Raw genomic sequence first — 72,089 nt, 5'->3', positions numbered from 1 at the left:
CAGACTAATGTAATTCCATTTACATCCCTGTAATGTTTGAGAAGTTTAAGAATCTCTTCCCCTGAATGTTAGAGAGCAACTCATTATCATCATCAGTAATAGCTGATGGGCTGAGAGCTACTTTAGCTACTGAGGAGCAGAGAGCTACTGTAATGTCCTCTCACTCCATGTTGGCTATGACATAGCTCTACTGTAATGTCCTCTCACTCCATGTTGGCTATGATATAGCTCTACTGTAATGTCCTCTCACGCCATGGGGTGTAAAAAATACCCAGAAATTATAAAGTATGGGTACCGTTTCAAAATCGTACTCAAGTAAAAGTCAAGAGTATCTGGCTAAAAACACACTTGAGTAAAAGTAAAAAAACTTTTAAAAGTACTAAAAAGTCAAAGTAATTTTTTTTTATTTATTCCGGGGCAATGAAATGTTCAGTTTCGTCCTCTTCATCACTCGTACTATCATTTGTGACCATCTTCTGTAGCTTGTCACTCTGACTGTCTATTCTTCTGATAGCAGGTGTTTAATCAAAGATCCCCGCGTTCTAGTCTTGCACAAGGACCAATCAGCATGGGTATGGGCCGGTACATTTTTTCCATTGATGGGGATTTGATTGGCTGTTTTTAAATAAAGTGCAGCCGTAGGATTAATAACGTTAATGTTAGTTCGGCCAGAGAAACAAATATACTAATTAAAATGGTTGGACCTGCAATATTTGTACTTTGTACTTTGTAGGTCTGCATTTTAAATGTAAGGAGTAAAAAGTACGTTTTTTTTCTCTGAAATGTAATTGAGTAAAAGTATACAAACCTAATAATACTAGAGTAAAGTACAAATCCCCAAAAACAGTACTTAAGTATTGTAACGAAGTACAATTACTCAAGTACTTTACACCCCTGGCTATGACATAGCTCCATTGTAATGTCCTCTCACTCCATGTTGGCTATGACATACTTCAAATAGATCCGAACGGAATATGACTGATATTTTGAGCTCCAAGCCTTGACATTTAGCCTTTATCCTATTTTCACACTAGCGCTCATCTCCTTATGCTTTCTCTTTAGTTCTTATTGTTCTTAGCTCTATTCTATTTAAATCTTTCTAAAAAAATTCTTATGTACCCCAGTTGCTATTGCATGTACATGTTTGTGTTTTATTACACGTGACGTATATATATGTTCATACATACCAACTATTTCGCCTGTTTTATTCTCCACCTTATTATGATCATCCATAGCAACACTACTAACACCGACATCCAAGAAGGGGGATCCCCCCTTGAACGCGTAATTATTTTCCGTAGCCGCATTTTGCGGAGACGCTCTCTGATTGCCACTGACTGACGCTCTCTGATTGGCCACTGACATGTGCGCCCAATCGCGTGACGAGCTGTGTCTTTGCCCATTTCCGCGTCGAACAGCAGCAAACTACCTAGCGCCTAGTTTATCACTGGTTAAGCTTAGGCGACTCTTTCGAAGTTGGTTAAGGTTAGCGTTTGGAATCAGGGCTGGTGTTCTATCGCCCTGCTCTAAGACAAACTCTAACCTTAACCAACTTCGAAAGAGTGGCTAAGCTTAACCGGTGTAGAAACAGGCGTCACACGATTGGGCGCACCAGAAACGTCAGTGGCCAATCAGAGAGCGTCTCCGCAAAATGCGGCTACGGAAAAAAAGAACACGCCCTTGAACGGCCCTTCTAAGGTTTCTCTCCTCCATATTGCCTGTGGTGATTTTTTCCTATTCCTAGGTTTTTAGTGAGCTTTCCCTTACCTTCGCTGGGGTATGTCTGGAAGTGTTGCATTTATTTATTTTGGATTTCATGGTGTGTTTTTTAGTTTTGTTTGTTCTTGATTTATTGTGATGTTTCTTCTTGACTTTTAAAGAAGACATGTCCGGTCCATGGGGACATTAACGTGTGTTGTCGGGCCTTACAAATACATTTGATTTGATTTGATTTGTAATGTCATCTCACTCCGTGTTGGCTATGACATAGCTCTATTGTAATGTCACCTCACTTGTGTTGGCTAAGACAGCCCTACTGATACATGGAGTAAGACATGTAAGACATGACTTACTGGGCCTGGTTTGCCAGTTCGAGGTCCTTGATCTTCTCAGCCAGGTCAGTGGTGGCCAACACGATCTTGCCTCTGATCGCATCCACCTGCTCCCTCAGCTGCTCAATATTAATCTCTGCTGATAGGCTTCCTGTGGAGAGACAAACATGTGATGTGACAAAATTCCAAAAGTCCTTTTCCACTACAAATGGGGGGTAGTAGGACAAACATTTACAAAAGGTTACACAACATTTGAAGTTAAAGGAACATGACAACATTTTGGGAAATTAGCTTACCGTCTTCTCCAGAGAGAGACAAAAAGATAGATACTAGTTTCCTCTCTGTGCGTTCAGTAGAAAGCTATCTGGCTGCATGTTAGTGGACATGGCCGGTTAGCCTTCTGGAGAGGTGTTAGTTGGACAATGCCTGCTAAGCTAGGCTAACGTGCAGGCAGATAGCTTTCTACTGAACGCACAGAGAGGAAACTGGTATCTATCTTACTGTCTCTCTCTCTGGAGAAGACGATAAGCTAATTTCCCAAAGTGTTGGCGTGTTCTTTTGATTGTGAGTGAGGACAAGAGAGTAAACTGATTGTACCATGTGCCAAAGCAAGGACAACGACGAGGACTGCGACGATGGAGAACTTCATGGCTGCTAGTTGATGAGACACCTAAGGAGACAATTATTCGGTTGTTTCATTATGATCTGAGGACCCAGGTAAAAAACTATGCTTTAATATACTTAATGTATCAATATGTGCATTGTAAGTACATTAGTACTTTTTGTACAAAATGTTAGTACAAAAAAAGTTTATTAAATTTGTGTTTCAATTTTTATTGTACTCTAACCAAAGAAAGGACACTAAGCCGGCGATCATATCACTTGACGCTGAAAAGGCATTCGACCAGATCGAATGGAAATATATGTTCAGTGTCCTCCAGCGCTTTGGTTTCGGTGACAGGTTTCGTTCTCTTATTGGAATGTTGTATGCTCATCCCAGAGCTTCCATTCTTACCAATTCTGATAGATCTGACTCCTTCCCACTCCATTGCGGCACCCGACAAGGATGTTGTATTAGTCCCTTACTGTTCAATTTAGCCCTCGAACCCCTGGCTATCAGTATCAGGAGTCATCCCAACATTACAGGAATAAAGTTGGGAAAGTATGAGAGCCGTATTTCGCTATATGCGGATGATGTGGTCCTGTATCTTGCTGATCCTGCCTCCTCCGTCCCATGCCTCCTAGATTTAATCAGGCAGTTTGGTACTTTCTCTGGTTACTCCATTAACTGGGAGAAAAGTGTGTTCATGCCCATCTCAGGGAGCCTAGACTCTTCCTTTACTGACAGCTTACCCTTTAAAATAGAATATGACCACTTCACCTATCTGGGAGTAGTTATACCAAAGGATCCCAAACTCCTATTTAAACTGAACTTTGGTGAAATGGTCTCAAAATTGAAGAAAAATATGGAGAGGTGGAGAATTTTGCCAGTGTCTTTGGTGGGGCGTGTGAATGTCATAAAAATGGTGGTTCTCCCCAGGTTGCTTTACCTTTTTCAGAGCGTGCCTATTTTTTTGACTGCCTCTTTCTTTAAACAGATAGACACTATACTTCTGCCATTTGTCTGGGGCTATAACGCACATCGTATTTCAAAAGCACACTTGCAGAAGCCAAAGCATATGGGGGGGCTGGCCCTGCCGGTATTCCAGCACTACTACTGGGCTGCTAATGCAAGGGCCATGACCTTCTGGCAAGATTACTTCATAGGTGATGCTACAGTAGCCATGGACGCCCCAAGGTGGCTAGACATGGAGGCGCATGTGAACCTAAAAAGCTCTCTTCCTGCAATGTTATTTTCTAAGTGTGATACGATTAATAAGATGGCTCTCAACAATTTTATCCTTCGGAACTCACTGAGAATATTGAGTCAAATCAAAAAGGTTTTCAAAGTACCTTCAACCTCGGCATATGCTCCAATATGTGATAACCATAATTTTCCCCCTGGTCAATCTGATATTGTTTTTTCATTATGGAAGGGAAAGGGACTGGCCACTATTAAAGATCTATATGTTGATCGTCACTTTGCCTCATTTAACGAACTTAAGTCTAAGTTTAATCTTACAAGCTCACACTTCTTTCGTTACCTGCAGGTTAGAAAGTATGTCCGCAGTAATATCCCAGACTTTGAGACATGTCCTGCTGATTACCAGTTTTATAATCTCATGAGCCGATCACCAGTTTCAAAACACCTGATCTCTGATTTTGTTTCATATTTATCTGTCCAATCTATGGCTTCCTCCAACCACATTAAAGATGCATGGTCCACAGAGCTTAGTATGGAAATCTCTGATGAGATGTGGGAGGAGGGACTTAGCAGGATACATAAATGTTCTATTAATGCCAGAGTCCAACTTATACAGTTTAAGGTCATTCACAGACTACATTACTCTAAAACCAAACTGCATAGAATCTATCCCTCTGTATCGCCTATCTGTGATCGTTGCATGTCCGCAGAGGGTAATCTTTCACATATGTTTTGGTTTTGTCCCAAGCTATTTAAGTACTGGGTAGACATTTTTGACTGGTATACCAAGGCGTACAAAAGAGAGATTGCCCCAGACTGCCTTCTAGCTTTACTCGGCTGTTCAGCTAACACTGCAGAATTACCTTACAATGAGCAGGAGGCCCTGATGTTTGGTATGGCTGTGGCCAAAAGAATTATCCTGAAGGAATGGAAAGACACGTCGTCTCCAAATTTTAAAAGATGGCTCACTGAGATGGTCTCCTCTCTGCAGCTGGAAAGCATTCGTCACAGTAGGTCTGAGACCTTGAACAAATTTGAAATGATATGGGGTCCCTTTTTGGAATGCTTAGCTAGAACATAAGTGCTTCTCAATGTCCTCCTGTGTATTTTCTGTACTATGTATTGGTGTTGTCAGGATAGTGGAATTTCGATCTTCGATGCGATACCTTTTTCGATACCACCGGGAAAAAGGTTCAATCTTAAATTATAATTTTTTTTGATAGGTTTTGCTTCTGTTGCTGGTTGGTTCTCCTCAGCTTCTCTCTGGTACTGTAGGAGAGGATAGATATGGCACTTTTGAAACCCTTTGTTTATCTTTAGATCATACATTTGGAAATAACTGTTCATCTCACTTCAGATTTGTTGCAGAGCATGGTGTTTTCTCAGGCAGACAGATGTAAACACTGGTCTGTGTTGCATGTGCCTGACGGGCTGAACTGTTTGTATTGCAGTCATGTTCCGACTTAACTGAATGCACATGTGTGTGTGTGGACTGCTGTACTATTGCGGGTATTGAAGTGAACAATGCAACTTCCTTTTTTTTATTTTATCTTTTTTTATAAATGATTAGGTGTCGATATTTCGGGAAATGAGTATTGAAACAGTTTTGGGTATTCAGAATCGATATGTGTCGATTTTTCGATATTTTCGACAACACTACTATGTATGTGTGTATATATATATGTATATATATATGTATTTGTATATATGTCAGAGAATCAGCCCCTTGTGTCCTTAGTGTATAGCATATGACATGGTGTATGTTTGTTCATTGATGTGACAGTGTCTGGCAACATACTGTTTGTGTTCTTTTTATTTATTTTTTATTTTCTTTGTGTTTGTGATTTGTCTTGATGTGTGTTTGTGAAACTATAAAAGCTGAAAATAAAATATTATAAATTTGTGTTTCAATGTACTATTACAACGTGCATTACATTTACATTTACATTAGTCATTTAGCTGACGCTTTTATCCAAAGCGATTTACAAGTTCTGTGAGTCAAGTAGTGTTAGTCAGTGTTTAAGTGCACTTGAAAGTATATTAATATGCAATACAACTTAAGTTAATACATTGTATTCATTCTAAGTATATTTTTTCCTCATTTCTATATTCAGATCTAATTTTGTTTGCCTATATTTATGTATTTCTACTATTACCCTGCTCATAACTGTACCTCTCCTCACCCCTCCCCCATGCCGCTATGATGCCCGGAATTCCCCAAGGGGATCAATAAAGGAATATCTTATCGTATCTTATCTTATATTAAACATTAACACCAGAGAGTGTACTACAAGTAGTAGTTTCTTAGTCATTTTTTAAAGTATGCTTCAATACATTTTGTATACCAATGTATACATCAAATAATTACACAAAAAAGCTGTTGCTGTTGCTGTTAATATACTTAAAATAGTATATACTTAAAAGTGCATTTTACTACTAGCCTAACAGAAAGGTATAATAAGATATATTACAAATAAGTATACTAATATCCATTACAACTTAAATTGTATTTTAATGTATTTATTTTAAGTGTATTAAATGTTGATATCAGAGAGTGTACTACAAGTAGACTGTTCAAAAGAATGCTTTAATACATTTAAATATAAGTACTACAAGTGTATTGGAATATATTGTTAATAAGTAGAATTTATGGATTACCTTATACGTTTGTTTTTAGTATACTTTAAAAAAAAATGTATTTTAACTAGTCTAACAGAAAAGTACAATACAATGTGGTAGAAATATGCATAATTAACACTATTATTAATATTAATTTATTGTAATACCATATCCCTCCACTAGGACATTAACAGGTCATATTGAAGGTCACTTGAGGCCATGCCTGTCAATAACAAGTGTCAATAACAAAGTATCATGTAATTTGTGAATAATGTGTCATCATGTGTTGACATGATGACTGAATTCTGTGTTTTTGGGATAAGGGGAAGAGCATCCAAGCTGATTGGATTAAGGGTAATTTACATCATGAATTAGATGTCCAATAACCCACAGGAGAAATTACACAAGGGTCATTGATTTGTATGATGAGAATAACCCTCCTCTTTTATTTATTATAAAAGCTGATGTTACCGTGTGCTTTTCAGTCTCTCCTCCAGAAGTTGATGGAACGCTGGGGGTAGTAAGCTAGTAACAGATAAACTCAGCTTAGAGCTGAGTTATCTCTGATGATGGACGTAGCTGCATTGGGCAGAGGTAATGATGCAATATCTCTGATTAGCAGAGACCCAGAGACTCAGTTACTGTAAGAATTGTCGGTATCTTTAATACAACTTTCTTCAAATACACCTTAAGGTAAGACTCTGTTTTTATATTATTGCTGTGACTCGTAATTATTCTCACCGTATGGGCTAAACTGTGAATTACATAATTGTGTAAAGTGAATTTGCATAATTGTCACAACAATTTTGGCACCCCAGATGGGACCCTAAACTTGACTTTTCCTAAGCCAGGGGCTGGACTTGTCAATACAGGGTCAAAAAGATAAAACGAACCAAGCCCATATTTAATGGTGAGAATTCTCAGAGATGATTTGAAATATTTTCTGTATAGAACCACATCTGAGACTGAGCTCCAGTGGCTGAGAGATGCATCTGGCTGGAGTTTATGGTCTCTAAGATCGGTATCAAAGAGTTTAGGCCGGAACACTTGGATTTTGATACAGGTGGGGATAGACTACAAAACTTAAGAGGTCTGACATGACTTGGAAGAACGCCAGTTTTTCGTGTGGCTGCGGTCTGTGGCTGAGATAAGAGCTGACTCACAGGGCCAGGGGCAGAGGATTCTTTCTGAGTAAAGCACGCAATGAGAGCAGAACAAATTACAGAAATATATTATAATGGAATAAGCTAGCATTTAAAATAGTGTAGAATCAGAAGATTATTGGTTGTGTAAGGGGTTTGAGGCCCTCTGCAGAAAATTATTGCAGGAAGGAAAGGTTGAATAGAATAAAACCATTGTAGCTTACCCACTTACCAAGATCGTATGAGTAAACAGTGGGGTTATCTTGATGAAAGACAGGAGAAGATGCGTAAAAAGACTGGCGCCGAGATTCATTATGTTGGATAATTGAGATTAGGGAAGCTGGCTATAGCACATAGGTATTAAGTCCTGTGATCTCTGAGATTTGTTATCAGTCCTGAGGAGGCTGGATAAAAGGAACCGTAAATTGCATGCATAGAAATAATAATAATAATTATAAACAAATATGTTTAAACCAGGTCCCAGTATATATGCTGGCCGAAAAAGATTGTATCTATAAATATTCAGGTCCCAGAATAATGCTGGCCAAAAAAGATTGTATCTATAAATCATGGTCCCAGAAAATATGCTGGCCGGAAAAGATTATGATCTATAAACCAGGTCCGGACGTCAAAACGTTAAAACAAATTCTTAAAAAAAGAAGTTATAATTATTTCAGAAAGAAAAAAGAATAATACAAATTCCAAAAGAAACGGAAATTAAACAAACTAGATATTAATTATAAGTAGTTACGTTTTAAACATGCAACATAAGTGTAACAGTGGGTAGACACTGACAGTTCAAGCCACTGCAAGGTGGTCCGAGCTGATAAGCACACAGACACACAGACACAGGGCCCGTGTCATATATACTGAGATACATGGGGGTATATGTTTTAATGGCCAGTATTGTTGTGTGTCAATGTTTTGTCACAGTTTTTGTCAATGTTACTACTAACCACCAGTGTTAGATACAAGGAAAATAATACGTATATGAGAGAACAGAACCCAAATTCTGGAGGATGACAAGATCGCCTTGATCACACAATCTCTTCATCAAATCTGTTAAAAGATCGGCACAACACTGCTGATAGTACTCTCAATGGTATTTATTTTGGTGGATAAAGACTGTACAGTTACCCATCAATTGAATGCCCTAACCCGAGCCCCGAAGAAGAAAGAGCTACTATGCTCGTATATAGACCATTCCTGATGAGGAAGCTGAGGAAGCTAGTAACGTGCACTGGCCTCCCCGACCCAAGTGTTAAGGGAGGACTCGTTTTTACAACGGATCTACACATTTTAATTCAAGTGCACAAACCAAATTATGCAGAAATAAGTTCTATCCTAGGAGTGTTAAAGCTGAAATGGCGAATGGTGCGAGGGGATTTCCCTGCACAAAGACATTGGGCAGATAACAATGAGTACCGGGCCCAGATAGAAGCTTTGAAAATACGAATCAATCAGGCATTTCCCCTCCGTTCAAACTGGAGAAGGATAAAAGCTTGTAAACAACTAGAAAATGAGTTTTTGGATAGACTATGTGCAGTTTTTCCGATCACAGCGGCAGAGCTATGCCTCCAGCTGACATTCGGGGGAACACAGAACAGCAAATGGGAAACTGAGAACAAAGTACAGTAGTGCAGCTCAGACGTCTTGCATAGGGTGTGAGACAACAAGATTAAATGAAGTATTAAGATATGCAAGTCATGCAGAACAAGACCTGAGAAACGAAGGGTGACAGTGAAGTGACAGTGAGAAATCGATTACAGTTGTCCCCACGAAAGGCATTTGAGCGTCCAAATGTCCAACCTTTTGGTCTAAACGGACCAGACCACACCAAAAACAGATACCATAAGACTCACCCTAATAAGGCAGGAGGGGAGAGTAGTCGCCTGGGAAGCAGGAATGCATGTTATAAATATGGTAGAGAGAATGCCCTAAGACCAGAAGACTAGACGACAAAAGGGGGGCCGGTGACAGTGATAGTGAGGGTGACAGAACCCGACAGGAGGGGGGGGGGGGGGGGGGGGGCAGAACTCTTACGGACAGAGTGAGGGAACAGACAGCACCTCAAAACTTTGTAGAATTAGCCGAAACAATTAAATACATCAAATGTAATTTACATGATAAAAGGGAAAATACAGAGATATTAAAACAAATTCTGTGAGTTATCTGTACAACTGCCTGAAATGAAATATAAATGTTTCTCTATTTCAGACAGCACAACTCACGGCTCAGTCTAAAGTAGAAAGAACAGACAGACAGCTGGGCAAGGCAGGCTGGTGGTGTTGTGTGAGCAGGCTGGTGGGCTCTGACAAGAGGTTATCAAGATCAAAGTGGGCAAATAATTTCAGGCCTGCGGCTTTCACTGAGGCAGACTTGTAGTGCCGTGGACAGACAGAGGCACAGACTATAAAGGGCTGTTTCCCTATTATAACTATATTGAGCTATGGTTAAAACCATTGTTCAAAAGGGGGGAGGATAGAGAAAATAGCCATTTGCCATTTATTGGGATACAACTAAATAAAATAATTTAAAGATTTCTCACAAAAAAAACGTGTGAGAAATGCCTTACTTATAGGAAGTGAGAAATACTTTTATTATCCCGAGGGAAATTTTACACTGCAAATTGCTCAACATCAAAGTGATCAACTTGCCTAAAATAAGAATAGAATAAAATAGAATAAAAATGGAATAAAATAATATAGTAACAAAATACTGAAGTCTACAGTAGGTGTAATATTGCACATTGCTGTTTCAAAACTAAGAGTCCAGGAAGATGGCAACCATTGATTGTTTTACTGTTGTCTGTTCTCAAATTACAATTGTGTAAAACTGAAATACACAACAACAACAAAAAAGAATAATCACACAATTGTTGTCAATGACATTGCATTACAGTATACAATACAAATACATTGTATGTGTAAAATGACTTCAACTAAATGTAAGATGACTAAATGAGCTAAAGCCAAATGTCACTTAAATACTGATATGAATGTGCCTTTTAAATAAAGTACAATATGTACAAAGTTCACTCAACTAAAATATGAAACAGAAAGTCCTTTAAGTTGACTGAGAATTAGCATAACATTAGCAATACAGGTAGGATAACCAGAAGCTAACACGAATGTATCCAAACTAAGCAAACATGTTAACTGAGAATTCACAGACTCACACAGGTGAAATAAATTGCAAAATGATGTTTGCACAATACAAAAACTTACAAGCAATAATTTCCAAGGCTGGAAGAATAGGAACTGCATGCTGAGAGCAGACCTCATATCAAAATACCTTCTGGGGTAATGAAATAGCTGACCTGGCAGTGTCACGTGACTGAATCAGCCAACAGCATCAAAGCAGGAATAATGCTAAAGAAAATTAGTGCAGTACTCAAAATGTCCACAAGAGAAAAAAAAAGAAAAACACAATGAGCAAAACAAGTTTGAATAGAACATGACACTGTCGCTCTGTGCTCAGTGAGGCAGTGAGGCACAGTGATGTATTGTATAGTCTGATGGCTGTACATGTACATATATGTGTTACAAGAAGCAAGGAATCATTCTTTCCATCCAAGTTATAAATAGCCTAGAAGGGATAGAAGAAAGAAAGCAGGAATAATGCACCAATCTAACAAAGGTTCTAGTTTTTCTATCCGCTCTCAGGTGAAATAAGCCCTACCGAAACCACGGGAGGGCCCACTTCATAGCCTGCAACCAGGAGATTGGGTGGTGGTCAAAGATGGACCATACCAGGTCCTGCTCATCACCACGTCTGCATTCAAGGTTGCAGAACAACCAAACTTGGATCCATGCGAGCCACTGCAGGAAATGTTCGAGCCACAATATTTCCCTTCTTAAAAGTATCCTTGAAAAAGACGATCAAAGATTTCTATGATAAAACCAAACAAAAGTATTCGTGAGAAGCCCTGGTTAGTTAGGCGCAGAGTGGGCCAGTTATATTGAATAATCAATATTTCCAACGGTCCACTATCTTATTATTTTTCCTTTTTTGTTTTGAGGTAATCCTGGGTGGAGACTTTAGCTCTGTAGAGGGTACGCTTCCAGACTTTAGGGTTGTAGAGTTCAGCGTTTAAAGTAGCCTTGAGCCCGGCACGCATCAAAGAAGACGGTTAGGTTTAAGGTAGTTATATGAGTGGTAGGGAACCAGGGTTGCTCAAATACAAATATCATTGTATATGTTTAGGGTTTGACACCAAGGAAGTTTTTGCTCACCATGTTTTCTGTTTGTATTCTGTGTAATAGTATGCTACTTGTTTGATAGTAGTGTCTATTGCTAATATTTGTTCCTCTTGAGTGTAAATTGTCTTGGTGCTATACAGTAGTTTGTTAACTGTGCACTATAGACCAGTTTGCCAGTAGCAGTGTTTCAGCTGTGCACCAGTGAGTCTTTGTGGTTCTAAGTAGTGATTAGTGTTTTAAATATGGCTTCCATTGTGAAAGACTTTATACACACTCCTTCAATGGAGTTATTGACTCAGTGTACAAAGGAACACCTGCAAAAGATTTTTGAGAACTGTGAGATTGGGGTGACTGATAAACATGAAGGAAGATGTGAGAGTATTGTTGAGAGACACATTGGTGGAAAGGGGGATTTTGTCTGATATAGATGAACCTGTCATTTCACCTACAGTGACCCCTGTAGCTTTGACCTTAAAGGAGTTGTTAACTCTTAGTATGGAACATGACAAATTTAAAGTGGAAGTGAGGAAATAATGAGGTGCAAGGCTTTGTAATTTAGTATATCCTTACATTATACAATATTGCTACTGACTTAAATATTTCCCCTTGAATATAGTTAACATGTTGTTTCCATGTTAAAATGTATGATAATCATGCATAAAAGTTATAACCACCACCGGCAAAATCCATACTGGGTTCAGTCCTGGATATATTATGGGCCACAGCAATTATCTGCAGTAGCCAGCGGATTTAACAAAGAATAGGAGAGGGAATATTATTTCCCCCGAGCAGGTATACCTGGTCTGCAACACTAAAACCTATAGTTGTATACCTAGAGAAAATGTCAAAGGGTACCTGTTATTTAGCTTATCTGACACCATTAATCAGAAAAGCCAGTATGACCCGAGTCAGTCGCAGTGGGTTTTGCTCAGCAACGAATGTGCAATTTCTTTGTTATTATGTTTGTTTTTACTACCTTTTTTATCGAAACATCACTGTCACTTATTGACCTAAACTCCGGACTCAAAGAGGAGTTTAGAGACACTTTATCATGCCAAGACTGGCCAACGGAGATCAGACGGGACAAAGACAACGCGGGAGACAAAGACGGCAGGACAAAGAAGAAACACAGAGGGAAGAGGAGTGGGATCAGATTAAGACTAAGAAGATCTGCTTACCGTCCGGCTATTCCATCTATCTTCCTGGCGAATGCACGTTCGCTAGAGAGTAAGATGGATGATTTACGAGCACAGGTCCGATTCCAGTGAGAGATGAAGGACTGCAATATCCTGTGTTTCACGGAGACCTGGTTGAAACCAGTGACTCCGGATCACAGCATCTCTCCCTCCGACTCCTTCACCATCTTCAGAGCGGACCGTACAGAGGCCTCCGGGAAGAGCATCGGTGGGGGTGTCTGTCTTATGACCAACAACGGCTGGACTAGCCCTAAGGAGGTACAGATACTCTCCCGATCATGCTCCGCCGACATGGAACACCTCTTGATCCAATGTCGCCCCTTCCATCTTCCACGCGAGTTTACTGCAGTAATCATGACATCCTCCCCAAGCGAACGTCGGCAGGGCGCTAGCGGAGCTACACGACCATCTAAACACACATCAGATCAAGCATCCAGACGCGGCCATGATTGTAGCCAGGGATTTCAATCAGGCAAATTTGAAAAAAGTCATGCCGTCTTTCTTTCAACACATCGTCTGCTCCAAAAGGGGAGGAAATACACTCGATCACTGCTACACCCCGTTCAGAGCCAGATACAAGGCTGTACCGGCTCCACCACTAGCGGGAGCGACGAACACGTCGGATCATGCCGCCATCTTGTTGGTCCCTGCTTACAAACAAAGATCACGTGACACGACGGCGTGAAAAGATGGACGACCAATCAGAAGCCACGCTTCAGGACGCACTCGATGACGTCGACTGGGGAATGTTCGAGGGAAGCACCAGTGACGTCAGCAAGTTCACAGACACCGTTGTGAGCTTCATAACAACACTCGCTGACAGTATTATCCCCACAAAGAAGGCGAGGGTGTTCCCGAACCAGAAACCATGGGTGGACAGTACTATCAGAGCAGCTCTGAACTCTCGCACCACTGCTTATAACCTTGGCAGAGAGTCAGGAAACATGGAAGAGTACAAGACAACAGTCTACACTCTGCGCAAGGCTGTTAAACTTGCTAAGAGGACGTATGCTGACAAGATGGAGGCACAAATGGCACAGAATGACACAAGAGGCTTATGGCAGGGACTGAGGACGATAACTGACTACAAAGTCAGCGCCCCCTCAATGGGGAGCGACGACGCCTCCCTCGCGGACCAGCTCAACACCTTCTACGTGCGGTTTGGTGCAAACAAAAAAACAACGCTGCTACCTCAATGGCTAGTGACGTCACTGGCGCACCGGCTGTTGTGGAGGGGGGGGGGGGCATCCGCGGGGGGGCGGGGACGCTCTCTCATTGATGGTACACAGTGTGAGAAGAACATTTATGCAGGTGAACACCAGAAAGGTGGCTGGCCCAGATGGAATAACAGGACGCATACTTAAGTCCTGTGCTAACCAGCTAGCCCCTGTGTTCACCACCATATTTAATCGATCCCTGAAGGAGTCAGTGGTCCCTGCCTGCTTCAAGATGTCTACCATTATCCTGGTACCAAAGAAACCCTCCCCAGCAGGTCTCAATGACTACAGACCGGTGGCACTCACCTCTGTGGCCATGAAATGTTTCGAGAGGCTGGTCAAGGATCACATTTGTGCCTCCCTCCCCAGTGATATGGACCCTATGCAATTTGCATACAGGCCAAACAGGTCCACTGACGATGCGGTCTCCCAAGTACTGCACAGCACCCTCTCTCACCTGGACCGTCAGAAGGGGGGCTATGTGAGACTGTTGTTCATTGACTACAGCTCAGCGTTCAACACCATAGTCCCCACCAGACTTGTGGACAAGCTGATCGAGCTAGGTCTGAGCTCCGCTCTGAGCGCCTGGATACTGGACTTTCTGAGTGAAAGGCCCCAGGCGGTCAGGGTGGGGGGTCAGACCTCCAACACCATCACCCTGAGCATCGGGTCCCCCCAGGGCTGTGTTCTGAGCCCCCTGCTGTACTCACTATGCACACATGACTGTGTGGCCAAGTTCAGCTCCAACTCCATAGTGAAGTTTGCGGACGACACAGTGGTGGTGGGGCTGATCTCGGACAACGACGAGAAGGCCTACCGGGAGGAGGTTGAGGTGACAGGAAACATGTGGGTTGCTGGTAAGCACAATGTCCATTTATGAAAAGAAAAAAACTGTGAAGCGGTGAATGTTTTAAAATGAATGAGGCATAAATTATATGCCAAGGTTGAGAAATTATAAATGTACCACCGATTATATAACATGAAGTGTTGAGATTCATATGCGTCCAGGAATTTGCCGGAAACTCCGGGAATGGAAAGACAGAGTCAAGCATCGGCTTGCAGTTGTGCATCATGGGACTTGTGACAAGAGGGGCCTGAGCAACCCAAATGAGCTCCAGGCTGCCATCAACAGCAACAGGAGGGAGGGCCTGCGACAGAACTTTGGCAGCTCCCTGTTCACCTACTGGGCCAACAGGACCCCACCAGGCTGTCATCCCCAAGCTCCCCATGGCCTCCATGGGCATGTCTGTGGGAATCAACAGGGCCTCGATGACCTCCAACCATGATGATCAAGAAAGTACAGAAGCTGAGCGCTGCTCTAAGTGAGCAGGTTGATGAAAGAAAGGAACAGGTGGACTAACTATTGGGATAACTTCCCAATTAGAAGATACACAAGATATGGAAGTGTGCCAGGTCATGGGTGTAAACTGGACTTGATGAAATGCAGAGGAAATGATTGTGCTTATAGGTAAATGTTAACATGTTCACAATATATTGCTAGAAAGGAAGAATAGATATGACAAGAAAGGTAAACAAACAAATGCCCCAGATGAGAGTGTGATAACAAAATTGGGTCTATGGCTCTGTTATGTCTTCACACTAGAACTGGAGGAAAGGCCATGTCATATTCCTTCAACCTTGGCTGTGTTTAATTAAGAGACAGACGCCTATAGTGTTTGGGCTGTATACTAGTCAGACTAGTAAAATTTTGTACAGAGAAATATGTATTTAACACAAAGTGGATAATATTTCCCTCACAAAAAGCGTACAGGAAAATAAGATACCCATGCACGAGCAAGGGTCTAGGCATGGTGTAGTGGCTATATTAATATAAGTGTTTAAGGGGGGAATTGTGGTAGAAATATGCATAATTAACACTATTATTAATATTAATTGATTCTAATACCATATCCCTCCACTAGGACACGATCAGGTCATATTGAAGGTCACTTGAGGCCATGCCTGTCAATAACAAGTGTCAATAACAAAGTATCATGTAATTTGTGAATAATGTGTCATCATGTGTTGACATGATGACTGAATTCTGTGTCAAACTGATACGAGATTGCTTTTGGGATAAGGGGAAGAGCATCCAAGCTGATTGGATTAAGGGTCATTTACATCATGAATTAGATGTCCAATAACCCACAGGAGAAATTACACAAGGGTCATTGATTGGTTAAGATCAGATTTGTATGATGAGAATAACCCTCCTCTTTTATTTATTATATAAGCTGATGTTACTGTGTGCTTTTTAGTCTCTCCTCCAGAAGTTGATGGAACGCTGGGGGTAGTAAGCTAGTAACATATAAACTCAATTTAGAGCTGAGTTATCTCTGATGATGGACGTAGCTGCATTTGGGCAGAGGTAATGATGCGATATCTCTGATTAGCAGAGACCCAGAGACTCAGTTACCGTAATAATTGTCGGTATCTTTAATAAAACTTTCTTCAATTACACCTTAAGGTAAGACTCTGTTTTTATATTATTGCTGTGACTCGTAATTATTCTCACCGTATGGGCTAAACTGTGATTTACATAATTGTGTAAAGTGAATTTGCATAATTGTCACGACAACAATATACTACAAAGTATACTAATATCCATTACAGACTTCCGGTTCCAGTTCGAGTATGGAGTAGTCATTGTGTGTAACAGCTCCGCTCCTGTTATTTATATTTTGCCTTTAAAAGCCTCTTTTTATACCCCCAATTCGTTTAAACCTGTACGTATATATCACCTGAGGTTTCCAACTAACTATATTGACTGAAAGAACCACAATGTCACAGAAGAAAAGAGAAAACGATCCAAAAAGAGATGACGGTTCAACCGACACGGACTACCTTGCTAAGTTAATAGAAGGGTCCCAGCTCAAGTTCGAAGGCACCATGAAGATAATGGAGAAGACCTTAACAGAAGGTTTATGCTCCCTAACCGACAAGGTTGACGATATCAAAAAATCTATCAAATCCAAAGTCGGGAAGCTATGGGAAGCGGTTGGTGAACAGACCGATCGTATAGAAGAAGTGGAAACCGGCTTGGATAATTGCACTGATAGATTCACGGAGATAGAAGGAACCAACGAGAAGCTAAAATCTAAGATACTCGACCTTGAATACCGATCCCGCAGACCTAATATTCGCATAGTAGGTCTAGATGAATCAGTGAGCTGCGAACAACCCAATGTTACGTTTGCAGGAGTGTTAGTTGAAATTCTGGGATTGGAGACCCTCTCTACAACACCTGAATTGGATCAATGTTACAGAATTGGTGCCCGAAACAACAACAAACCTAGAGTAGTTATTGCTAGCCTACGTCAAATTGGAATAAAAGAAAATTATTCGAGAGGCACGGAAGAAGAATGGTAATCTGAAATACAAAGGGCAACCAGTCTATTTCATTGAAGATTACTGCCCCGAAGTTGTGGTACAACGGTCCCGTTACAAGACCGTGATGTCCCTACTCTACGGCCAAGGTCTCAGACCTACACTATGGTATCCTGCGAAGCTGTCCATCATCAACAAAGACGGTGTGAGGATTTCTTTCTCCTCGCCTGATGAAGCTGAAACCTTCCTGAAGAACCAGAAGGACACCTCATCTAAGCGGGGAGGATAGGCTATAGTATACTGTTTTTTTCTGAACACTTCGTTATGGCTTAAACACCAAACAACGTCATATACATTTTGATAATCTTGATTCATAAATAGGTTTACTATGTGATGCTGGATATCATCTAAATACTTTATTTTAATGGTTCGCTACATCTAGGTTGGGTAGATTAAAGTTAGCTCGTTTTAATGATCTATGATTTTTATGCAAGTCATTGTGTTGGGCCATGACGGGGACCTCTGGAGATTATTTTTTTTATTATTATTTTGATGTTTTCCCTGTGTGTGTGCATTTGGAACATTGCAGAAGATACTAGAATATCAGACGAGCTGCTGCACAGCGCCCTCTCCTGATACGATGGACTAATGGCACTTTTATTAAAATGAAATAGAATATTCTAGAACTTTAACATGCGTTCTGTGAATACACACACAGCTTAGGTCACCTCCGGAGGAAACAACAGTCTTCACAGCGGAACATCGCCCACCTCTGGCCTGGTGGACGTACTGCATATACGTATTTAAACCTCCTTCTTTACTTTTGCAATAGTTCCATTGCCTTTCCTTTCTATTTCTTCTAGGTGTTTAAACTTAGCCAAGTTCTTTTAAGGTTTAAGTAAATGTACTCTACTCTTTGAGGCTTCTTTTATTTAGTTCCAATGCCTTTCCTTTCTATTTCTACGATGTGTTTAAACTTAGTCAAGTTCGTATAAGGTTTAAGTGAATGTACTCTAATCTTTGAGGCATATTTTATTTTTATATCTCCTTTTTATTTAACGGGAGAGTGGCCAAGCCACTGATGATAATCTACTAATGGTAGAATTGATAGTTTTAGACCCTATGGCAATTTGCATAGGGGAGTTAAGGTTGAATTGCTCGATATGGGTATACTGGTTGTGTACTTTAACACTTTCAGTGCCGGCCGTGTTTTCCTTTTTACCCTGTTGAATGCCACCATCCACAGCCAATGTTAACGTTAATATCGCCTAATCTATGTTTTAAATTATGGCTATGTGTCTAATCTGCCCGTCGCTTATCAAAGACTCATTTTCCAGTCAACATTGGCAAGGCAGATTGTATTTGTATCGCTTCATTTCCGTTTGATAGCATTTAGAAAATCACCCGTTTTCCGGGGAAAAACAACCCATGCATATGATAATTGCCTTTTACTGGAATATTCCAGAACGTTGTCATTTGTCGGCCTATTTATGAATCGTTTTTAAATAAACGCTAGATGATCGATAGTATATGTGTGCGCACGCACGCTCGTGCCGTGCGCTGATAATCGCTGCTGTTATTTCCTCATGGCTTTTACAGTCAAAACAGCCATATCACATATCACATAAACGCTTATATAGCCGTGAAAACGAGTCTGATTATCCTAACACTGATAACATAGATTAATTACCTGAGGTCAGATGGTATCCAAATGGTTTATTTCAATTTCCGATCGCCATTCGAAAAAATCGATAATTGTATTGTTCAACGGTGTATACAGTACACGATCCGCGCGGCTCAGAGGCTCCAGAATGAACTCTGGTAGACCCCGGCTGCATCAGTGAGAAGTAAAATGTGGAGTCAGAAATCCGTTCTCCCATTCACTTTCATTGAGTCCATTCCAAAAGGGTAATTTACCATCTGGGAGACGATAGGGGGGCGCTTTTTTCACATCTGAGCGCCGGCGGTCCCTGGATCTCCAATGGTAGGCTCGCATGATGCAATATGATTTCAGATCACTAAAAAAATAAATAAAAAAAAATACCCGAGAATACTTGTGACGTGGCATTCAACGGGCGGGTCGTAAACCCGAGAAAAGCCGTGAGTGGCGCTCAAAGTGTTAAAGGGGGGAGGGAAGTGGGAATAGGGGATTATATGTATGTGTATTTTATATGTTTGTTACCATGCTCAAGCTCGGCTCTCAACAGGACCTTAACAGTTGGATATATATCTATTATGAATTGCTACTCCAGACGAATTACACACAGGAATACTGCAACCTGTCTAGACTATGGCTAATTTAAATATCTTGATTTGGAATACAGGGGGTCTCAATATACAACATAAACGCAAAAACGTGCTTACATGGATGAAAAGACAACAGGTTGATGTGGCTCTTTTAAGTGAAACGCACCTTTTATTGGCTGACAATGTAAAGCTGGCGGATAAAATATATCAAAACATAAGGTACTCATATTTTGGCACTAAATCCCGTGGTGTAGCTATAGTAGTGAAACGGAAGTTGAATATTAAATTGTTGGACGTATGGTCTGATGCAAATGGCCGAGTAACTATTGCTAAAATAGATTACTGTAACAGGAAAATCGCTTTGGTAGCGGCTTACGCCCCTAATCTTTACGACGCTGGATACGTTTCTAGATCAAATTAACTTACCTAAACTTTCAAAGGAAGACGCTAAACGGTTAGATGCACCTATTACACTAGAGGAACTTAGGGAGGCTATATCTGAATTGCAAAAGGGTAAAGCCCCTGGCTGGGATGGCATTCCACCCGGAACTGTACCTCTCATGTTGGGATGTAATTGGACCACTATTGCTGGATATGATTTTATACTCAATCAAACAGGGGAACTTCTCCAGGGATGTCAATATGGCACTCATATCTATCCTACTTAAAAAAGATAAAGACCCTACCGAATGCGGTAGTTATAGACCCTTAAGCCTCCTCGGAACCAATCTCAAGCTGTACGCTAAGGTACTAGCCATCCGACTTCAAAAACATATGACATATTTAGTTCATTCACCCTGATCAGACAGGCTTCATAATAATATTAGACGGTTACTGCATGTGATAGACTCCAGCAAGGATGCCGCGCCTCCTATAGCTATATTATCCTTGGATGCGATGAAGGCCTTTGACAGGTTGGAATGGTCTTATTTATGGGCAGTACTTGGAAGGATGGGGTTAGGAAAGGGGTTCATTAATATGATCAAAGTACTATATACAGATCCATCTGCCATGATTTTAACAGGTAAATTCTGTTTCCCACACTTTCCTGTGTCGCGCTCGTCTAGACAGGGTTGTCCTCTTAGTCCCGGACTATTTGCCCTATCCCTAGAGCCTTTGGCACAGTACATAAGACAATCCCAGTCCATAGCGCCGATCTCAATTAAGGGAACACAGCATCACATTAGCTTAGGACGATGAATTATTGTTCATGCAAAACCCTACCACCTCCCTACCTCATCTTCTCAAAGTAATAGATGATTTTGGCAATCTATCGGGATTCAAGATAAACTGTCCAAAATCGGCCTTCCTTCCACTCAATGTGACTGCGAAGGCTACCGCCCTCCCAGCAAATATACCCATAATAGAACACTTTAGATGTCTTGGAGTTGAAATATTCCCCACTATATGCCAAACGGTGATGTATAATTATTCCGGATTCTTAGATAGGATCACAAATTACTTCGGCAGATGGTCAAAATAAAAAAACTCATTACAGGCCCGAGCATCAATAGTTAAGATGGATGTTTTACCCAGAATTAACTTGTTCAGCTCGGTGTTGCCGTTACCCCCCCCCCCCCCCCTGTTGGTTACTGGAAGAAATTTCACTCCGCTGCATATAAATTCATTTGGAACAACAAACCTCCATGAATAAAAAGATCCACTGCACAGAGAAATAAAGCCGACAGGGGTTTAGCATTTCCAGACTTCAACTATTATTTTAAAGCGTTCTCTTTAAGACCACTGATCACCTGGTTTGATTCTCAAGCATCTGTATCCTGGAGACCATTAGAGGAGAACATAGTGGCACCACATAGACTGCAGAATATAGTGTACACCAACTTATCAATTAAGCAATGCAACTCGAGATTTGGCCCTCTTATTACACATGTGATCCGGATATGGCGTGACACACAGAAAAAGTGTACAAACCGCCATAAATGGCACAGTCATTCTCCCCTATTTAATAACAATTTACTCCTTATTGCACAACAACCTATCAGATTTCCTAAATGGGAAAAGAAAGGCATACATACATTGGGGGATATCTTCGATGACCATGGTTTCTGCAGTTATCAAGATATATTTAACAGATTGCCAGCGCTATTTGTCTATGGAGAAAGTCCCCTTCTTTGCAGGGCTATAACTTTTTAAATTCTATTGCTACATTGCCATTATTAGGGCCCATTCAAAGTCCTATATGTATTGTTCATTGTGTAGCAACGTTAAACTTTTTCATTCACATATTCATAGTAAAGTATGGTCTAATGTATAAGTATGTTTTCATCTCTTTCTGCAGCTTTCTCCAGAACGTGATATATAGCCCCAAATGCATTATATTGATGATGAAATACAGTTTGATGGCAATCAGCGCGATATAAAAAATTCCAACTAGACGTACTTCTAGAAGTTACTACACGTCATCTGATGTTGACCGGATGGGCGAGGGGGCGTTTATAATTCCGTGGGCAGCGTTATACCAATCATCTAATGTGGGTCAAATGTTGATAATAGCAGTTAGTATCGAAGACGGTAACGTTACATGCTGAAACTCACCCCAGTCTCCGCGCGCCGTTGGGCGATCATCGTCGAGTAGAAATCTTATCATTATGGGATATATTTTTACCCGGTCCATCTCCAGCTTGTATAATGGTATATACGTCCAAATCATGTTGTTTATCGAGTTATTGCCAATCGATCACCGTGTAGCGTGACGAGCCAGAGTCCCATGACCCATAGCGAGCGCCCGGAAGTACTACGGTCGTCATGACAACCTCTATTCAACATCCTGTTTGGCGATTGCGCCGATCGGCCACCAGATGGCGCTCCTGAACCGCCAGAGAGCTCAGTGGGTCCTGCTGGTGGATCTCAGGCCAGCGGAGGGGACATATGAATCCGATCGCAGATTTTTGAAATATTGATATAAGGACGACGTAACGCGTCCTCCGGCACCTTTAGCATGGCCAGCAAAGACGTCTAAAGACGGGTCCCGGCACTCAAAGTGTTAAGAGCAGCTTTAAAGGCTCACGGAGTCCCATTAAAGATTCCACTTGAATATATTGAAATTCTTTTATTGGGATAACCACATTGAGATACAATATCTCGTTTTCGAGAGGGTCCCACATTTTGTGCAATGTAATTCAGAATCAGAACAACATCACAACATCACAACAACAACAAAAAATAAAATAAATAAAGGACACATACAAAAACACAACAGAACAAGTACACATTGTAAGAGGATATGTCTCATTATAAGAAGATAAAAGGATATGTCTCAATCTTCATCATAATAGGCCCACTCCACGGCAGTCACATGACGGTGCCACCGCAGGGCAAACAAATATGCTTACCCTGCGATGACACCGCTAGGCAGCCGCCGCGAGAAAGGCCCAACAAAACATTCAAAGGGTGAGTAGAATACAGGATGTAATAGATATTGAGCTCCAGGACTGGCAGGAGAAGAGGAGCAATCAACCAGCCCAACAAGCACCCCAAATCAACCAATCGCCCCCCCCTGCCTAAAAATAGGAGTAGAGCCAACTAGCTAACCTGTAACACCCGCGTAAAGGACGGCTGTGCCCCACGTCCCCTCACCAGCGCAGGAGCCCCACCACGGAAGCATATACACTTGACCATAAAATTAGAACAAAGAGCATTTTTAAAGAGATAAAATGAAGATATGGATCGAATGTTCACCGGAAGATTGTTCCAGTCCGAAGGGGCTTTGAACATGAAATATTTCTTTGCCATTGCTATTGAAAAAGGAGAAACTGTGAAAAAATACTGTACAGAGTGTCTTAGACGATAAGTGCAAGAAAAAGGGACCATCAACTGTTTCAGATAAGCAGGATAGTCAGAATGGATACATTTGAAGATCAATTGCAGCCAATGTCTCTGTCTTCTTAAAGTAGGAGAAGGCCAGTCTAAGGTTTGATACATAGTACAATGATGGGTTGTGAATGGACAGTCAAGAACAAATCTGCATAGTCAATTGTAAGCCACATTCAGAGGTGATAAATGGGTTTTTGAGGCAGCTTGATAGACAACATCAGCATAGTCCATTATTGGCCAAATAAGTTGTTGTGCAAGTTTCTTTCTAACAGTGAAAGAAAAACAATGTCTAGCTCTATAAAGGGCTCCAATGCTGCAATTCATTTTAATAACAGTAGAGGTAATATGGAAATTGAATGAGAGTTCGGGCTCAAGCCATACTCCCAGATACTTGATGCGTTCAGCTTTTTGCAGAGGTGTATTATCGGCACATAAGATAACGCATGCCTTAGATTCGATTGCCTTCAGTTTTTTCCAAGTACCAAAAATCATAAAGTACGATTTGGTTTTGTTTAGTCTTAGTTTATTTTCAGCAAGCCATTTCTGTAGTGTCTTAAAGTCAGATTGTAAGGCTGATTGAATCTGTGCTACATTATTTTTGGATGTATACAACACTGTATCGTCTGCATAAAGATGAACACTGCAATCAGAACAAACAGAAGGTATATTATTTATAAATATTGAAAAAAGAAGTGGACCAAGGGTTGAACCTTGCGGCACACCACGTTCTTGGACCATTGTATCCGATTGGAACCCTTGGATGACAACACATTGTTTTCTATTATGAAGGTATGTATTGAACCAGAGTAATGCATTGCGTGATAGGCCAACAGAGTGAAGTTTATCTAGAAGTAGGTGGTGGTCAACTAAGTCGAAAGCTTTGCTCAGATCAATAAGAATTGCACCAGTTAATTTACCATCATTAGTTGCAGAAAATATGTCATTTGTGAGCTTTAATAGAGCTGTTGATGTTGAGAATTTTAACCTAAAACCAGATTGATGAGGTGATCAAATATTGTACTTGTCAAGAAATTTAGAGAGCTGATTATATATAAATGTATCAAATACTTTGGCAATAGAACAAATAATTGCGATTGGTCTATAATTATCAGTGATGGGAATAACGGCACTATAAGTAACTTCGTTACTAACGGCGTTCGTTTTTTCAGTAACGAGTAATCTAACGGATTACTCTTCCAATCTTAATAACGTCGTTACCGTTACTACAAAAAAATGCGGCGCGTTACTATGAATGAACCTGTTTATTTCATCAGACATATCTCTGCGCCGAGAGGCAATAATAATGTTCTTCCTTGTTTAGTGGACAGTGCGCGAGCCAAGCATACATGCTGACGATTGGCTGAGGTTGAATACAATGTCATGGTAAGCCAATCAGAGGTGGAGGTGGGCGGGTGTCTAAAGCATCCAGAGTCTGACACACAGCGCGACAAGACAAGCGATCACTGATCAGTCAGCATGAGACCGCGGTCCGTGTAGTGTACGTTTTGAGCTCAAAAACGAATCCAACGAACAACACAATGTCAACATGAGACCGCGGGTCCTTGAGCGTTTTGTGCTCAGTGTTCACTCTTTGCAGCGCAGGGCACTGAGTGGCTATACTGCAGTGCTGACAGCCTTATCAACAGTGCTGCACTTCCTGGTTTAATAGCACAGGCTTCAGCTGCTCAGAGATATATATATCTCTGTATGTCATGCATGTCTTAAATGTAATGATTAGATTAGTTTAGATGATTCGATTAGATTCTTATATCTGTATGTTGTGTATGTCATTGATTGATTGATTGAAAAGTTTATTAACAGATTGCAGAATGGGTACAGTACAGTACAGCTCAATACATACAATTGTTAAGGGGATGCAGACCAGAGAAAGACTTTCGTCATAAATGTCATGAATTGAAAATGGGGGACCCTGATGTAAACAAGACGAAACTCTTTCTCTGGTCTGCATCCCCTTAACAATTGTGTGTATTGAGCCGTACTGTATTGTACCCATTCTGAAATCTGTTAATTAAAATGTTCAATCAATCAGTATATATTTGTTATTTATTTTTGGTATAGTGCTTAACAAGCATAATTTAATTTTCCCCAGTTGTGGCCTGTTGAATAAATATCAAAATTCCAAAACATCTATTGTGGTATTTCATTTGTATCGATTCACTATATAAACATAGTAATTATAATAATATACATACATGGCATTTGATTGGAGGCTAGTCTCACTTTGTCCCACAGCAACATTAAAATAGTTTAGATTTGTGTACATTGTTTATGTTAATAATGTATTGTATTAAGTTTTCATTATAATATTTAGATTTATCATAAATAATTGAACATGCACATGTATTTTATGTTCCGTTAAAGAGGGGTGGAGGTCGGGTCACATTTGAGCAACATTTTACTTGAAAGTAACTTAATAGTTACTTTCTGAAGTAACTAGTTACTTTTTGAAGAAGTAACTAGTAACTGTAACTAGTTACTTTTTGAAGAAGTAACTAGTAACTGTAACTAGTTACTTTTTTAAAGTAACTTGCCCAACACTGATAATTATTCATTTCAAGTGCATCTCTCCACCTTTATGCAACGGGGTAATACGAGAGCACTTACATATATCAGGCTGTCATGTACAAAGGTCTGATGACCACATAGAATAGAAACTGGAGCAGGCTGCACATGAACAAATAAACAGCCTCTCTCAGTAGATGCTTTTAAAGCACAGTCCCGGGCAGGTAAGAGAGTAACAACACAAGACGTTTTCCAAATAGTAAATCATATTTATTGAAGCGGGGATTTAAACCCACAACAATATCAGATCAGGGAAAAGGGTAGGGGAGAACAAACAAGGTATACATACAGACAAACAAACACTTAGCAAAAATGTCAACGTGTCATTCATCAGACACAACAACCATCAAATGGATTAATCCACACCAAGTGGTAAATGGCACAAGGCCACACAATATCGCTCCACAGATACAGCTAGGTAAGAAGGGCAACCTCCCCACTCCACTCTGGAACGTGGCAGTGATTCAATGAGGCGCCCTGTGTGTGTGTCATCTTCCAGGCTATATCCACTCACTTTTATCTGGTCAATAATATTATTTTTGCATACACCAGTTAGAGTTTTAATCTTATTCCAGAATTGCTTGGGATTTTTTAAATCACGAGATAAGGATTCCTTAAAATAATTGGATTTGGCATTTCTAACCATAGTCTTGCTAACATTTCTCAGCCGTTTATATTCCTCCCAGACAGCTGGGTCCTTGTCTTTTCGGAATCTGGCCCAGACTCGATCCCTATGCCTGAAGCTGCTTATAAAATCCGATGTTATCCATGGAAGATGACTTCCCTTAACTTTGACAGATTTTAGTGAGCACCACAGATTTTACAAATTATTTTATGAAAAGGAGACATCGAGAGGCTTCGTCTCTGACTTTTATCGTCACTTACTTACGTCCTCATATGAAATCCTTCCCCTAGACTCGGTTTGGAGGAAAGATATCCCAAAGTTGGAAGTAGATTTTGATTGGGATGAAGTCTGGGCAAACGTACGGCTATCATCACACCCAGATCACCAACAGATTAACCTTAACTTTGTTCATAGGACTTACCTGACTCCTAGACGTTTGCACCTAATGGGGCTCAGACAAGATACTCGATGCTCCTTATGTTTAAACGGTGATCTTGGTACATTTATGCATATGTATTGGGAATGCCCTCCTGTTAAGATATTCTGGGAAAAAGTAACCACTCAATTATCTGAATTTGTATCTCTGACCATACCTATACTGCCTTCTGTATTGTTGTTGAATGATGTTTTTCAGATATCAACCTCTGTACATGTAAAAAGACTAATTTTGTCCGGTCTTACGGCTGCCAAAAAGTTGATAGCGTCACACTGGATTCAACCGGATAAAATGTGCCGGAAGGTGTGGGTTCTTACCTATCTCGATGTGATTTATCTAGAGATATCTACTGCACGAATTTTAGGTGTTAATGAAGCCAGCATAGCAATCTGGTTAGCTGTGGTGGAGAAGATAAAGGGAAGCATATGCACTTGTAATTTCTGATGTTAAATGGAATAGTGGATGTATAGTCCAAGAGGGGGTCCTGAGGGGGGGGGGGGGGGTGGAGGGGGAGGGAAGGGGAAGGAAAGAGCGAGGAAGAGCGAGCAAGAGCACATGTATTGTATTGTATTTATTATTTTTATGTCTTTTAATCTACATTTATTTTGATTTAATTACTCGACTGTCATTATTGTTATTATTATTTCTGTCATTGTCCTGTGATTTATCATTGATTTGTACTGTTACTGTATTGTTTGTCTAGTTTTTTGTTAAAAAATGGAAAATAAAAAACATTTGTACAAAAAAAATAACTAATATCCATTACAACATAAATTGTATTTTAGACCCTTCACAAATGTACACATATCATTGTTGATGATGTTCCCATAATCCAGTATTATGTATCGGTTGACTTACAAATAATATGCCACCTATTCCTACCATACGTATTACATCAGAGAACATGACAATATATCAACAAAGCATTTGAAACACTAGAAAGAATTAAAAAAAATATGAAAAGAGAGAGAGAGACTCACTTGTACTGCAGGACAATGTAGACCGAATGGTGACTTCCTTGAAAATGTTGGAGCTTCCTATACTCTCTGCGCAGTCCTGTCACTGTCTCAATCTCATTGGACAAGGAGGCTGAGTTGCAACACATTGCAGATGTGACAGGTGACTGACCCTTGCTATTCAGCATGCCACCTGGGCGATCTGTACCAAAGTCCAACAGTTCCACTCCTGCCTATCACTGCTGATTACTCAAACGCAGTAGGCGTCTCATATCCCCCCTCCCTCATCTTTCTCTGCCGAAGACTTTGCGATCTTCTTTGAGGAAAAAGTGAGGAAAAAGTTTTGTGCCCATTTTTCTGTGTCATTTCCAGTTTGTGGGCAAACAAAACGACAGACTTTTAATTGCGGCTCTCTGATTTGATGTAATTTCTGGGTATACAGTATAAGTGTGGCCCTTAAATCTTGAATCAAAATAGTAGGCAATTCACATTCAGGAAGTTATTAGTTAATGTTAATGACACCTAGTAAACAAAGGGTCTTGGGAGCTCAATCTATCCATTGCTCAACAAACATGTACAGGTTTAGCAACAAAAGGAGTAGCCAACTTCATACTGTAGGCCTATATCAGCATGTAGAAAAGGTATACAATCGCTATTTCATTGAGCTGTAATTAACACAAGGGTTCAGAGTCTTCAAATGACATCACTGGAGCACATAATCTAATCTTTTTAGAAAGCTCCCTCCTTCTAACTTCTCTAATACTAGCTTTTCTTTAAATAAAAAGGCAGAATGATAGGTTGTACATGCATGTAAGATTGGGACAGTGACAGGACTGTGCAGGGCTACAGTATAAGAACCGCCAACGGTTTATTTCATTTAAAAAAATTCTTTCTAGTGTTTCAAATACTTTGCTGACATATTTTCATGTTATTTGGTGTAATACGTATATGGTAAGAATAGGTGGCATATTATTTGTAATCAACTGATATATAATACTGGATTATTAATGGGAACATCGTCAACAATGATACAGTATGCGTACATTTGTGAAGAGTTTAAAATACAATTTACGTTGTAATGGATATTAGTATACTTTGTAGTATATTTTATTATACTGTTCTGTTTGACTATTTAAAATACACTTTTTTAAAGTATACTAAAAACAAATCTTTAAGGTAATCCATAAATTAAATTTATTAATAATATACTCCAATACACTTAGTAGTATACCTACTTATATTTAAATACACTTTTTAAGTATATTATTAACATTAACAGCAACAGTCAACTGATACATAAATAATACTGGATTATTAATGGGAAATGTTTTATATTCACCAACAATGATGGCTTTATATTGTGTACATTTGTGAAAATACTATTTAGGTTGCAATTGATATATAATATATATAATATAATAATAATAATAATAATAATAATAATAATAATAATAATAATAATAATAATAATAATAATAATAATAATAATAATAATAATAATAATAATAATAATAATAATAATAATAATAATAATAATAATAATAATAATAATAATAATAATAATAATAATAATAATAATAATAATAATAATAATAATATAATATTAGTATACTTATTTGTGGTATATTTTTTTATACTTTTCTATTAGACTAAAATACACTTTCTAAAAGTATATATAAAAACAAATGCATACCTTATTAATAGTATATTCCGATACACTTGTACTATAATTATTAAATTATTTTAAAAAGAATACTTTTGAAAAAATGCATGTGTAATACACTCTGGTATCAACATTTAATACACTTACATTTAAGGTAATCCATAAAGTGTAATAGTACATTGAAACACATTGAATAAACTTTTTTTTATACTAACATTTTGTTCAAAAAGTACTAATGTACTTTAAATGCACTTATTACTATTCAGACCCGATGATAGTCGGGTTAACTCGCCGACCGTTCAGCGGCAATCATGAGTATAGTCGGGTTTTAATCGGTATTTCTTTTATTAGCGATATCCATTCATTTTCATCTATCCAGCCTGATGTTATCATTGGGAATGGGTCTGAGCTCGCAAAAGGGCAAAAGGGCCTTCCAGCTGGTATTGCACTCCATTAGAAATGGTGTAGTTTCTTTTCTGGGACGATCCGAGCCGTGCGGGCGGGGTTTAAATACTCAGGCGAGGTAGGCCTTTACAACGGTGGGATGGAACAGTAACCCCACCCCCCCGTCAGTGTGTAATGCTTGGTAATGTGGGACGGGCCTCCACGAGCAGTATTTGGAATGGCGATCAGATAATTGGATTATTTCTTTTGCATTACATCAGATACCAGGTATAAAATCTTGCGTTGATCTGATATTTATTTCTACCCCGATCGCGGCTGTCTGTGTGTGTGTATGTGTGGCTGTGTGCCGTTGGGTGCAGGAGGGGGTCGCGCTACGAGGCCCTTTTCATTCTTGCATGAGGAAGGATAATAGCGATAATCTAGCGTTGATTTCAGGATGATTAGATAATCAGGCGAAAAATGACAACGTGTTTAGTGTATTCCACTAAAGGGCTATTATTGCGTATTTTCCTGGGATTACTAAGAATCACCAAAACTATATTCATATTCAAAACGGTATGAAACGGAAATGTACGGATGAAAAAACAATCCGTTTTCTATATGTTGATTGGCTTACAGTGCTGGCGTAATAGCGTCCTCTGGCGCCCCGACCCGTGGCGCAGAATGAGTTAAGTATATTAAAGCATACTTAATTTTGACCTGGGTCCTCAGATCATATGAAACAACCGAATAATTGTCTCCTTAGGTGTCTCATTAACCAGCAGCCATGAAGTTCTCCATCGTCGCAGTCCTCGTTGTTGTCCTCGCGTTGGTACATGGTACAATCAGTTTACTCTCTTGTCCTCACTCACAATTAAGGCTTAACTTTGTTAAATCCTTCTAATGTAGTATAACCTTCTGTACATGTTTGTCCTACCCCCGTTTGCAGCAGAAAATTACTGGGATTATTTTTGTTTCTCCACAGGAAGTCTGTAAGCAGATGAAGGAGCAGCTGAAGGCCTTTATATTTTCCAGGGTTCTCACATCACCCCCACCCTCATCCACCTCCCCTGGCTCCCAGTCAAGTTCCGCATCACCTTCAAACTCCTGCTCCTCACCTACAAGTCAAGTCAAGTCAAGTCAGTTTTATTTGTATAGCACGTTTACAAATGACCAAACCAAACCAAAGTGCTTCACAACATGATAAAAAACACATACAATGCAATAAAATACACTAGAAAAGAGGTAGAGTACAGTACAGTGCAAAGTGCAAAGTGCAAAGTGCAATAAAAGAGACAAGAAAATTTGATAAAAATGCAGAGTGACAGCTGACGTCATGTATAGATGCTGGGCTAGCTCTGGTCAAAGGCCAGGGAGAAGAGATGTGTTTTGAGCAAGGATTTAAAAACCTCCAGGCTCTGGGCAGATCTTATGTGGAGGGGGAGGCTGTTCCAGAGTCTGGGGGCAGCAGCAGCAAAGGCTCTATCTCCCCTGGTTTTTAGCCTGGTCCTAGGCACCTCCAGCAGCAGCTGGTCAGCAGACCTTAAGGCTCTGGATGGGGTGGGGTGATGTAGGAGCTCAGCTAGGTACGGTGGAGCCAGCCCGTGTAGTGCTTTAAAAACAGTCAGTAAAAGTTTAAAATCAATACGGAAACGGACGGGGAGCCAGTGGAGAGAAGCCAGAACTGGTGTAATGTGGTCACGTTTCCTGGTACCGGAAAGCAGACGGGCAGCCGCATTTTGTACCAGTTGCAGGCGACGAAGCAGCAACTGGTCAATGCCGATATACAACGCATTGCAGTAATCCAGCCGGGTCGAGATAAAGGCATGGATCACCCTCTCCAGATCCTTCTGGGAGAGGTATGGTTTGGTCTTGGCTAGGAGTCTGAGGTGGAAAAAGCTAGTTTGGACCACCGAACTAACCTGCTTATCAAATTTAAAATTTCTGTCAAAGATTACTCCAAGGTTTCTGACAGAGGAGCGGATATTTGAGCCCAGGGGGCCTAGAGCAATGGCTGTAGGGTCAGGTGAATCATTACTAAATAAAAATTATCTCTGTTTTGCGCTCATTTAAGTTGAGAAAGTTTGAACTCATCCATAATTTAATATCAGCCAGGCAATCTAGCAGTGGTTGTAATGTGACCTTGCCTTTTGCTTGTAAGGGTAGATATATCTGCACATCATCGGCAAAACAATGGAAGGACATGTTGTGCCTTGCAATGATTGAGCCTAAGGGCAACATATATAATAAAAAGAGGATGGGGCCCAGTATCGACCCCTGGGGCACCCCACAGGTAAGTGGGGCCGCTGAGGAGAAGAATTCTCCAAGCTGGACTGAGAAGCTCCGGTCAGTCAGGTAGGACTTGAACCAGCTTAGGGCGACGCCTGTGATGCCAACATGTTTTTCCAGGCGCGACAGTAGGACAGTGTGGTCTATAGTGTCGAAGGCGGCTGTAAGGTCTAAAAGCACGAGAATGGCGGGATTTCCAGAATCTGCAGCTAAAATTAGATCGTTTTGGACTCTCAGGAGGGCTGTTTCAGTGCTATGGCGCGGTTTAAAGCCAGACTGAAACTTTTCATGGATTTGATGAACATCTAAAAACAGTTTTAACTGGAGGTAAACTGCTCGCTCCAGGACTTTTGACAGGAAGGGTAATTGGGAAATAGGCCTGAAATTAGATAAAATAGAGGGATCAAGGTTTTTCTTTTTTATCAGGGGTTGAACCACAGCGTGCTTAAAGGCAGTTGGGACACAGCCAGAGCTGAGAGAGGAATTTACCATCAACAGAATAGTGGGCAAGACTGAATCAAGCACTTCTTTTAGAAGGCGAGAGGGAAGGCTATCTGAGGGGCAGTTTGTGGGCCGTAAGTGTTTAATTATGTCAGAGAGAGAGGAGGGAGAGACGGGCTGGAACTGCTCAAAAACAGCAGGCAGGGAGTGTAGGGGAGAAGGGGGGGGGGCTGGGAAGGCTGTAATGAGAACTGGTCTGAGAGCAGAGATTTTATCAATAAAAAACTTTAAAAAACGTTCACAGAGAGCAGATGATGGCACAACTGGGGAGACATCACGGGGGTTAATGAGGGAGTTAAGAATTTTAAAAAGAATCTGGGGCTTGTGGCAATTTGTAGAGATCAAATTGGAGATGTATTTGCATTTAGCAGTTTTGACAGCATTTTGATATGCAGATAGGCAGTCACGTAGGATTTTGAGGGAGACGTGGAGCTTATCCTTGTTCCACTTTCTCTCTGCACGCCTACATGTGCGTCTGAGAGCACGCGTGGAGTCATTTAGCCATGGTGTTTGGAGTGTTTTGCTGCGTTTGGACCTGAGAGGTGCAACAGAGTCTAAAATATTTTTGCAGGTCGAGTCAAACATTGAAATTAAATCATCTATATTAAAAACACAGTTTGCGCCCAAGGCATCAGAAAAAAGCACAGCAGTCAGGGGGCCCAACGTACGCGAGTAGCGCGCAGGGGCATGGTCGTTCTTATGTAGGCACGGGGCTATTAAGGTAAACACAACAGGTGAGTGGTCAGAAAGACCTGCAGCACAGATGTCTGTTATAGAGACAGATATACCAAACGATAATACAAGATCTAACGTGTGACCTTTTTCATGTGTTGGGCCAGTGACTGATTGTATCAGATTAAATGAATCAATGAGATTTAGAAAGTCCCGGGATAGGGGTAGCAGCGGACAGCAGACATGAACATTAAAATCACCGCAAATTAAAACGTGGTCATATTTCACCATGATCCCAGCGAGAAAATCGGCAAAGTCTGTGATGAACTCCTTGTTGTATTTGGGTGGACGATAGACAACAGCACAGAACACGGGGGATGACAGGTGCAGTTCAAATGTTTGCAGCTCAAAGCTAGAGTAGCTTGCTACAGGCTGGGACAGGCGACACTGGAAGCAAGATTTGAACACGGAGGCTAAACCTCCACCTCTACCGGAGGACCGGGGGGAATTAAAAAATGTACAGTCAGGAGGGAGCAGTTCGGAGAACGGTGTACAGTCACCAGCGTGGAGCCAGGTCTCAGTTAAAAACATAAAATCCAGTTTATGGAAAGTAAAAAGATCATTTAGAAGAAATGTCTTATTTAAAATCGATCTAGCATTTATAAGAGCCATGTTGAGAGTGATATCTGGCGTCACACTGGACGCAGCACGTCGCAGCGGGCGCAGGTTGGTGTGGACAACACCATTTCCACATGCTCTCAACTGCCCAGGCAGAGGCACGGCCGTTGATTTTGTAGTGACGACAGTGATAATCCGATGTGGATGGCCGGGTCTGTTGGTAGATCTGCTGGTGTGGCCTGAGTTAGGCCTAGTAGTGGAGCTACTACTATGGCCTGGGTTAGGAGTGTGCAATAAAAATAGTGGGAGATTCTGTATAGTGTGCTGCACATTTCCCGCTAGCGTCTGGTTACTTAGGTGATGGGAAAAATTTGAGGCCAGGACTGCAATTCCCTTCTGATTGAGATGCAGGTTATCACTTTTATATAGATCAACCCTATTCCAAAATGAATCAAACTGGTTAATATAATCAAAGCCACATGCCAGGCAGAAATTTTGTAGCCACTGGTTGGCGCTGTAGAGGCGGCTGAACATCTCAGAGCCCCGTCGGAGGGTAGGGATTAAACCTGAGAATATGCATGTTTTGCCTAGGCTCTCGATCGTTGCTGCCAGTAGTTCATAGTCATAATGAAGCTTGACTGATTGTCTACACTTGATATCGTTTGTACCCACATGGACAATCACGTAATGGGCAGCTGGGTGAAGGTCGATGATGGTGGGGATATATTGTAGTAGATCGAGAATTTTTGCACCTGAGAATGAGTATGAAATGCTATTTGGGACAGCAACGGATCTAACGATTGAATCACCTATGATTATACACTCTGGAGGTGGGAAAAGAAGGCGGCTGGCATGGTGAGTTTTGCTCGCTGTTGGAGCAGCAGGTGGACGAGTGGGGCTGGGAGAGGTGGAAGAATTTGACGCTGGGTTTACTCTGGATCGCTTGCCGGAGGGGGAGGCGGCCGGGGAGTTTGAAGTAGTGCTGCCAGGTGAAGATCGCTTTCTACGGGAGGATGGACCAGACCCAGCATGGTCATTTCTCACCGATGATGGCCAGGAAGATGACCCGAACCGGAGCCGAGAGGGGGAGACCGCAGGCATCGGCGGTCCAACTTCGCCATCGTCCATACTCAGTGGTTCAAAGTGATTAAAAAGTTGGGGCATTTCACTGTCCTCTTCGCTCAGTGGATCCGGAAAAAGAGTCCTTCCATGCCCTCGCCCCCTGATACCTGATCTCCTCCACCAGCACACTCCATCCCGGAACCTACGATCCTCTGATCTAGGTCTCCTCTCGATCCCTTGCACCAGGTTATGGACTTTCGGGGACAGAGCCTTCAGCGTGGAGTCCCCTACCCTCTGGAACTCTCTCCCCCCCCCGAAATCCGCAACGCCCCAACCCTGGACACCTTCAAAACTGCTCTTAAAACACACCTCTTCACCAAGGCTTTTCCCCATCAATTAGTTTAGATTATATTATGTCCATTATCCATTATCCCTTACCTGCCCTCATCCCCCCCCCCCCCTATTTCCCTAGCCATATTTTTTGTCCTGATTGTGAAGCGACCTTGGGTTCTATGAAAGGCGCTATATAAATCTGATCTATTATTATTATTATTTATTATTATTATTATTATTATTATTATTATTATTATTATTATTATTATTATTATTATTATTATTATTATTATTATTATTGTAACTGAGGGGTACAATTCCCTGACTGTATGGTTAGATATGATACTTACTACCACTACCTCTTGTACTTTAGACTCTGGCCACCCAGTACTAGGTATAAATAATTATGATAAACACTCCCACCTGATGAAACGGATCCAACACAAATGTACCAAGTCGAAAGTCTGCGTTTAATAATAATACATAGCAAAAGGTATGTACAACGATCACTTAATTACATTTATGATTTGAAATAGTATGCACTTTTATGGCAAATGAGTATTCGTAGATAGATCAATATCGAATGTCCAATCTCTGATTGCGCAGGAAGCAAATATACAACCTGGAATATTTAGGGAACAATAGCAATGATACTTGAATGATTATATAGCTGGATACACTAGGGGAAGGTTCCGACTGCTTGTAGGACAGCTGGAGGGGGGGGGGTAGAGTCTGGCTGTATCCCGTCTGGCCGAGGGTATCCTGGGAGAGCCCACAGTCGTGCGACCCGGTGCCCAGCGATCCTCGATCCACAGATGAAAGCAGTTGGACTCTCTGTGGCCGGCGTCCTCCGGTCCACGATGGAGAGACGTGAGGCGACCTCGTCGTGTAGAGCGTCTTCTCACCTGTCGTCCTCTCCGGGGGGGGTATTTCCAACACACCGCAGTGTTGGCCTTTATCCATAGAATAATCAAAGTACTCAAAGCATAATCCAAGCCGGGGAAGGCTAGCCGTCGTCGGTAGAATAATCCAATATACAGGTCCACTCGCTCTTTGGCCTGGAGCTCCTCGGGTGCAGCTTCACGTGGGGTCAACCACCCTGGATAAGCGTCCAGCTGATGCCCGAAACGATGGGGGTGCTGATTACTATAGAACTCTTACCGCACGAGGCACTACATATGAATAGACTATTATTAGCTTAATAGAATACGTCCAACTCGACGATATAGTGCCAAATATGACTATTCAAATATTAATATACACGATGTCTCAATGCCGATACTGGGCCGAATTGGCCTTACTGCCCACACGTGGTTCGCGGGGAGGCTTTTGCGTCTGTCACTCTGTTGGAGGGTAAGGAACTGGACTAAAAAAAGCTCTACTTTAATAGCGCAGTATATATACGCACTATGAACAAATAGTACCATTAGTGGTGCGGTAGACATATTCCTACGCGGAACTAGGACTTGTCCATACATGTTGAGCAGTACGATTGAACCTGGTCTGAGGGGTATGGCGACCTGGCACCAAGGTCTCGTCCAATGGTAGAATGGAGACTATTATGGGATGTTCAGTAGACTAGAAGGGATATTCAATGCATATTGTACAAGGAATATACAAGGGATATCAGGGGATATACAAATACAATTAAATATATATATATAAATAAATATATATATTCGGTTTAATCTGATCCTTCAGAACAGCCGCCCCCTAATTGGTCCCAACCCAATTAGTTAAGCAGAGACAGATTAACCGCACTGTCTACCACTCAAGGGTTCGCTGTAAGGGTCAGTCAACTCACAAAGTCATAGGGTCATGGTCATCATCGATTGTGTCTGGGAGTCGGGGCAGTTCTATGAGCCTCGCCACAGGACGGGTGTAAATGCGCCCCTGGACGAGTACTTCAGCTGCTCGGACCTTGCCATCGGCACCGGTGATCACTTTGCTTACGCGGCCAGCCGGCCACATAGCTCTGGGTAGTGACTGGTCAATAATCATGACGACTGTTCCTTCCGTCAAATTGTCTCTCTCTTTTACCCACTTCTGGCGGGTCTGTAGAGACGGTAGGTAGTGCAGTAGGAAACTGCTCCAAAACTTGTCGGCTAATACTTGGCTGTACCTCCACATTCGTCGGCCGTTCGCTTCTTCAGGCCGGTACATTGTCTGGGGTAACGCGGGGTCTAGCCGCCCCATCAGGAGGGTGTTGGGGGTGACTGGGTCGACATCTGCTACATCACTGGAGACGTAACCGAGGGGCTTTGAGTTCAATACTCCCTCAATCTCCGTGAGGACTGTCATTAGGACTTCTTCCGCCACAGTCTGGGCCCCAAGTACTGCGTACAGGGCTGTCTTTATAGAACGTACTTCTCGTTCCCAAGTTCCACCGAAGTGGGGTGCGTTTGGGGGGTTGAATTGGAAGTCAATCTGGGCTGGAGCGAGGTGGGTCTTAAGTTCTGGGCCCATAGCTTGGAAGCTCTCCCTCAGCTCTCTTTCTCCGCCTTTGAAGTTTGTCCCGTGATCGGACAATAATGTAGACGGTTTTCCTTTCCGTGATGTGAATCTTCGGAAGGCCATAAGGAATGAGTCTGCGCTCATGGTCGGAAGGAGCTCGATATGTATCGCTCTGGTGGTCATGCATTTGAGTACAATACCCCACCGCTTCTCGGTGCCTCTTCCTTTCTTTATGTGCAGCGGGCCAAAACAGTCCATGCCTGTTGAGTGGAATGGCTTGTCGCCGAGTCGGAGGCGACATGGAGGTAGGTCAGCCATCCGTGGTATGCTGGGCTGCGCGCGCCACTTTCGGCAGTCTAGACAGGTTCGCTGGAAGCGTCGCACCGCCTCTCTTCCTTGAAGTATCCAGTAACGACGTCTGATTTCCGCGAAGACTCTCTCTGCTCCTGCGTGGTGTACATCCTCGTCGTATTTCTTTATAATCAGCTCTGTGACCTTGTGTCGGCTGTTCAATACGATCGGGTACTTAATGTCATCCGGTAAATTGGGGGCTCTCCGCAGGCGACCACCCACTCTGATGAGGGTATGTGTGTCACTCTCGGGGGCCAGATGAATCAATCTGCTGTCTGATGGGACGGGCTTTCCTCCCTGTAGACAGTCTAGTTCATCGGGGAACGAGTCTCTCTGGGCTCGTTGCAGTAGAAGCAGTTCTGCTTCCTCGTAGTCAGCTGCTGACATATCAGCGGGGGACTTAATCTCTGGGTGGTGCCGCAGGAATGTCCGTTGCTGCGCACTCTCTATGGTAATGCAATCGTCTATGTTGGGGTCTGCGGAGACAACAGTGCTCAATCCACAGAACATGGGTTTCTTATTCTCAGCCTCCTCGTCACTTGCTTCCCTCGGGGTGGGCGTGGGCCAATCTCCTTCCGGGAGCTTGAGGAATGCTGGTCCGTCACTGTAGATGTTATGACGGGTTAAGTCATCTAGGGACATTCCCCGGGTGATGACGTCAGCTGGGTTGTGTTTTGTATCAACATAGCGCCAGTTTGCTTCTCCGGTTAACTCTCCGGTTAACTCTTGAATCTCAGTGACTCTGACTCCCACGAAGACTTTGTATTTGCATGAATCCGATTTGATCCAGGCGAGTACTGTCGTGGAATCTGACCACAGGATTGTTCTATGCACCGGAATGGTGAGCTCACGTTGGATGAGCGTGGCTAGATGCGCTCCTGCGAGGGCTGCGCAGAGCTCTAGACGTGGGATAGACTGTTGCTTGCGTGGGGCTATTCTCGAGCGGGCGAGGATGAATGCTGTGTAGATCTCTCCCCCCTCTTCTTGGGCCCGCAAGTAGGCTACTGATCCGTAGGCGACCTCGGAGGCGTCACTGAAGACGTGTAGATCCATTTTACATGTCTCTGGCCTCACCGTGGGTGGGAAGTAGCTTCGGCGTATATTAACGCCTGGGAGTGAGTGGAGTTCCATCTCCCACTCTCTCCAGGTGGATGCAAGGTGTGCGGGAATGGGGTCGTCCCAGCCCTGGTCCTTGTCCCACAATGCTCGTACAATCATCTTTGCCCTGGTGGTGTACGGTAGTATACATCCTGGGTCATATTGTCGGGCGAGTGTTCTGTACACACTCCGTCTGGTGGTCGGTATTGCCGTCGACCTTCCCTGCTCCGTGGTCAGGGGTTTGTGTCTATAGTGGAGCGAATCTGTTTTGAAGCGCCACACTAGTCCTAGTGTCATCTCTTGGGCTTCTCCTGGGATTGTGGCCATCCAGGTCTCGCTGCTCGCTGCCTTGTCCTCGGAGGAGAGGCTGCGCAGTACGTGCGGATCGCTGCTGGCCCACTGCCTGAGATCAAAGCCGCCTTTGATCAGAGAGGCGCGGAGTTTAAGTAGGAGAGCCTCGGCTTCTTCCTGGGTCGAAACGCTTTGTAGACAGTTATCTACGTAGAAGCTGTTCTTCACACTGTGTCGGACCTCTTCATCCGCTGCTGGGTCCTCTGCGACATGTCTCTGTAGTGCAAATGTAGCACAGCATGGGCTGCATGTAGTTCCGAAAGGGAGGACTTCCCATTGGTAGATGGCTGGGTGCTCATCTCCTGGCCTCTCTCTCCATAGGAACCGCAACAGGGGCTTGTCCTCCTCTACTAATCTCACCTGCAGGAACATCCCTTTGATATCCCCGCTGATAGCCACCTTGTCCTGGCGGAAGCGGAGTAGTACGCCTAGTAGGGAGGGGCCGAGTGTAGGACCGGGCAATAGCTCTTTATTCAGATTTTGGGATCCGATCTGGTAGCTGCAGTTAAACACGATGCGGTCTTTGCCGTTGTGATGAACCTTGTGGTGGGGCACGTACCACGATTCAGTCGTCTGGTCGGCCTCTTTAATGTCAATCTTTGTGACGTGTCCCGCTGTGATGAGCTTCTCAATCTCAGCGCGGTATACACTTTCTTGGGCGGGGTCCTTGGCTAAGCGCCGCTCTGTGTTTAGTAGGTACCGCTCTGTGGCGTCTTTCTTTGCGTGAAAGGTAGGCATCCCTTCCCGCCGCAGGAGTGGCGTGGCGTATCTCAACACGCCGCTGACTGGGACTCTCTTTGTTCCCGTCTCGAGGAGGTTAATGGCGTAGATGTCGTCTTTAGAGCGAATGTCTTTCTTTTCGTTCTTAAAGGGCATTTGTTCTAAGGTCCATAGCCTCTCTACATGCTGCAGGAGTGCGGTGTCTCCCTCTGTGACTCGGGAGTGGAGACAGCTAGTGGCTGTGGTTCGGTTGAGAGATTTGGCGAGTGGGCCTTGGAGAGTCCATCCTAGGCGGGTCTCGACTGCTGCAGGACAGCCTCTGGGTCCGGTATGAACCCGGTCTATCGGGACAATGAGGTCTGCATGGTCGGAGCCTATCAACAGTGTCGGGGTAGCACCGTCTATGAGTGGGATCGGTAGCTTGCGTAGATGTACATATTTCTCCATCAGCTTGGCTACGGGGTATGTGTACCGCGAGAGTCCTATTTCTTGGCTGGTGAAAGCGTCTGTAATCCTGTACCGTCGCTCGGGCTGGCCGCTTGCTGCGATAGAGAATGAGACATTCTCGCCCTTTATCGTTTTCAAATCTCTTCTTATTGTCCGAATTGTCATTTGGTTTTCGCTCCCCCGCAGCCCTAGCTGGGCCGCAGCGGACGCAAGCAGAAGGGTCTTCTCTGACCCGTCATCAAGGACGGCGTAAGTGTCCATGACTTTATTCTGGTAGCTCAATGTCACACGGACTACCTTTAAGAGCACTCTGGCTCCGCTGCTGCTGGCGGGGTCGATGTACATGACGCTTGCTTTGCTGCTTGATGGTGCGGGTGGAGGCCGCCGTCTGTTACTGTCGTGGAGTATGTCCAGATGGGCTCCATCGCACCGACTGCACTTTTTCTTTAAGCGGCATTCGGCTGCCATGTGTGATTGCGCACAGCGAAAACAGCGTCTGTTGGACTTTATCCATTGACTCGCTTCCTCCGCATTCATCTTGGGGAATGAGTCACATTGTGACAGCCAGTGTTCTTTCCCACAGTAGGGGCACACTATCTTCCACTTCTCCTTTCTTGAGGGGGTACTGTGGCTCCTACTGCTTGGCACTGACTCCGATTGGTGCATGACAGTCACCGATCTTCTTCCATCATTTAGTCTCCTGGTTCCTTCTCTGGAGCCAGGGGTGCTCCGTCCGAATGTATCTAGCCGTAAGCTGCTGACTTCTCTCGCCAGGAAGTCGGCTAGATCGAGGAGGTTCGGTTCGGGGCCATTAGGGTCTCGGTGGTCTCTCTGCCGCCTAAAGCGCTCCTGTCGGGCGGGCGGTAGCTTCTCCAAGATCCTCTCTACATTTGAGTTGGCGTATAGTTCATGCCTACCCTTTTCCCTCTGCGCTCCCAGCATCCCTACCAGGGACTGCACTCTGATGGATAGGTCGTCCAGTGCTCGATTGTCTGTTGCTGGGGGTAGGCGGTCGATGTGCCTGATCTCCTGGATCACGTAATCCCATATACGTCCATATCTCTGGTCCAACGCTACCAGCGCTGCGGTGTATGGGGTCGTGGAAGTGGCGTAGGCGAGCGCTATGTTGTGCGCGCGGGGTACCTTTAAATGCTTCAGTAGTATCGCGTATTTATGGCGTTCATCAATGACATCCACCAACATTGTCTCCAGACACATGCGGAGCTCCGTATACTGGGCCCGGTTCTCCTGGGTGAAGTCTGGTACCATAGGTGTGCCAATGTATGACGCGGATTGTTGATACATCGGCGAGCGTTGGGGGAGAGGCCTCCTAGGCGAGTCTCCTCCTGCTCCTTGGCGTGGGCTGGTACCGGCTGTGTACCATGGCCCGCTGGTCCAGGTGCTGTTCCTCGGTGCGGGTCGTGCGTCGTGCTCACCCGTGAATAGCGTCGGGGGTCTGTAGCGCAGCTCCGCGGGGGTATAGCCTGGGCTGTACTGGACCTCCTGGTCCGGTAGAGTACTGTGCTGTCGTCGGGCGTGGTTCTCCTCCTCTTCCTCTTCGTCTTCCGTTAGGTCATCCAGGGCTTGTAGTCTCTGATTTAGCCTCTCCGCAGTGTATGCTGCTCCTTCCCGGTGGCTGGGTCTCGCTTGGACCGGTTGGGGAAGGGGGTCTGCGGGGGGTATAAACCTCGTCTGTTGGTCAAGTTCAGGGTCGCTTACTCGGCTAGGGGATGCCGCCCTGGAGTGATGTCTAGACGAGTTCCTGGAGCCTCTGGTGGAGGGAGGGGGTGTTGTCCTTCTGATCAGCTGTTCTATTAGTTGCGCTTGTGCTCTGTCGCGCTCGGCTTCGCGCTTGGTGAGATCCGATTCTCTCTGGGCACCGGTGGCGGCGCGCTGGGCGTCGGCCCGGTCTCTTGCCATATTCTCTTCCATCTGAATGCGTCTTATTTCCAGGCGTATGTGCTCTTCTTCGCTCCGTTGCTGTATCTGCAATCGATCGCGTTCACCCTGGAGTCTATCGCGTTCAGTAGAGGCTTTCAGGCTGACGAGGAATGCCTGCTGTAGTGTCCTCTCTGCCTCGCTGGGAGAAGACGGTTGTATAGGGGAGCCGTCCCTTGGGGTACTCCGTGCGGAGTCTTGGAGCTCTATCTCCACGGTGCTCTCCTCATCTTCTTCCGTGCCGAGTTCTCTCTCGGTAGTGTTGTCTTCCTCCCGGGACTCGTCGGGGACTACTTCTTCGGTATTGGCGGGGTGTAAAGTCATGTCTGGTTCCCCCTGGTCCCCACCGTGAGCTGGGTCAGTTACGTTAGAACCCATAGGGGCCTCTATGGTCGGGGTAGCCTGGTCGTTAGGGTTAGACATAATTTTACTTTCTAGTTTTACCGCGTTTACTGTTGGTAGAAGACTAGGTTGTTGACTGACAGCGTAAGCCTCTAGGTACTGAGGGAACTGTCGTTTGCGCCGCGGGCGTTGTTGGTTAGGAGGATCGTTTCGTGGAGTGTTCATCATAGGCCATTTTAATATTAATAACACTATATTAATATTACACTGATTACCCTCCGGCTCGAAGGACCAATTGTAACTGAGGGGTACAATTCCCTGACTGTATGGTTAGATATGATACTTACTACCACTACCTCTTGTACTTTAGACTCTGGCCACCCAGTACTAGGTATAAATAATTATGATAAACACTCCCACCTGATGAAACGGATCCAACACAAATGTACCAAGTCGAAAGTCTGCGTTTAATAATAATACATAGCAAAAGGTATGTACAACGATCACTTAATTACATTTATGATTTGAAATAGTATGCACTTTTATGGCAAATGAGTATTCGTAGATAGATCAATATCGAATGTCCAATCTCTGATTGCGCAGGAAGCAAATATACAACCTGGAATATTTAGGGAACAATAGCAATGATACTTGAATGATTATATAGCTGGATACACTAGGGGAAGGTTCCGACTGCTTGTAGGACAGCTGGAGGGGGGGGGGTAGAGTCTGGCTGTATCCCGTCTGGCCGAGGGTATCCTGGGAGAGCCCACAGTCGTGCGACCCGGTGCCCAGCGATCCTCGATCCACAGATGAAAGCAGTTGGACTCTCTGTGGCCGGCGTCCTCCGGTCCACGATGGAGAGACGTGAGGCGACCTCGTCGTGTAGAGCGTCTTCTCACCTGTCGTCCTCTCCGGGGGGGGTATTTCCAACACACCGCAGTGTTGGCCTTTATCCATAGAATAATCAAAGTACTCAAAGCATAATCCAAGCCGGGGAAGGCTAGCCGTCGTCGGTAGAATAATCCAATATACAGGTCCACTCGCTCTTTGGCCTGGAGCTCCTCGGGTGCAGCTTCACGTGGGGTCAACCACCCTGGATAAGCGTCCAGCTGATGCCCGAAACGATGGGGGTGCTGATTACTATAGAACTCTTACCGCACGAGGCACTACATATGAATAGACTATTATTAGCTTAATAGAATACGTCCAACTCGACGATATAGTGCCAAATATGACTATTCAAATATTAATATACACGATGTCTCAATGCCGATACTGGGCCGAATTGGCCTTACTGCCCACACGTGGTTCGCGGGGAGGCTTTTGCGTCTGTCACTCTGTTGGAGGGTAAGGAACTGGACTAAAAAAAGCTCTACTTTAATAGCGCAGTATATATACGCACTATGAACAAATAGTACCATTAGTGGTGCGGTAGACATATTCCTACGCGGAACTAGGACTTGTCCATACATGTTGAGCGGTACGATTGAACCTGGTCTGAGGGGTATGGCGACCTGGCACCAAGGTCTCGTCCAATGGTAGAATGGAGACTATTATGGGATGTTCAGTAGACTAGAAGGGATATTCAATGCATATTGTACAAGGAATATACAAGGGATATCAGGGGATATACAAATACAATTAAATATATATATATATAAATAAATATATATATTCGGTTTAATCTGATCCTTCAGAACAATTATTATTATTATTATTATTATTATTATTATTATTCAAGAGAAAAATAGTGTCAGATGCTAAGGACCTGGCTGAGAACATCATGATCCATTAGCAAATAAAAACAAAAGAATGACAAAGATAGCAAATAAAATAATATACGGTACAGGGAGAGGCAGAAATCCCTGTGGGCTTATTTGAAACCTCACTTTAAGATTTCACAATGTTGACATTGAAACACAATGGGTCTCATTCTCCAACGGATTTAAGACAAGAAATTTGCTCTCAGGGCCACTTGAGACATCTTAGGGCCGGTTGTGGGATTCCCCAACCGTCCTTGTAAACAAGAATACCCTGAAGACTCTGGCAGGAGCACTCATTCAAGGGTACTATGACTATGCTTGCACCTCATGGTACCAAAGCACCTCAAAGGCACTAAAAACCAAATTACAAACATCTCAAAACAAACTAGTCAGACTACTGCTTGACCTGACTCCTAGAACCCACCTCACCCCTGCCCACTTTGACAACCTAGGATGGCTTAGAGTAGACGACAGAGTACAGCAACTTGCAATGGGCCTGGTCTACAAGATACACTACACGACCAAGTACATGTCAAAATACTTCCCAAAGGTCAGTGAATACCACGATCACAACACCAGAGGGAGCTCCACAAATCATGTTAAACCCAGATTCGGCTCAAACAAGGGACTAAACACGTTTCACAATTATGCCACATCAATGTGGAACGCCCTACCCAAAGCTGTAAAGGAATTTGAATCACTACCCACTTTCAAAAACACTCTCAAAGAACACCTACGGGAGACTGCAATTCGAAACTGGCCCCTATTGGCTAACATAACAACTGTAGTTAAGGCCTTTAACCAGCAGCTCAGTAGCTAACATAACAACACTGTGGTTAAGGCCTTTAACTCTTTCAATGCCATGCCTGGTTTTCCGTTTTACCGCTTGAATGCCACCATCCGCGCCAATGTTAACGTTAATATCGCCTAATCTATGTTTTAAATTATGGCTATGTGTCTAATCTGCCCATCGCATTATCAAATACTATTTTCCAGTCAGTGCTGTGAAGGCAGATTCTTTTTTTATCGCGTCGTTTCCGTTTCAGAGCAGTTAGAAAAGCCCCCGTTTTGATATAAAAAACAGCTCATTCTGGAGCATTCTATGAAAATCGTCTTTTAGTGGAATATTCCACAACGTTGATATTCGTCTGCCTTTTTATGAATCGTTTTCAAATAAACGCTAGATGATCAATATTATACGTGCACGCACGCACATTACGGCCGCGCACTGATAATCGCTCCGTTGATTTCCTCACGGACTTTTACAATGAAACCGAAAGAAGACATTTCACAAAACAGCTTATAACTTCATCAAACTTACTCCGATTATCCTACCACTGATAACATAGAGTCCTTACCTGACATCAGATGGTATACAACTGGTATATTCCAATTCCTGATCACCATTCGAAAAAATCGATAAGTGTATGGATCCAACGCGACACAGTAGATCTCTATGATCCGCGGGGATCTGAGGCTCCAGAATGAACTGTGGTAACCCCGGCTGGATCAGTGAACTGGAAAATGTGGAGTACCGGATTTTTTTCCCCATTCATTTTCATTGAGTCCATTCCAAAATCACTTATGTCATCTGGGAGACGACAGGGGGCGCTTTTTTCCACAGTGATTGTCGGCGCCCCTCGGCTATACTCGGGTAGGCTCGGGTGATGCAATAATTTTTCAGATCGCAAAAAAAAAAAAAAAAATCTCGTGAGTGGCTAGCAACCACCTATAAAAAAACACGAGAAATCTCGTGAGTGGCACTGAAAGAGTTAACCAGCAGCTCAGTAGCTAACATAACAACACTGTGGTTAAGGCCTTTAACCAGCAGCTCAGTAGCTAACATAACAACACTGTAGTTAAGGCCTTTAACCAGCAGCTCAGTAGCTAACATAACAACTGTGGTTAAGGCCTTTAAATAGCTGCACTCATAGAAGCCTGTATGTTGATGTAGCCTCATAAAGCTAACATTATAGCTGCACTCATAGTATGTTGATGTAGCCTCATAAAGCTGCATATGCTGCACTCATAGGAGCGTGTTGATGTAGCCTCATAAAGCTAACAAGAGTATATGTAATACTGTGGTTATGGCCTCTATAGTTAGCAGCTCATAGCTAACATAATACTGTGGTTAAGGCCTGCAGCAGCTCAGTAGCTAACATAACAACACTGTAGTTAAGGCCTTTAACCAGCAGCTCAGTAGCTAACATAACAACTGTGGTTAAGGCCTTTAAATAGCTGCACTCATAGGAGCCTGCATGTTGATGTAGCCTCATAAAGCTAACATTATAGCTGCACTCATAGGATGTTGATGTAGCCTCATAAAGCTGCATATGCTGCACTCATAGGAGCGTGTTGATGTAGCCTCATAAAGCTAACAAGAGTATATGTAATACTGTGGTTATGGCCTCTATAGTTAGCAGCTCATAGCTAACATAATACTGTGGTTAAGGCCTGCAGCAGCTCAGTAGCTAACATAACAACACTGTAGTTAAGGCCTTTAACCAGCAGCTCAGTAGCTAACATAACAACTGTGGTTAAGGCCTTTAAATAGCTGCACTCATAGGAGCCTGCATGTTGATGTAGCCTCATAAAGCTAACATTATAACTGCACTCATAGGATGTTGATGTAGCCTCATAAAGCTGCATATGCTGCACTCATAGGAGCGTGTTGATGTAGCCTCATAAAGCTAACAAGAGTATATGTAATACTGTGGTTATGGCCTCTATAGTTAGCAGCTCATAGCTAACATAATACTGTGGTTAAGGCCTGCAGCAGCTCAGTAGCTAACATAACAACACTGTAGTTAAGGCCTTTAACCAGCAGCTCAGTAGCTAACATAACAACTGTGGTTAAGGCCTTTAAATAGCTGCACTCATAGAAGCCTGCATGTTGATGTAGCCTCATAAAGCTAACATTATAGCTGCACTCATAGGATGTTGATGTAGCCTCATAAAGCTGCATATGCTGCACTCATAGGAGCGTGTTGATGTAGCCTCATAAAGCTAACAAGAGTATATGTAATACTGTGGTTATGGCCTCTATAGTTAGCAGCTCATAGCTAACATAATACTGTGGTTAAGGCCTGCAGCAGCTCAGTAGCTAACATAACAACACTGTAGTTAAGGCCTTTAACCAGCAGCTCAGTAGCTAACATAACAACTGTGGTTAAGGCCTTTAACCTGTGGTTAAGGCCTTTAACCGCAGCTCAGTACGCTAACATAACAATACTGGTTACTGATTTATTATTTACATTGAAAAGATACAGAGATAATTTGTTAAAGCTGGACCAGCACACTACACCTAGGTTAGTAAACCTAGGCCCCAGATTCAGATTCAGATTCAGATTCCTTTATTTAGCCATTTGTGTAAAACATAATTGTTGCAGCAATACAGTGTATGCATTTCCTTTCTTTTTTCACAGAAAACAACACCAACACAGACAAGAAACGAAACAGTGCAGTGGGGGATTAATCAATAAATACATTATATAAAGTGAAGAGTGCAGGGATCCAGTACGGACTAGTGCAGTGCAGTCAGTGTCATTGTGCCAGTGTCACTTGGGGGCAGAGGGGGGGGGTACCGAGGGGGGGGGGGGACCTGAGGCATTGATCAGCCTGGCGGCTGAGGGGAAGAAGCTCAGTCTGTGTCGAGCTTTCACAGCCTTTGGGATCCTCAGCCTTCTCCCAGAGGGGAGCAGGGTGAAGAGGCTGTGACCCTCTGCTAAAGCTCCACTCCTGCACTAAAGTCGGGGATTCAGTTGGACTCAGATCTGCTGCGTTCCCCCCTACCTGGTGACAGTGTACATCTCATAAAGTAGGGATAATCCACCCTGCTACACAAACATCTCAAAACAAACTGGTCAGACTACTGCTTGACCTTACTTCTAGAACCCACCTCGCCCCTGCCCACGTGACAACCTAGGATGGCTTAGAGTAGACGACAGAGTACAGCAACTTGCAATGGGCCTGTCTACAAGATACATACACGACCAAGGTATATGTGTACAGGTCAAAATACTTCCCAAAGGTCAGTGAATACCACGACCACAACACCATGGGAGCTCCACAAATCATGTTAAACCCAGATTCGGCTCAAACAGGGACTAAACACGTTTTGCAATTATGCCACATCAATGTGGAACGCCCTACCCAAAGATGTAAAGGAATGTGAATCACTACCTACTTTCAAAACACTCTCAAAGAACACCTACGGGAGACTGCAATTCGAAACTGGCCCCTGTAAATGTCCTAACCCAACCCCCTCCAATGTACAGTAAAGTACCAAACATGGTTTTGTCAATATTCCAATGTACAGTTGTGCTTGTGCAGTTGTACAGTGTGCCCCCCCACCCCTCCTACCCCCCCCCCACCTATAATGTACGGTTCTACGTCAAATATATACTCTCTTTTCTAGACTATTTTTGTATCACAAACAGTAGGCCTACTGTATTTGCAAATCTGGTATGTCATAAATGTATAGAAGTGTCTATCTGTATGTCACATGTCATGTTATGATGAATTGAAAATGGGGGTCCCTGATGTAAACAAGACGAACGTCTTTCTCTGGTCTGCATGCCCTTAACAATTGTATGTATTGAGCTGTACTGTATTGTACCCATTCTGCAATCTGTTAACAAAGTTTTCAATCAATCAATCAAAACCGTGGTCAGTCTGTGCGGAGAAACAAGGATAGCATGGTTGCCAGATCGGATTAACAATATCCGAACCGCCCATTGTTATCAAAGGTTTGTCAGATTAAGGCTGACTCTCAAATCTGGCAACACTGATGCGTTGCATTGTGGGGGATCCCGGTTTGAAATTTGAATTGAACCGCGCTACAGACAGAGCCTGCACGTCGTGAGCAACGGAATTGCATCTTCTCCTCAGGTAATTGTGCAACACATATCTTTTATTATTTATAAGTAATGCGTGCCGCTGATATAAATGAGTGCTGTTTAGTCTGTGTTTTCAGTGACTACTGTAACGTTATTAGCTCGATATTATTAAACTGGCGGGATCTGTAAAATACCGGAGCTGCTAACTGGCGAACGGTATGACTAGCTAACGTTGTATACTGTACCCGGAGCTGCTAACGTTATGACTATGACAGCTAACTTTTGGTTCCTACTGTACCAGGAGCTGCTAACTGGCTAACGTTATGAGAGCTAACGTTGGGGTACATATATACTGTACCCGGAGCTGCTAACGTTATGACTATGAGAGCTAACTTTTGGTACCTACTGTACCAGGAGCTGCTAACTGGCTAACGTTATGAGAGCTAACGTTGGGGTACATACTGTACCCGGAGCTGCTAACTGGCTATCATTCAGGTGGGGCTTATAGTGTGAAAAGTATGCTAACCCTACTGTCATGCACTAATAAACTAACCTACACTGTAACACGCAACACTTTGATGAATATTGTTACTCAGCTGATAGAGTTGTAATAAAATATATAATTTCATTGTTGCAAATATACTGTTACAGTGCTGGATCTCATCAATGAGATGAACGCAGAAGACGGCTCAAGAACAACTACTTCAAGTGGTCGTAAGTGATGTATACATTTTTTTTATTGTGTGTGTGACTGACTGTATATATAATATATACTTTTTAATCTGGGACATCATTTTCAAAGAGTCATCCTGTAATGCCTTCTCTCTCTCTCTCCCAAGACGGTCAAGATCTACCAAGTCTTCAAGATCTTCAAGTGGTCATGCTTGTAAGTGATGTATACAATGTTTTATTGTGTGTGTGACTGTGTATATATATACTTTTCAATCTGGGACTTTCATTTCAACAGCTGGAAAGGGTCATCCTGTGTTGATGGATGCTACTGTATATTGTATGTAGATGTGCATGACATGGACTAAATTAGAGGTCCTAGATATGCAAAATAATATTGAGAATCACTGGCCTTAGACTATCTACTAACGTATTCTTGCTCTCTCTCTAGGTTCATGGCCACTAATGACTTCAGACCTTCAGAAGGACAGTATGCTGGATGAGGAAGGTCTTGGCCATGCTGCAATGGCTCCTAGAAGACAAGAACGGAGAGGTGCTGGACCTGGCTGTCAAATGGTTTGTAATGCTACAGTATATTATGTAGATGTGCATGACATGGACTAAATTAGAGGTCCTAGATATGCAAAATAATATTGAGAATCACTGGCCTTAGACTATCTACTAACGTATTCTCGCTCTCTCTCTAGGTTCATGGCCACTAATGACTTCAGACCTTCAGAAGGACAGTATGCTGGATGAGGAAGGTCTTGGCCATGCTGCGATGGCTCCTAGAAGACAAGAACGGAGAGGTGCTGGACCTGGCTGTCAAATGGTTTGTAATGCTACAGTATATTATGTAGATGTGCATGACATGGACTAAATTAGAGGTCCTAGATATGCAAAATAATATTGAGAATCACTGGCCTTAGACTATCTACTAACGTATTCTCGCTCTCTCTCTAGGTTCATGGCCACTAATGACTTCAGACCTTCAGAAGGACAGTATGCTGGATGAGGAAGGTCTTGGCCATGCTGCAATGGCTCCTAGAAGACAAGAACGGAGAGGTGCTGGACCTGGCTGTCAAATGGTTTGTAATGCTACAGTATATTATGTAGATGTGCATGACATGGACTAAATTAGAGGTCCTAGATATGCAAAATAATATTGAGAATCACTGGCCTTAGACTATCTACTAACGTATTCTCGCTCTCTCTCTAGGTTCATGGCCACTAATGACTTCAGACCTTCAGAAGGACAGTATGCTGGATGAGGAAGGTCTTGGCCATGCTGCGATGGCTCCTAGAAGACAAGAACGGAGAGGTGCTGGACCTGGCTGTCAAATGGTTTGTAATGCTACAGTATATTATGTAGATGTGCATGACATGGACTAAATTAGAGGTCCTAGATATGCAAAATAATATTGAAAATCACTGGCCTTAGACTATCTACTAACGTATTCTCGCTCTCTCTCTAGGTTCATGGCCACTAATGACTTCAGACCTTCAGAAGGACAGTATGCTGGATGAGGAAGGTCTTGGCCATGCTGCGATGGCTCCTAGAAGACAAGAACGGAGAGGTGCTGGACCTGGCTGTCAAATGGTTTGTAATGCTACAGTATATTATGTAGATGTGCATGACATGGACTAAATTAGAGGTCCTAGATATGCAAAATAATATTGAGAATCACTGGCCTTAGACTATCTACTAACGTATTCTCGCTCTCTCTCTAGGTTCATGGCCACTAATGACTTCAGACCTTCAGAAGGACAGTATGCTGGATGAGGAAGGTCTTGGCCATGCTGCAATGGCTCCTAGAAGACAAGAACAGAGAGGTGCTGGACCTGGCTGTCAAATGGTTTGTAATGCTACAGTATATTATGTAGATGTGCATGACATGGACTAAATTAGAGGTCCTAGATATGCAAAATAATATTGAGAATCACTGGCCTTAGACTATCTACTAACGTATTCTCTCTCTCTCTCTAGGTTCATGGCCACTAATGACTTCAGACCTTCAGAAGGACAGTATGCTGGATGAGGAAGGTCTTGGCCATGCTGCGATGGCTCCTAGAAGACAAGAACGGAGAGGTGCTGGACCTGGCTGTCAAATGGTTTGTAATGCTACAGTATATTATGTAGATGTGCATGACATGGACTAAATTAGAGGTCCTAGATATGCAAAATAATATTGAGAATCACTGGCCTTAGACTATCTACTAACGTATTCTCGCTCTCTCTCTAGGTTCATGGCCACTAATGACTTCAGACCTTCAGAAGGACAGTATGCTGGATGAGGAAGGTCTTGGCCATGCTGCGATGGCTCCTAGAAGACAAGAACGGAGAGGTGCTGGACCTGGCTGTCAAATGGTTTGTAATGCTACAGTATATTATGTAGATGTGCATGACATGGACTAAATTAGAGGTCCTAGATATGCAAAATAATATTGAGAATCACTGGCCTTAGACTATCTACTAACGTATTCTCGCTCTCTCTCTAGGTTCATGGCCACTAATGACTTCAGACCTTCAGAAGGACAGTATGCTGGATGAGGAAGGTCTTGGCCATGCTGCGATGGCTCCTAGAAGACAAGAACGGAGAGGTGCTGGACCTGGCTGTCAAATGGTTTGTAATGCTACAGTATATTATGTAGATGTGCATGACATGGACTAAATTAGAGGTCCTAGATATGCAAAATAATATTGAGAATCACTGGCCTTAGACTATCTACTAACGTATTCTCGCTCTCTCTCTAGGTTCATGGCCACTAATGACTTCAGACCTTCAGAAGGACAGTATGCTGGATGAGGAAGGTCTTGGCCATGCTGCGATGGCTCCTAGAAGACAAGAACGGAGAGGTGCTGGACCTGGCTGTCAAATGGTTTGTAATGCTACAGTATATTATGTAGATGTGCATGACATGGACTAAATTAGAGGTCCTAGATATGCAAAATAATATTGAGAATCACTGGCCTTAGACTATCTACTAACGTATTCTCGCTCTCTCTCTAGGTGCATGGCCACTAATGACTTCAGACCTTCAGAAGGACAGTATGCTGGATGAGGAAGGTCTTGGCCATGCTGCGATGGCTCCTAGAAGACAAGAACGGAGAGGTGCTGGACCTGGCTGTCAAATGGTTTGTAATGCTACAGTATATTATGTAGATGTGCATGACATGGACTAAATTAGAGGTCCTAGATATGCAAAATAATATTGAGAATCACTGGCCTTAGACTATCTACTAACGTATTCTCGCTCTCTCTCTAGGTTCATGGCCACTAATGACTTCAGACCTTCAGAAGGACAGTATGCTGGATGAGGAAGGTCTTGGCCATGCTGCGATGGCTCATAGAAGACAAGAACGGAGAGGTGCTGGACCTGGCTGTCAAATGGTTTGTAATGCTACAGTATATTATGTAGATGTGCATGACATGGACTAAATTAGAGGTCCTAGATATGCAAAATAATATTGAGAATCACTGGCCTTAGACTATCTACTAACGCATTCTCGCTCTCTCTCTAGGTTCATGGCCACTAATGACTTCAGACCTTCAGAAGGACAGTATGCTGGATGAGGAAGGTCTTGGCCATGCTGCGATGGCTCCTAGAGGACAAGAACGGAGGTGCAGGACCTGGCTGTCAAATGGTTTGTAATGCTACAGTATAAATTATTGTATTACATCACGCTCACCATCAATGACTCCACCATCACCCCTCCCCCCTAGTCCGCAACCTCTGTGTCATCCTCGACCCCACCCTCTCATTTGACCCCATGTCCGCTCCATTGTCAAAACTTCATATTTTCACCTCCGCAACATTGCCAAAATCCGTCACTGCCTCTACCCCCTGCTGCTGAATCCCTCATACACGCCTTCATCTTTTCCCTCCTGGACTACTGTAACTCCCTCCTCACTGGCATCACCTCCCGCTCCCTCCATAAACTGCAGATGGTCCAAAACTCAGTTGCCCGCCTCCTCACTAACACCCGGTCCCGCGAACACATCACTCCTGTCCTCCACTCCCTCCACTGGCTCCCGATCAAGGAACGCATTAACTTCAAAACACTACTCCTCACCTTCAAAGCCATCCATAGCCTGGCCTCACCCTGGTCTTAAACTTTTTACACCAAGAGAACGGTGGGGAGAGAATATATACATATGATGGGGAGAGAATATATACATACAGTGGGGAGGAGACTGTACATTAGGAGGGGTGGGTGGATGGGAGAGAAATATACATATAATAGACAGTCTCCTCCCCACCGTATGTATATATTCTCTCCCCACCATATGTATATTTCTCTCCCACCCACCCACCCCCTCCTAATGTACAGTCTCCTCCCCACCGTATGTATATATTCTCTCCCCACCATATGTATATATTCTCTCCCCACCATATGTATATTTCTCTCCCACCCCCTCCTAATGTACAGTCTTCTCCCCACCGTATGTATATATTCTCTCCCCACCATATGTATATTTCTCTCCCACCCACCCACCCCCTCCTAATGTACAGTCTCCTCCCCACCGTATGTATATATTCTCTCCCCACCATATGTATATATTCTCTCCCCACCATATGTATATTTCTCTCCCACCCCCTCGTAATGTACAGTCTCCTCCCCACCGTATGTATATATTCTCTCCCACCCCCTCCTAATGTACAGTCTCCTCCCCACCGTATGTATATTCTCTCCCCACCATATGTATATTTCTCTCCCACCCCCTCCTAATATACAGTCTCCTCCCCACCGTATGTATATATTCTCTCCCCACCATATGTATATATTCTCTCCCCACCATATGTATATTTCTCTCCCACCCCCTCGTAATGTACAGTCTCCTCCCCACCGTATGTATATATTCTCTCCCACCCCCTCCTAATGTACAGTCTCCTCCCCACCGTATGTATATTCTCTCCCCACCATATGTATATTTCTCTCCCACCCCCTCCTAATATACAGTCTCCTCCCCACCGTATGTATATATTCTCTCCCCACCGTATGTATATTTCTCTCCCACCCACCCCCTCCTAATGTACAGTCTCCTCCCCACCGTATGTATATATTTTCTCCCACCCCCTCCTAATGTACAGTCTCCTCCCCACCGTATGTATATATTCTCTCCCCACCGTATGTATATTTCTCTCCCACCCACCCCCTCCTAATGTACAGTCTCCTCCCCACCATATGTATATTCTCTCCCCAACGTATGTATATATACCGCCATCTTTCTCCCGGGTTGGTGTGATCACATGACTGACAAAGCCGTGCAGTGATGGGCCAGAAGTCAATTCGATTGCATCCAGGCTCGATTGCTTATCCTGTCTGGGTAGCCCGGATGATGGTTTTTTACATCGAATTTTATACACCGCAATTATGCATCGAATGCATCAATCAATCAAGACCCGCGTCGCAGGCACTGCATTCCGTTCTCAGAATGGATTTGAGAGAGATCATCAGCAGGCTATATATGATATTCAGACTCTAGATCTATTTGCAGAGCCAGATGAGATGAGGCAACCAGTTTCGAATTGCAGTCTCCCGTAGGTGCTCTTTAAGAGCGGTTTTGAATGTGGGCAGGGGTAAAGTGGGTTTTAGGAGTGAGGTTAAGCAGTAGTCTGACCAGTTTGTTTTGTGATGTTTGTAATCTTGTTTTTAGTGCCTTTGAGGTGCTTTGGTACCATGAGGTGCAGGCATAGTCGTAGTACCCTTGAATGAGTACTGAGAGTACCCATGATTTTTGCCATTTTGTTATCGTGAAATTGGTATTAAATTTAATTCTGATTGGCATTAAAAAGTCTTAAAGCCTTAAATCTGACTGGGCTAAACCCTGGTTATTTTCAGCCCAATTTATTCATTTCACTGCAAACCATCTGATCAATATATCACCCATACTACATAAAGCATTTACTGACGATCACGTAATTATAAACGCCGCCCCCCCCCCCCCCCTTTCCTCCGTGCATGATGACGCATAACGTATACGATCATATACAGTTGAATTTTTTAATATAGCGTGTCTAGGGAATAAACGGCAATCGATGCATTTAGGTCTATAACTCACGTTCTAGGAATTACTACAGAAAATGATAAAACATACTTATATTCTAGAAGGTATTTTTGTATTTTTGTATGAATGAAAAAGTATAACGTTCCTACATCCTGAACAATAGATAATCGATGTTGAATGCAGGCATTAAAGTGTTCCGTCTCAAGACGGATTTCCGTCAATTTGATTGGGGAGATCCGTCAATTTGATTCGCAGTCTAACGGAATTGACTACCTGGTATAATATGATTTGTAGATGCATACAGATTGAAACAAAATTGAGCCAATCAGAGGCGCCAAATATCATGAAAAGGGAATTTTTTCTACCGAGGCGGCGCCAAGCAGTCATCACTCAGGGACTTGAGTGGTTGCAGCTGGAGGCTATTGGGCGAGTGACATTTGCGAGGTCTGTCCGCCACATGGCAGGGTAACAAAATAGTTGTGTCCCCTGCTGTGGTTGTGAGTATAGTATACGTTTATTAGCTTAACTCCGTAGCAACATCACACAGGTGTATCTGTAGACAGTCTCCTCCCCACCGTATATATATTTTTTCCTACCACCCACCCCCTCCTAATGTACAGTCCCGGACTTTCCAGTGAATCATAGTGTCCTTTTTTTTTCATTTTCCCAGATGCACCATGCACCAAGGATCCAGCTGATTACTGCCAATCTGGAGGATTGTTCCTTATCTGCTCTTCACTTGTGCCACTGATTCATTGACCTTTTGTGGTGTGGTATGTTTTGATTTTTACTTAGTAATACACTGTATAGTTGGGATTCTGAATTAAACAGTATAATGTTCACATATATTATGGAGCCCCCAGGGGTCGGGAGAATATTGTGGAAAACAATATAAAACTGAAATGGTAAAGCTAAAAAACTGTAGACCTGACCACAACCCCCTCGGTTCAACAGCACAATATGTGTCAGAATGCAGGTAGGTGAATTCCAATGGTTGAAGGCAATCACAGAGACAGAGAGTGTTTACTCTTGAACAGGTTCGACTTTAATAGTAAGAACACAGAGTAAATTCTAAGAGAGAACAAGTGCTAAAAGCACAAGTGTAAGATAAGGTAAATGGGAGCTTATTGGAGGTCCATAGTAGAACCGTTCGCGTTATCCCCGAACGCAATTAGTGAAGACCTGACAATGGACAAGCAGAAGAGAGGTATGTTAAATAGAGACCAAAAACCAACATTCCACACACACCCCCGTGACAGCCAATCAGGAACCACCCCTAAGTGACAGCACTAATTGACAGGGAAATGACAGGTGACAAGCCCAGTGACATATGCCAGGAATGTGGGTGGTCACCGACCGAGGTCGGTGTCCAGAACGTAACAGTACCCTCCCCCGACGAACGGCACCAGACGTTCACCTAGGAGCCTCGGGATTCAGCCGCCGGAAATCAACGATCAGGCTGGGATCTAAAATATCCCTTTGAGGCACCCAAGAACGCTCTTCTATCCCGTACCCCTCCCAATCCACCAAGAACTGAAACCCCCTACCCCTCCGCCTACAACCCAGTATCCTCTGCACCGTGTAAATGGGTTGACCGCCAATAAACCGGGGCGGAGGAACCACAGGCAGTGGCGGGGCCAAGGGCGATGAGAGGAATGGCTTCAACAGGGACACATGAAACGTCGGATGAACCCTCATAGAGCTCGGAAGTCGTAACTTGTAAGCCACTGGATTAACCCGATGAATCACTTTAAATGGTCCTATAAAGCGAGGAGCCAGCTTCTTGGATTCCACCCGGAGAGGGAGATCCCGGGTGGAAAGCCAAACCCGCTGCCCTGGACGGTAAACTGGAGCCGGACGACGCTTACGGTTAGCCTGCCGTTGGGTACTAACCGAAACCTTCTGTAGCGCCTTCCGAACCTGTTTCCACGTCCTGCGACAGCGAGCCACATGTGCCTGGGCCGAGGGCACCTCCGCCTCCTGCTCCTGCTCGGGAAACAGAGGAGGTTGAAAACCATACTGGCACTGAAAGGGAGACATACCGGTAGAAGAGGAGAGAAGGGTATTATGCGCGTACTCAGCCCAAGCCAACCTCCTACTCCACGTTGCCGGACTACCGGCAACGTAACACCTCAAGACCCCCTCCAAATCCTGGTTGACCCTCTCCGTCTGCCCGTTCGACTGTGGATGGAACCCAGACGACAGACTGACAGAGGCGCCGAGGCCGGCGGCAAACGCCTTCCAGAACCTGGAGGCGAACTGAGGACCCCGGTCCGACACGATATCTACTGGCAGCCCGTGGACCCGAAAGACATGCTGTATAATTAAATCAGCAGTCTCCCGGGCCGAAGGAAGCTTGGGGAGAGGGACAAAGTGAGCCGCCTTAGAGAACCGATCCACCACCACCAAAATGGTGGTGAACCCGTCCGAAAGGGGAAGACCAGAAATAAAGTCCAGAGATATGTGTGACCAGGGTCGTTTAGGAATAGGAAGTGGTCGGAGGAGACCCGCCGGTGCCCGTCGAGAGGTCTTACTACGTGCGCACACCGGACAGGCCGCCACAAAGGAACGCGTATCCCCCTCCACTGTCGGCCACCAGAACCTCCTACGGATAAATTCCAGGGTCCTGGTTGCCCCTGGGTGGCTGGTGAGGGATGACGCATGTGCCCACTGTAGCAAGCGTGAGCGCGCCACCTTGGGAACATATGACCGTCCCGGAGGACCCCCACCAGGATCGGGCTCCCGCGTTAGCGCCGACCTTACCACCTTCTCTATGCCCCAAGACACGGGTGCCAAAATCAAGGCCGGTGGAATAATGGGATGGGGCTGCTCCTCCCGCCCAGGAAGATCAAACTGGCGCGACAACGCGTCAGGTTTGATATTCTTGGAGCCGGGTCTATAGGAGATGGTATATCGAAATCGTGTGAAGAACAACGTCCACCTGGCCTGGCGAGCGTTAAGGCGTTTAGCCCCTTGGATGTAAGCCAAGTTCTTATGGTCAGTCCAAATAATGAAAGGATGTGTCGCCCCCTCCAACCAATGTCTCCACTCCTCCAGTGCCAATTTGATCGCCAATAACTCCCGATTACCCACGTCGTAATTACGCTCGGCTGGTGACAGACGGCGAGAAAAAAAAGCACACGGGTGCACTTTCCCATCCTTTAAGCATCTCTGAGAGAGCACCCCCCCCACCGCGACGTCAGAGGCATCCACCTCCACAATGAACGGAACCTCCGCGTCATGGCGGATCAATACAGGAGCGGATGTAAAACGACGTTTAAGATCGCAGAAGGCCGACTCAGCCCTAGGCGACCATTCAAAGCCAGGGAGAGAGGCCTTAGTGAGAGCTGTTAAGGGATTGGCTAAGGCGCTAAAATTGCGAATAAAGCGCCTGTAAAAATTTGCAAAGCCCAAAAACCGTTGTAACCCCTTGAGCGACGAAGGCCGTGGCCAGTCCAAAACTGCACTCACCTTGGCTGGATCCATGCGCAGATCGCCCTTCGTCAACACAAAGCCCAGGAAGGACACGGTGTCCGTGTGAAACACACACTTCTCAGCCTTAACGAATAGTTGATGCTTGAGGAGACGGTCTAGCACCTCCCGAACGTGCATTTGGTGTTGCACCATATCGCGAGAAAAAATCAGGATATCATCTAAGTAGACAAACACCGACACCCCAATCAAGTCTCGCAGCACGTCGTTAACCAGGGCTTGGAAGACTGCCGGAGCATTAGCCAAACCAAAGGGCATGACCAAATACTCATAGTGCCCATTGGGTGTGTTAAATGCAGTCTTCCACTCGTCTCCCTCTCTAATCCTGACCAGGTTGTATGCATTACGTAAGTCAAGTTTAGAAAAGACCTGTGCCCCCTGTAAGCACTCAAAGGCCGTGTCCATGAGGGGTAAAGGATATCGGTTCTTGATGGAAACGTCATTCAATCCCCTATAATCAATGCATGGGCGCTGATCCCCATCCTTTTTATCAACAAAAAAGAAGCCAGCGCCGGCAGGGGAAGTGGAAGGGCGTATGTGCCCCGCAAGCAATGCCTCCTCTATGTAGGTGTTCATGGCCAAGGTTTCGGGGCGTGAGAGAGAGAACATTCGCCCGCGAGGCGGGGAGGTACCGGGTAGAAGATTAATGGGACAGTCGTATGATCTATGAGGCGGAAGTGCTTTAGCACGCGTCTTGCTAAAAACGTCCGCCAGGTCCCAATAGATCTCAGGCACCCCTATTAAATCGGGATTAGAGGGTAGATCAGAATCTGCCACGCTCCCCACCATCCTGGAGAAAGAGGGAGGAGACAAAAGAGAAGAGGGGGGGGGAGACAAGGGTTTGGGCAAACTCCCGCTGACGATCGACTTGACGTCGGCCGCCGTTGAGAGTTCGCCCGTGCTCCAATTAATGACACGAACACATGACGACAACCAGGGATGACCCAACACCATGACAGAATAGGGGGAAAAGATGACAAAAAAAGTAACCCATTCCCACTCCCCACCCTCCACCCGGATGTGTAAGGGAACTGTGCGCTGGGTGACGCTCCCACTGCCCAGGGGCCGACCGTCCAGGGCATAGACTGGTAAGGGAACCCCTAAGTCCTCCACCGGGGTTCCCCACTCCTTCACCAATCCCACGTGAATAAAATTGCCCGCCGCCCCTGAGTCAATGAGAGCCTTAGTTCCCCTAATGTCACCCCCACAGTTGATCGCCACCTCAAAAAATGTGCGAGAATCCGTGGTTTTGGCAGGAATGAGCCCACCTGCTGGCGCCCTCTCGAGGCCCGACGGCGCACCTTCCATCCCCGATTGGCGCCGAGCCGATACAGCCTGGACCCGACAGCTGCCGAAGCGGTGACCGGTGCGGCCGCACCGGAAGCAGCGTCGCTCTTTGATGAAGCGCTGCCTCTCGTCGTCCGAGAGCGACAGCGCTCCAAGCTGCATGGATTCATCACCCAGTGGCCCACTCGTGTAATGCATGGAATTATCAACACCAGGAGAAGAAGGAAAACATACCTGGGGCTGGGTGTTGTTGACATGCTCCTTCTCCCTCTCCCGGTGCCGATTATCCATCTTGATGGTGGTGTTGATCAGCACTTCCAGCTGCTCGGGGATCTCACGCGCGGAGAGAGCATCTCGCATCCGCGCTGAGAGTCCCCTGACGAACAGAACCACGCAGACGTTCTCCGCCCAAGCTGTCTCCCGAGCCAAGATCCGAAATTTGATAGCATAAGCTGCGACAGTGCGGAGGCCCTGCCGGCAGTCGAGAAGACGACCACCAGCCTCGAAGATCGAGAGTACCCGGGAAGTATCGAATACTCTTCTCAATTCCCGGGTAAAGGCGTCCAGACTGTCGCAGATTATCGCCCCTGCCTCTAATTCCGCCGTAGCCCAGGAGAGAGCTTCGCCGGTGAGCAGTGTGATAATATACGCTACCTGCGCTGTCTCCGATGGAAATGATCGTGGTTGCAGCCGGAAAACGAGTAGACACTGGGTGATGAATTCCCGACAACCATCCGGTGATCCGTCATAGCGAGCGGGCGCCTGCAGATGTGGTTCGCGGGACCGCTCCTGGACCCCGAACCCCCCCCGACTTTCCTCTGCGTGGAGCGCTGCTTCCCCCGCCGCCGACTGCACACCAACCACTCCTTCTTGGGCTTGTCGAGCTGTGGCCAACGCCGACTGCGCCACCGCTTGGGATGAACCGACGACCCCATTGAGTCGGATTAACTCGGCGCTGACCAGCTGCTGATGTTCCTCCATCCGTGTCTGGGCTGCTCCCTGCGTCCGGAGCATCTCCATGATGGCCTCCATGGAATTCTGATGGTCAGGTCTTCTGTCAGAATGCAGGTAGGTGAATTCCAATGGTTGAAGGCAATCACAGAGACAGAGAGTGTTTACTCTTGAACAGGTTCGACTTTAATAGTAAGAACACAGAGTAAATTCTAAGAGAGAACAAGTGCTAAAAGCACAAGTGTAAGATAAGGTAAATGGGAGCTTATTGGAGGTCCATAGTAGAACCGTCCGCGTTATCCCCGAACGCAATTAGTGAAGACCTGACAATGGACAAGCAGAAGAGAGGTATGTTAAATAGAGACCAAAAACCAACATTCCACACACACCCCCGTGACAGCCAATCAGGAACCACCCCTAAGTGACAGCACTAATTGACAGGGAAATGACAGGTGACAAGCCCAGTGACATATGCCAGGAATGTGGGTGGTCACCGACCGAGGTCGGTGTCCAGAACGTAACAAATATGTTGCTTTCTCCGCTTTTAAAAGTTGAAATCATCTGATGACATTGAAGGGATAGTTCAGAATTGTGGACATAAAGTTTAATTTACTACTTGGCCATTATGTTATGTTCAATGGACTGCACTTATATAGCAATAGCGCTTTTATCCAAAGCGCGTATGGCCTCTCATTCACCTATTCACACACATTCACACACCAATGGTGGCAGCTGCCATGCATATTGATCCATAAATAGTGTTTAGATTGTACTTCTATAGGTTTTTAACTTTACATACTGTATTTAAACATTATATTTGAACAAACACTGCAAGCTAAAGTTTTAAATCATTTGAATCTGTTTTATACAGCACACTTGCTTCCAAAATAAAGCAGTTTTACAATCCTGATCGTTTGTTAACACTTGAAGCTTTTTGTTTCTAACAATCTGTACAATAAAAGTGTTTCTCTGCTGAACTTTGAGTTCTGTCACTTAATTGAAGGAGTTTGATTGTAATAATTATGGGAAAACCTGTAAAATAACAGTGTTTCACTGCTGAACTTTAAGTTCTGTCACTTTATTGAAGGAGTTTGATTGTAATAATTGAGGAAAAACCTGTGAAATAACAGTGTTTCACTGCTGAACTTTAAGTTCTGTCACTTAATTGAAGGAGTTTGATTGTAATAATTATGGGAAAACCTGTAAAATAACAGTGTTTCACTGCTGAACTTTAAGTTCTGTCACTTTATTGAAGGAGTTTGATCGTAATAATTTAGGAAAAATCTGTGAAATAACAGTCTTTCACTGCTGAACTTTGAGTTCTGTCACTTTATTGAAGGAGTTTGATTGTAATAATTATGGGAAAACCTGTAAAATAACAGTGTTTCACTGCTGAACTTTAAGTTCTGTCACTTAATTGAAGGAGTTTGATTGTAATAATTGAGGAAAAACCTGTGAAATAACAGTGTTTCACTGCTGAACTTTAAGTTCTGTCACTTTATTGAAGGAGTTTGATCGTAATAATTTAGGAAAAACCTGTGAAATAACAGTCTTTCACTGCTGAACTTTGAGTTCTGTCACTTTATTGAAGGAGTTTGATTGTAATAATTATGGGAAAACCTGTAAAATAACAGTGTTTCACTGCTGAACTTTAAGTTCTGTCACTTAATTGAAGGAGTTTGATTGTAATAATTGAGGAAAAACCTGTGAAATAACAGTGTTTCACTGCTGAACTTTAAGTTCTGTCACTTTATTGAAGGAGTTTGATCATAATAATTTAGGAAAAACCTGTGAAATAACAGTCTTTCACTGCTGAACTTTGAGTTCTGTCACTTAATTGAAGGAGTTTGATTGTAATAATTATGGGAAAACCTGTAAAATAACAGTGTTTCACTGCTGAACTTTAAGTTCTGTCACTTTATTGAAGGAGTTTGATCGTAATAATTGAGGAAAAACCTGTGAAATAACAGTGTTTCACTGCTGAACTTTGAGTTCTGTCACTTAATTGAAGGAGTTTGATTGTAATAATTATGGGAAAACATGTAAAATAACAGTGTTTCACTGCTGAACTTTGAGTTCTGTCACTTAATTGAAGGAGTTTGATTGTAATAATTATGGGAAAACATGTAGAATAACAGTGTTTCACTGCTGAACTTTGAGTTCTGTCACTTAATTGAAGGAGTTTGATTGTAATAATTCTGGGAAAACATGTAAAATAACAGTGTTTCACTGCTGAACTTTGAGTTCTGTCACTTAATTGAAGGAGTTTGATTGTAATAATTCTGGGAAAACACTGTTTCACTGCTGAACTTTAAGTTCTGTCACTTTATTGAAGGAGTTTGATCATAATAATTTAGGAAAAACCTGTGAAATAACAGTGTTTCACTGCTGAACTTTAAGTTCTGTCACTTTATTGAAGGAGTTTGATCGTAATAATTTAGGAAAGACCTGTGAAATAACAGTGTTTCACTGCTGAACTTTGAGTTATGTCACTTAATTGAAGGAGTTTCATCGTAAATGTAGGGAAAACTTGTGAAATAACAGTGTTTCACTGCTGAACTTTAAGTTCTGTCACTTTATTGAAGGTGTTTGATCATAATAATGTAGGAAAAAACCTGTAAAATAACAGTGTTTCACTGCTGAACCTAACCTGTCAATTAACAGTGATTCTCTGTTCTCGGGTTCTCAAATAATAAACAGAATTATCTGTAAATTTATTGCTTTTCCACTTTATTTTAATTAGGGTATTTCAATGTAAATTCTACAGAATATCTCTGGCACCAAGCTGCCGGACTTCTACCGTTTTTTTACCGATTTTTTTCTTACAGTGTGCCTTTTACAATGAGAGGCTTTTAGGCCAATGTTACAGGGGCCCCCTTATCTCCAGAAAGGTGGCTGGCCGGCCGGCAGGGATGCCTGTGCATTTTCCTGTTACATAACCGAGCTGGATCATATGGGAAAGGACACAGGTGTCTCACACTTGATTGGTCAGCCAGCGAAGACACCCTAGGTGAGACAGTATATCAGACCATTTTAGAATAGAGGAAGGGAGAGCTCCTTGGCGACTCTGCTATACACTGCATTGCTATCAACAAGCTTGTAGTGATCCATGGACCACCCGATAATTCATGTAATTATGCTTTCTGATTATTCAATAAATACCATACATGATGTTTGAACTCATTGTCCTGTGTCTAATATTCGATATCCTTTTGTCCTGATTCGAGGAACAACCAAATGATCCCACATAATCAGCATTCATTCATTTAATCCCATCGCGCTCTCCCCCCCCCCCCCCCCCCCCCTCTCCCCCTCACGAGCTCCATGTGACGGGGAAGTGCAGTGAGCTGTTGCTCTTCTTCAGCGGGTAGCCCTGGTCTCGACTCGGTTTCTGGCCCGCCAGCTCCCCCTTCTGGCCACTACGTGTAGCGTCACTTTTTTTTTTTATACTTTATTTTATTCTGTGTCATAGTGAACATCACGTTGCATTGATCATACATACTTGATTCACATAGTCAATGACATTTGCCACTCAAGCACTTCCAGCTTATTCAATTTGTATACAGAATATTCAGCATAAACAAAATAAGCAGTATAATAAACAGAGTACGCCTCATAAACATCACTGTATTGAAAACACATTATTTACTCCGCTACCTCCCACTCAGCCTCGGATTAAACAAAAAGAAAACATTCCGCAAAAAAAAAGAAAAACTGAACTCCATGTAAAGCCATTATAGCGAAAAGTGGCTTTAGCGGCTGTGACAGAATAGCAGAAGGATGCACTTTGTCATGCTGCGATATGCCATTATCATTACGGTGAGGAAGACAGTGGATTCACTGGCTCGGAATATTCATCAAAAGACTTAGGAGACAAGGATCCCAAGTCATTAAAATATACATAAAAAATGCATGACTTTTTCCATTTATTGAGTTTTAGTGCCTCGCTTAACGAGTACCAAAATGTATGATCATTCTCTAGATCGGTAATCAGGAATACAGGGGGAATACCGGTGATCTATGTGACAGGCAGTCCTGTGAACTTCACCTTTTTTCAAAATTCATAAAAAAAAGCATGCAGGATGGTGAACAGTGGAAGAAGTCTAATGCTGTGTGTATGCTCTGTTTTACTGATGAGATCAAAGATAACATTGGGACTGCTTCCAATTACTGGAGAGCTAACAGCTGGTGAACTTGAAAACTGCTGGGCTGCCTGACTCTTAATAATAAACACTGTTAGGACTATGTGACTCTTAATAATAAACACTGTCAGGACTATCTGACTCTTAATAATAAACACTGTTAGGACTTAGGACTATCTGTCTGACTCTTAATAATAAACACTGTTAGGACGGTCTGACTCTTAATAATAAACACTGTTAGGACTATCTGACTCTTAATAATACTGTTAGGACTATCCGACTCTTAATAATAAACACTGTTAGGACTATGTGACTCTTAATAATAAACACTGTCAGGACTATCTGACTCTTAAAACTCTTTAAATGCCATGCCTGGTTTTCCATTTTACCGCTTGAATGCCACCATCCGCGCCAATGTTAACGTTAATATCGCCTAATCTATGTTTTAAATTATGGCTATGTGTCTAATCTGCCCATCGCATTATCAAAGACTATGTTCCAGACAGTGCTGTGAAGGCAGATTGTTTTTTTATCGCGTTGTTGCCGTTTCAGAGCATTTAGAAAAGCCCCCGTTTTGATATAAAAAACAACTCATTCTGGAGCATTCTATGAAAATCGTCTTTTAGTGGAATATTCCACAACGTTGATATTCGTCGGCCTTTTTATGAATCGTTTTCAAATAAACGCTAGATGATCAATATTATACGTGCACGCACGCACATTACGGCCGCGCGCGGACAATCGCCTTGTTGATTTCCTCTCTGACTTTTACAGTGAAAACGAAAGAAGAGATTTCACAAAACAGCTTATAACTTCATCAAAATTACTCTGATTATCCTACCACTGATAACATAGAGTCCTTACCTGACATCAGATGGTATCCAACTGGTATATTCCAATTCCTGATCACCATTCGAAAAAATCGATACGTGTATGGATCCAACGCGACACAGTGGTTCTCCATGATCCGCGGAGATCTGAGGCTCCAGAATGAACTCTAGTAACCCCGGCTGGATCAGTGAACTGGAAAATGTGGAGTACCGGATTTTTTTCCCCATTCATTTTCATTGAGTCCATTCCAAAATCACTTATGTCATCTGGGAGACGACAGGGGGCGCTTTTTTCCACAGTGATCACCGGCGCAGCTCGGCAATACTCGGGTAGGCTCGGGTGATGCAATAATTTTTCAGATCGCAAAAAAAAAAAAAAAAAAAAAAATCCGAGAAATCTCGTGAGTGGCTAGCAACCACCTATAAAAAAACACGAGAAATCTCGTGAGTGGCACTGAAAGAGTTAATAATAAACACTGTTAGGACTGTCTGACTGTTAATAATAAACGCTGTTAGGACTATCTGACTCTTAATAATAAACACTGTTAGGACTATGTGACTCTTAATAATAAACACTGTCAGGACTATCTGACTCTTAATAATAAACACTGTTAGGACTTAGGACTATCTGTCTGACTCTTAATAATAAACACTGTTAGGACGGTCTGACTCTTAATAATAAAGACTGTTAGGACTATCTGACTCAAGGTCCCCCTATAGGGGGACCCTGCTTTTCTTTATCATAAATCGATCAATAGAGACCGTATTAGATCCCCAATTATCATATCATGGGGTATCACACTCATTGGCTACAACCCTGTGCAAAGATTTTCGAGATCGCCAAATGATTGACGGAGCTAGAGCCCCGGGAGTCGGGGGTGGTAATGTGTACTTTTGCGTACTTTGGGGCACGCCTCACATATCGGCATGTAACTCGAGAACCGCTGAACGGATTTTGTGACCTGAAAGGGCAATCGACAGGCAACAAATAGGGCTTTAATTCTATCTATATATTGTATTAAAAGAAATGCACACCCGAGCCACTAGAGGTCGGCAAAGAATCGTCCACATGTGGGCCCTTGGTTGTTAAGAGGTCAATGTTTAAAAAAAAAAATTATAGCCAAGAGTAAAGACCATAACCCTATCAAAAACAGTAGTCAAAGTGTATATTTTCATTTTTACCGATGTTTTATATTAGGGATGCTCGATATTGGCTTTTTTACCGATACCGATATACCGATATTGTCCAACTCTTAATTTCCTATACCGATATCAACCGATATCAACCGATACCGATATATGCAGGGTTTCCCCCCCCCCCAAAAAACGGAAATTAAGGTAATTAACATTACATATCTCTTGTCGTGTAATTAACACAACATTATGCATACTTTGACAATAAATAAAATAATAATTTGTTCTTACTTGCTTGCCTGGTAAATAAAGGTTAAATAAAATACAAATAAATAAAAAAAAATTGAAAACCGATACCGATATTTTCCGATATCACATTTTTATGCCAATATTGACTGATAATATCGGTAGGCCGATAATATCGGACATCCCTATTTTATATGTTTTATCGGAAATACAAATGTATCTGAAAATGCTAATTATCGTAGAAACCGCAATAAATTACTAAATCCAGATTCAACCCTGCCATTGGAAAGAGGAGCATTTTCCCTATCCATAGATGTATGATTTGGCCATAATAAGGTCAAGGTCAAGTTCAAGGTCAAATATGAATTTATAATTAAGGTCGATTATCATTAATTACTGTATCTACAAATCCTTCTGTTTAATCATCTTTCCGCGGTTCATTTGCTTAGATCTTTTGTACACATGATCTCAATATGGTGGTGAATGAGCTCAGTGAGCATTTTCTCCTACCCGTATCAATTTTTGATCATCATCATCAAAATCATAAATCATAATTAATCATAATTAGTTTATTCATTACAATTTACTCAGCCTAGTAACAGACACAATATTTCTGACACTGGAAATACATACCCCCAGGTCCCTAGATGTTCCTAGATACCAAGCACATGCAAATTGACCTTGCAGGAGTGGAGCAATCTTCCATTTACTTGTAAGGCATGTACCTTTAGGCGAAAACGGTCTACAGATTAACAGACTATCTGACTCTTAATAATAGACACTGTTAGGACTATCTGACTCTTAATAATAAACACTGTTAGGACTATCTGACTCTTAATAATAAACACGGTTAGGACCATCTGACTGTTAATAATAAACACTGTTAGGACTGTCTGACACTTAATAATAAACACTGTTAGGACTGTCTGACACTTAATAATAAACACTGTTAGGACTATCTGACTGATTGAATCCTGCCACTCACTACTGTTCACTACTACTACTGTTATTACTATTGTCACTATTACTTTGCACTTTGTTTTATGTTCTATTACCTATGCACCTATCCTACCTGCACCCCCCCCCCCCCCATGACACTTGCATTTGGATTAATAAAGGAGCACTTGACTTCACTAGACTTATTAGTCTTATTATAACTAGTCTTATTGATGACCAATCCCGTCCACGCTGACTGAGCAGATGAAGAAACTCCAGGATGGGCATGAGTAAAGGCTTGTGTTCCCAGCCAGACTCGTCAAGATGGTTTCTAGTGGCGCTATACACCCAGCTTGGCTCTGATCTTAGCAGCTTAGCCACCGAGAAAATCACATTTTAAGTTTTGTGGAGAAACCCACAGGGACAATGCAAAGAAAAAAGATGATTAACCTAGTTTAAGATAAGATAAGATAAGATAAGATAAGATACGATAAGATATTCCTCTATTGATCCCCTTGGGGAAATTCGGGCGTTATAGCAGCATGGGGGAGGGGGGAGGGGAGGTACAGGTAATAAGTCCTTCTGTAGTGTGGTGGTAGTGAAAGGGTTAACCATTTGTCGTGTGGCAGTGAAAGTGTTAACCTTCTGTATTGTCACAGTGATAGGGTTAACCCTTTGGTAGTGTGGTAGTGAAAGGGTTAATAGAGTTCATCAGTGCCCGCCCCCTTTGGTTCCAGAAACCTTTTCTCTCAAACATCAGTAGATCTATATAGCATCCAGACCGTCACCTTGTTATTGCTGTAGAGCAAGGGGTCTTCACCGTGACAGTGTGTGGTCAGTGTGTTTCAAGTCTGTTTATCCGCTGTTCTCTCCAGGAGACGGAGATGATTTCCTCAGCATGGCTGATTGGCTGAGTGTCAGATCATCATCAAACACAAACTAACTGGACACGTTGAGAGCCAAGGATGAGACCCACGTACCTGGATACCCTCAGGCCAAACTACCCAGGCAAATGTCCGTCTGATTAAGATAAGATAAGATAAGATACGTTAAGATATTCCTTTATTCCCTTGGGGAAATTCGGGCATCATAGCAGCATGGGGGAGGGGGGAGGGGGGGTACAGGTAGTAGGAGACATGATACAGGTCATAGAATTATAGTGCAGTGGAGAAGTAAAAATTTAAATAGAATAGAAATAGGCAGTGTAAACAATATAACATTATAATTAACTCTGGACATGCACATATGGGCAAGTAAGCAGTGTAAAAAGGTCAAGGTGCAAGATGAGGGTATGTACATGTATGCCCTCTCAGTTATATTTGCCCTACAATAAATATAGTTACAATATATATATATATAATCTAATTAGTGCTGTCAATCGATTAAAATATTGAATCTGATTAATCGCATGATTGTCCATAGTTAACACTTTAATCGCCGGAGACGCCGAAACTCGTCATTCCCCGCCATGCTCATTCTGCCGAAGACGCCGTAACACGTCTTTGATATCAATATTTCAAAAATCTGTGATCGAAATCATATTTCTCCCCCGGGGACCTGAGATATACTGCTGAGCTCCACTCAACTATCTAACGGTTCAAGAGCGCCATCTGGTGGCCGATCGGCAGATCGCCCTACAGGAAGTGATCTGTGGATGAAGTGGTGCTCACCCATATTTCGTCCGGGCACTCGCTATCGTTAGAGGGACTCCATCTTGACACAGTGAACACCGATCGGTGCAAATAACTCGATAAACAACATGATTTGGACGTATATACTATTATACAACCTGGAAATGGATTGGGTATTTATACATCCCATAATAGGAATATCTCTGCTCCACGCTCATCGCCCAACGGCGCGAGGAAGATACGGTAAGATCCAGCGTTATTTTCCAACGTGTTCTTTACTAACTGCTCTGATGATCATATCACCCACACTAGATGAATGATATAACGTTGCCCACGGAATTATAAACGACCCCCCGCCCATCCGGTCAACATCAAATCATACGTAGTAACTCCTAGAAGCACATCCAGTTGAATTTTTTTTATCTCGCACAGATTCCTACCAAACTGTATACATCAATATAATGCAATATGCAATAATAATAATGCAATATAATGCAATATAATGCATTTAGGGCTATAAATCAAGTTCTGGAGAAAGCTGCAGAAAACGATAAAAACATACTTATTAGGGCTGTCAGTTTATCGCGTTAATTAGATTAATTAATTACACAGCAAATAATCGCGTTATGAAAATTAACTCAAAATTAATTACAAAAAAGTTTTTTTTTTTTTTTTTATAATAATATTTTTTTTG

The sequence above is a fragment of the Notolepis coatsorum genome (assembly GCF_963971535.1).
Source record: "Notolepis coatsorum genome assembly, chromosome: 2".
In the NCBI taxonomy this organism is placed as follows: Eukaryota; Metazoa; Chordata; class Actinopteri; order Aulopiformes; family Paralepididae; genus Notolepis; species Notolepis coatsorum.
Note: the sequence above shows the minus strand (reverse complement) of the source record.